Source organism: Quercus robur, chromosome 6 (genome assembly GCF_932294415.1).
Source record: "Quercus robur chromosome 6, dhQueRobu3.1, whole genome shotgun sequence".
In the NCBI taxonomy this organism is placed as follows: Eukaryota; Viridiplantae; Streptophyta; class Magnoliopsida; order Fagales; family Fagaceae; genus Quercus; species Quercus robur.
Genome location: NC_065539.1, coordinates 19,554,469 through 19,625,758, shown reverse-complemented (window position 1 = coordinate 19,625,758; position 71,290 = coordinate 19,554,469). Strand labels below are relative to the sequence as shown.

General features: G+C 35.0%; 7 protein-coding genes across 7 annotated transcripts; 4 read left to right on the top strand and 3 right to left on the bottom strand.

The window, feature by feature from the left end:
• Positions 1–7,978: 7,978 nt before the first annotated feature.
• LOC126733150 (aldehyde dehydrogenase family 3 member F1-like) lies at positions 7,979–13,575 on the top strand. The gene is made up of 10 exons (XM_050436341.1): positions 7,979–8,242; positions 8,422–8,490; positions 10,611–10,707; positions 11,331–11,537; positions 11,797–11,921; positions 12,015–12,119; positions 12,222–12,394; positions 12,655–12,745; positions 12,827–12,976; positions 13,088–13,575. Exons 1-10 carry the CDS (start codon positions 8,054–8,056, stop codon positions 13,322–13,324), a joined length of 1,443 nt encoding a protein of 480 aa, XP_050292298.1. The 5' UTR covers positions 7,979–8,053; the 3' UTR covers positions 13,325–13,575.
• Positions 13,576–23,873: 10,298 nt separating this feature from the next.
• LOC126689956 (uncharacterized) lies at positions 23,874–24,704 on the bottom strand. Its single transcript, XM_050385105.1, has one exon. It carries the CDS (start codon positions 24,702–24,704, stop codon positions 23,874–23,876), a length of 831 nt encoding a protein of 276 aa, XP_050241062.1.
• Positions 24,705–24,710: 6 nt separating this feature from the next.
• Positions 24,711–25,548, bottom strand: LOC126689955 (uncharacterized). Its single transcript, XM_050385104.1, has 2 exons — positions 25,441–25,548; positions 24,711–25,085 (listed from the first exon to the last, which is right to left on the bottom strand). Exons 1-2 carry the CDS (start codon positions 25,546–25,548, stop codon positions 24,711–24,713), a joined length of 483 nt encoding a protein of 160 aa, XP_050241061.1.
• Positions 25,549–33,064: 7,516 nt separating this feature from the next.
• Positions 33,065–33,749, top strand: LOC126733149 (uncharacterized). The gene has a single exon (XM_050436340.1). It carries the CDS (start codon positions 33,150–33,152, stop codon positions 33,594–33,596), a length of 447 nt encoding a protein of 148 aa, XP_050292297.1. The 5' UTR covers positions 33,065–33,149; the 3' UTR covers positions 33,597–33,749.
• Positions 33,750–36,133: 2,384 nt separating this feature from the next.
• LOC126733148 (glutaredoxin-C3) lies at positions 36,134–39,306 on the top strand. The gene is made up of 4 exons (XM_050436339.1): positions 36,134–36,359; positions 38,569–38,642; positions 38,728–38,826; positions 38,954–39,306. Exons 1-4 carry the CDS (start codon positions 36,181–36,183, stop codon positions 39,007–39,009), a joined length of 408 nt encoding a protein of 135 aa, XP_050292296.1. The 5' UTR covers positions 36,134–36,180; the 3' UTR covers positions 39,010–39,306.
• A 715-nt stretch (positions 39,307–40,021) lies between these two features.
• LOC126733147 (probable methyltransferase PMT27) lies at positions 40,022–45,157 on the bottom strand. The gene is made up of 8 exons (XM_050436338.1): positions 43,771–45,157; positions 43,198–43,347; positions 42,052–42,322; positions 41,694–41,804; positions 41,431–41,605; positions 40,873–41,145; positions 40,584–40,778; positions 40,022–40,488 (listed from the first exon to the last, which is right to left on the bottom strand). The coding sequence occupies exons 1-8, from the start codon at positions 45,013–45,015 to the stop codon at positions 40,272–40,274; spliced, it is 2,637 nt and encodes an 878-aa protein (XP_050292295.1). The 5' UTR covers positions 45,016–45,157; the 3' UTR covers positions 40,022–40,271.
• Positions 45,158–67,675: 22,518 nt separating this feature from the next.
• On the top strand, positions 67,676–70,117 carry LOC126733146 (protein SHI RELATED SEQUENCE 1). Its single transcript, XM_050436336.1, has 2 exons — positions 67,676–69,025; positions 69,507–70,117. The coding sequence occupies exons 1-2, from the start codon at positions 68,386–68,388 to the stop codon at positions 69,896–69,898; spliced, it is 1,032 nt and encodes a 343-aa protein (XP_050292293.1). The 5' UTR covers positions 67,676–68,385; the 3' UTR covers positions 69,899–70,117.
• Positions 70,118–71,290: the final 1,173 nt, after the last annotated feature.

Below are 71,290 nucleotides of genomic sequence, written 5' to 3'. Positions count from 1 at the left end.
CCGGTGGGGTTTTGCCATGTAGGATTTCCCCATTCGTAAACAAATCACTGTGTCAATTTAATTTCCGTTGCATTTAGTTAATTGGTGATTTGTTTGTACTACCATGCGTATTGTACGCTAATTGAATTAATTAATTAACTTGGCTAATTAATTTGTTAATTCATTACAAGGGCTCAATACATTCTTGGCCTATCATCCTTGTTCTTCTTTTATTATTTTTTGTATTATTCCCAACATGTACAAGTTTAAGCTTGTTTGACCCAAAAAAAAAAAAAAAAGGAAAAAGAATCAAAATTGAACATATAATCTAATTTGGTAATGAGCTTGAACTCTTTTGTGTTCAAAATAAAATTAATTAATAAACAATCCTAAACTTTTAAAACTCGACTCAGCTCATTTATAGCCCTACGGCACTACTCCATTGTCAGGCAACTCTTCAACGAAGAATATAAAAATTAATTTTGGAATAGAAATCATAGGCAACCATCCATTTCTCCAAAATTGAGATTTGACTTCCATATCCAACCCTCCATTTCTTTTAGTTAATACAATTCTTCATCTTTCTTGGCTCTGAGATGCTAAGTTGCATTTACTCTCAAATTTGGTTTGGTTGACTTGGATCTATCTATTAAACTTGGCCTGGCTCATTTATAGCCCTATGGCACTACTCAATCGTCAAGCAACTCTTCAATGGAGGATAAAAATTAATTTTTGATTAGAAATCATAGGCAACCATCCATCTGATCCTTTGAGATTTGACTTCCATATCAAACCCTCCATTTCTTTTAATCAGTACAATTCTTCATCTTTTTGGCTCTGAGATGCTGAGTTGCATTTACTCTCCAAGGTTTGGTTTGGTTGACTTGGTTCTATTTATTAAACTCGGCTTGACTCATTTATTTCCCTACGACACTACTCCGTCATTAAGCAACTCTCCAACGAAGGATAAAAATTAATTTTGGATTTAAAATCATAGGCAATCATCCATTCCTCCAAAATTGAGATTTGACTTCCATATCGAACCCTCCATTTCTTTTAATCAGTACAATTCTTTGGTTTTCATGGCTTTGAGATGCAGAGTTTCATTTGCTCTCCAAGGTTTGGTTTGGTTGACTTGGTTCTATTCATTTTTTCTTTTCTTTTTTTACTGTGGTTTTCTTGAAGAGTTTGGACTTTAGAGTGATTTTTTGGATTTTTTTTTTCAAAATAACATCCATTTTCAAACAATTTTGTTAGTTAGCATTGTTTTCAAACTATTTAGGAAACTAACATCTCGAGTCTTGTAAACTCGAGTTCACTATAGCAAATCGAGTAGTGAAACTTAAGTATTAGATACTCGAGTTCCTGGTCTGCATAAATAAAAAAGAGAAAAATAGAGGAAAACGACATTCGCCTAAGGAATCACACGTTCATGGGTTTTGTTCGATCTTGGGTTTGTGGGTTTCGTTGTTTGGGTTCATGGGTTCACCGCTTGAGTTCATGGGTTTTGGGTTTTGTCGCTTAGGTTCGCCGCTTGAGTTTGCTGGTTCGTGGGTTTGTCGTTGGATTCGTGGGTTCGTCGCTGGGTTCGTGGGTACACCGTTGGGTTCGCCAACTGGGTTTGTGGTTTTTGTTTTTAGTGTTTTGATCTCTTGTTTTCAGTGTTTCGCCAACTAGGTTTGTTATTTCTTTGGTTGTCATGGATTTTTTTTTCAGATGTCATGGATTTTTTTTTTTTTTTTAGAGGGAGAAGAAGAGACTGAGGTTTCTTGGATTTCTTTTATGGAAATCGAGTGTTTAATAGTTGAGTTCTTTGTGAATTTTAATAGAAATCGAGTTTGTGATACTCAATTTGCTACAGTGAACTCGAGTCCCTTAGCCTCAAGATGTTAGTTTACTAAATAGTTTAGAAACGATGCTAACTAACAAAATTGTTTGAAAATGGGTGTTATTTTGAAAAAAAAAAATCCAATTTTTTTACCATTGCTCAGCGTCCTGAAAGGGAACTGCCAGTTCTTGGCCCAATGATCCATTGGATGATTTTGGGGAGTAAAGGATAGGTGGATAAATAGATTGAAAGAAAGAAAAAAAAATTTAATAAAATAGAGAAAAACAGAAAATCAAAAGAAATTTTGAAAATGTACATAAGTAAAAATAATAATAACAAGTGAGTTTCAATTAACTCAAATGATAAAGTTTTTTATAGTTAAATAAGAGATATAGAGTTCAATTTATGCCTACATTGTAAGTTAAAACTCTATTAAAAAAAAATAACAATAATAATATATTTTGTTAAAAAGTTTTTTATTTAAATTTTTTCTTTTTTTGAGAGATAGTTTTTTATTTAAATTTGGGTGAGAGTAAAGACACCGGTGGAAAGGCTGTACCTCTCATCCCTCTCTATAAACTATAAAGCAATTCATTGTCTGTTGAAATTTGATTGGGCTACAGCCTTAAAATTAAATTCTCAAACCCATGTCTTTTTAAACAGGAAAGCCTGCCCCGTTGTTAAAGCAGCGGGCCTGATTTCAATTGCATCATATTCGTAGGAATGAGTTAGAAATTAGAATTAGGGGCGGTTTGCTAGTTGTGTGCATTTGGGCTCCGACTCTACTGCTTAGCAGCTGTTCGTCTAAAATTTTTAAAGGGTATGTTTTTTTTTGGTAAAATTGTAGTTTAGGCTTAATTTTTTTTAGTTATACTATTGGTAATTTTGATGCGATTCGGTGCATTAGTGTTGGTAATTTTGTTGTTGGATTAATCTTTATGGGCTTGTATATTTTGTTTTAGATTTGATCTTTAAAATGAGGAAAATGTTAGAGTTACAAATTTTTTTACAAATTACTGATATGATGAGTGGTTATTGGTAAGTAAAAAAATCATGTAAGAGGTGGGCCCAAATACAAACCAATAAGAATTTGCTACCTTAAGAGTATCCACATTAGTGGATGTAAAATCTTGCAAAATACAAAAAACCCTTCATTTTACATATTTTAACCAAAAAAATACCCACATCAGTGGGTGTAAAATTGTGCATAAATGTACAATTGCTATTATACGGCCTTGCGATATCCAGACCCAATTGGGCCTCGGGCTTCAACCCGATTATATGGTCCATACCGTCCCTAAGCCTAGGCCTCAAGATGCCTTTAAGCCTATTGAACGAATGATCTTCATCAATTCATACCACGCTATACCTCCTAGGTCACATCCGGTGATCTGCTTCCCAAACAAGAAAGTGATTTCTCGGTTGTATTGTCCCTCGGTCGCTCGGCAGTGCCTAGGGAGTATCACTACCGAGCATATCTACTGAAGTGGAAACTATTTCCAAAGTCACTCTCACCACACCCCACTCCAACCTAAACACCCACTTACGATTAACGATATTGGACCTCCCATTGCACTAACCATGGAAGTAATCATGGTCTCTTCACTAATTTTGGGCTATAAATATGAGAAGTCTAAGGAGGAAAAAGGTTGTTGAAAGGTTTACAAAGAAATTTGGAAAGGAGAGAGAATAGAATGATCCAGAGGAAGAGGTAATTTTGTTGAGTCTCTGTACCGAGAATGACCCAAAGTAGGAAACTCAAGCCCACAATACAAATAGATTGTGAGTCTGAGTGAGGCCCAACCCAATAGCCTCATTTCTGGCACGCACAGCTACAATAACCATGCATATATGCACGGTTACTATAGCAATTGTATTTAATATTTTATTATTATTTTCTCTCTTATTCTAGTCATTCCCTCACTCTAGGGGTGGCAATTTGTGTTCGGGTGTTGGGTTCGTGTTATGTAAACTCATGAGTATTTGACTATATAGGTCAACACTAACCCGACATGTTTATTAAACGGGTCAAGATTCCTTAACCCTAACACGACCCATTTATTAAACGGGTTAGTCGTGTCGACCTATTTATCAAATTTTATCAAAATGGAAAAAAAAATTATTAAAAGACAAACAAATAAATATTTTTAATATGAAATTCTAAACTAACAAGTAACTGCATCACAAATAATCATTCAAAATTAAAACATATTCTAATATCACAAATAATTAATCACAATATGTCAAAAAAAATAAACCACAACAACTAATAAATTTATATACCTAGAGTTTGAAGGGTATATTGGTAAAATGTCATTTAATTAAATGGGTTAGACAGGACAAACGAGTTCTATGTGTTCAACAGTAACCCGACCCGTTTATTAAATAGGTCAGTCATGTCAACCCGAATATAATACAAACCCGTTAAGCCTCAACTCATAACTTGTTAATTTCGTGTCGTGTTGTGTCGGGTTCACGGGTCGTGTCCAATTTTGCCACCCCTACCTCACTCTTTTTGAACACTCTCTTCGTCCCTCACTCTCTTTGAACTCTCTTAAAGTCCTTCACTCTCTCTGAACTCTCTCTTTATTTCTTAGTCTTTAACTCAAGCTTCATCGTCAGCTCCGTCCCTCACTCTGTTTGACCTTTACCACCGATGGTTTTCCTTTGTTTCTAGTGGGTTTTGGGATTTTGATAAATGGGTTTTTGGATTTGGGTAGGTTGATGATGGTGATTATGGTGATTGGATCTTTGGATTTTTGTTATGTGGCTTGATGATGGTGATTGGTAGGTTGATGATGGATCTTTGGATTTGGGTTTTTAGAGGCTGGTTGATGGTGGCTCAGTTGAATGGGTATGTGAATTTCATTGATGGTAGCTTGGTTGAATGGGATGGTGGCTAGGTTGTTGTGTGGCTTGATGATGGTGGTTGGGTGGTTGGATGATGATGGTTGTGTGGGTTGTGTTGGGTCTGTGAGAGAGATGGTAGTGGGAAAAATGAATATTTTATTGAGTAAATGTGTATAATAGAGAAACTGATGTAGGAGTTTTGTAAAAATAGGTGTGCAAAATAGAAAAAGCAAGTATTTTTTGCAAAATTGACATTTTTTGCATCAACTAATGCAAATGCTCTAACAATTTCTAAAAATATTGTAGAAAAATTTGTGATTATAATAATACTTTTAAAAGAATTAATAATATTGTTAAGAAGGCAAAAGTATAATTTTATAAAATAAAATTACTAAAATTAATATTCATATATATAATAATATAAAAAAAAAATGGGTGACATTGCCCCATGTTCAACCATCACTCTGTCCATGCATATATGGATATCCATCAAAAAAATTATGTAGAGAAAATCTATAAATCAATTAAGCCCCACTTGAATTAACGAGGAGAGTGACTCACCATACCGTGTACGTCTTCCGGTCTTCGTCGAGCTACAGTTAGAGTTAGGTATTGGCATTTATGTTGCCAACTAGTAACCACTACACTCTGACAAAATCAATCAGATAGAAGAAAAATAAAGAAAGTGACCATTCAATTAGAAAAAAAAAGTTGTTATATTCACAATAAATATTAAAAAGTATGTAATTATTTGTTGGTATGGGTAGATAAAAAAAAAATTAAATGATAAATTTAAATTAGAATTAAGAACAATTTAACTCCTATAATTTATTGTGAAAATATTATAAAAATATTATGAATGCAACACTTTTATTTCTTTTATTTTATTTTTTTATTATTATTTTTTTGAGAATGATCTATTTCTCTTAATTAAAGGCCACAACAAGCTTGAGGTTGAGGGTCAATACTATCATGCCTTACTTCTTCGCTTAATAAATGCTCGGGAAAATTACACTTTGCACCATAAACTATTCAAATACACACTATGCACCCTAAACTATGGACTATTGTTACACTTTGCACCCCGATATTAGTTTTACTGTTAAGTTAAACATAAATTAACAATACATGACCTGCACATGATTTTTTCTTAGGTAGCAAACCATTCAAAGACTAAAACACCCTTCTCACAGACAAGTAAAAACAAAAGCTAATATTTCTTCAAATCTTAATTACTCTGTGTGTAGCTTATAGCTGATGCAGCCTCATCTAATATTTTTTTCAACTCTTAATTATTCTCTGCGTAGCTCATGGCTGATGCAGCCTCATGGTGTTGTCCACTTGTTTTGGTAGCTCTCTTATATTGCTAACCTCTTTTAGGGAGACTGACCACACTACTTTTGAAGCTGTAAAGAGCAATAATAACTAGCAGCTCTTGGTCTTGGAGCGATTATGTGAAGAAATTTATGTGGTTAGAGAAGGTGAAACGCTGCACAAAATCAATGATAAGAACAGTGACCATTATATAGTTGAGCGCAACTCTCATATTCATGACCCAAATGATTTTTTTTTCCTGGACTTCTTAATAAAATTATTCATGACCCAGATGATTTTTTTTCCCTGGACTTGTTATTAAAATTATTCATGACCCAGATGATTTTTTTTTAAAAACTTGTTATTAAAATTATTCATGACCCAGATGATTTTTCTTTTAAATTTTAAAAAAAAATCATCTGGGTTATGAATAATTTTAATAACAAGTCTAGGAAAAAAAAATCATCTGGGTCATGAATATGAGGGTTGCGCTCAACTATATAATGGTCACTATTCTTATCATTGATTTTGTGCAGCGTTTCACCTTCTCTAACCACATAAATTTCTTCACATAATCGGTCCAAGACCAAGAGCTGCTAGTTATTATTGCTCTTTATAGCTTCAAAAGTAGTGTGGTCAATCTCCCTAAAAGAGCTTAGCAATATAAGAGCTACCAAAACAAGTGCACAACACCATGAGGCTGCATCAGCTATGAGCTACGCACAGAATAATTAAGAGTTGAAAAAAATATTAGATGAGGCTACATCAGCTATAAGCTACGCACAGAATAATTAAGAGCGCAGAATAATTAAGAGTTGAAAAAAATATTAGATGAGGCTGCATCATCTATAAGCTACGCACAGAGTAATTAAGAGTTGAAGAAATATTAGCTTTTGTTTTTACTTGTTTGTGAAAAGGGTGTTTTAGTCTTTGAATGGTTTGCTATCTAAGCAAAAATCATGTGCAAGCCATGTGCTGTTAATTTATGTCTAACTTAACAGTAAAACTAACATTGGGGTGCAAAGTGTAACAAGAGTCATAATTTAGGGTGCAAAGTGTGCATTTGAATAGTTTATAGTGCAAAGTGTAATCCGGTATATAGTTTAAGGTAGTAAAGTGTAATTTCCCCTAAATGCTCCTCAATTATATATGTCTATCGGCGTTCTCCTAACTAAATTAACGTTTGTTGGGATGCAGACAAGAGACAAAGGAGTTAATATTAAGCAGGCAATAAATTTATCAAAATAATAATATTTAGTGTGTTTGAAAATATCATAATATTTTATAATTTATTTGTATGGATTGACATCGCTCATTCAATCTCTCTCACAATATTTCAACTTTATTTTAACTCTCAACTCTTTTTTTTTTTTTTTTTTTTTTAACTTTTTTATCCCATAGTTAATATCAAAAATTAATTTTTTATCTTTTGATCCAAACTATTGAAAATGTATTGTACTAGATCTCAATCCTATTTGTATAGTATTTACCATAAAATTTCAAAAAAAAATATTTATTAAAAGATATAGTTTTTCAGTCTTCCCCGCTAAAAGAGCAATTAAGAGCTTAAGGTATTAGCTTTTTTGACCAAACAAACACTTATTATGTTAGGTGAAGCATTCAACATAAGATTATTATTGATGAAAATTTAAGATGCACTAACCTTTTTAATTTTTTTTAATAATTATTTTGTATTAATTAGAATTGGTAAAAAAATTTATTATCGAATAAGAGATTTCGCCTACACAAAATTAATTGGTTTTTTGGTGTAATAATAAATAACAATTAGTAAGAGGAGATGCATTGAAACTATCTATAAAAAATAAATAAATAAATAAAAACTTTCTTTTTTTTAGCGTAAACAAAGAAAAAAAAAACAGTGACATACTGACATGAATTTTATTTATTATTATTAAAAAAAAAAAAAAAAAAAACAAACAAACAATGACACGACAACAACTCGAGAGGTCGTTGTGATGGATTTATTGTTTACCCATCACAACTTATTAACTCCACAGTTTGCTAAGAGAAAGTGGCATACATTTTTAAAGACTGAAAATAAAATTTACACCAAAGAACGCAATGGAGGAAGTAGAGAACAGCTTGGGCAATCTAAGGCAATGCTTTAGGAGTGGTAGAACACGAAGTGTTGCATGGAGGAAAAACCAGATAAGGGCTGTGCTTAAGCTCATCCATGACAAAGAAGATGCTATATTCGAAGCTCTTCAACAAGATCTTGGAAAGCATCCGGTTGAAACTTTCCGTGATGAGGTAATTAATTAACTGTGTTACTACTAAAGATCTTAATCATATTATATGTGAGAATGGTTTTAGAATTACCAAAGATGGAAGGCCAAAACATATATATTAGTTCTGTTAATTAACTAATTTGCTATAGTACTTTATAGCACAGTTCATTACATAACTTGTGGTGCATTACTATGCTGTAGATCGGGGTTGTGAAAAAATCTGCAAATTATGCTTTGAGCAATATAAAGAAATGGATGGCCCCTAAGAAGGTAATTATATATTTGTTTATTTTTAATGTTTGCTGCTTAGTTGAGTTTTAAGCTTGGACACTACTGCGCACCTCCGCTATTAGAAGGGGATAGATTTCTAAAAAAGAAGCAAATTGTTGGGATAGCGGAAACTTTGATATTAATTGTCCAAAATTACTCACATATTTGAATGAAGAATTTACGTTGAATAAAATCCATAGCGAGAATGAAATAATTTAAGGTGTTCAATAAACTGCTTACCTCTACGGGAGAGATCAAATCCATTATAATCATTTAGGATTACAATTCTTAACCTCTCTTGTATATATAGCACTCACTCAAGTTACTTTTTCAACTCTAAAACGATTATCAAATTGCTCTTATTCTAAGAGTCTTTTTCTTTGTCAAGAGAACTCTTCTTCTAATAGTATTGTCTTCTTTCCTCTCTATACAAAATAATTTCAACTTATAGCTTCTATTTCATGATGATAGCTTTTTATCATTTGGCTAAAACAATAATTAGTTTTGGTGCAGGGGGGATTCAAATCCTAGATCTTTTATTTGATGACAAGAGATTTTATTTGTTTAGTTAGTTGAAACCTATAATATTGTCCTCTCTGAATTATTCTGCTAAAAGTTAGAATTCATCTTTTTAAAAGTTTTTTCTTCTTTGCATAAGGAGGACATTTAGGCCAAAGACACTAAACTCTTTATTATACTATCTATATATAAACATTCAAATCCATTTTCTTGGTGGAAAAAAAATTATTATTTCTTTGATAAGAAATAATTAAATTTTCCTTCCATATAAAGAAAACCTCAAAAGAGTTTAAAAAAAAAAAAAAAAAAATTGTTTCCACACCAAGAATAGCCAAATAGATAAGTAAGTTCAAATAGCAGTTTCAAGCAAATTTCAATAAATCTTCACCTTGATTAAAAATCTATAGAGTAATGAGTAATCTTTCTCTTTTACATGACAACTCCACCTTAATCCAAGCAAGCTTTTCTTAAGAAAAATTATTTTTGTTTGCATAGCATAGGCAAAACTTGTGTGTGTCTATATTGACTAATTATAAACTTGTACAAGATCTTCTCTCAAAGTACACTAGTATTGACCATTGGTTAAGACAATAATTGATTTTTGGTGTAGGCAAAGTTTGAATGTCAAATATTTTATATGAGAATAAATTTTTTTTATTAATTGAGCTAACTAGAACCAATGATTTGAACAATTAATATTAAAGACAAATAGATCAAAAAGAACACACGGAAAACACAATAATATTGGTGGTTCAACAAATTACCTATCTCCATAGATAGAGATCACACTATTTTCAATAAGGATTACAACCTTTTATCTCTCTTACATAGCTCTCACTCATGTGTATCCAAAGAACTCTTACTCTAAGACTAAGAGTGTTGCCCTCTCTTAAGAGAATTTTCTTCTAAAGAAAAATCAATTGCGTACTTCACCCCTACCCATTGTACAAGCTACTGCTTTGCTTATTTTCTTCATATTTCTGTCATCCGGGAAAGAGAAGGCTTTGTATGAGGGTTCATTGCCTCCCATGCCTGGAAAATTCTTGTTTTAGCTTTATACGGTATGAGCATTAAAGGGAATTCCATCAAACAAAAGATCAAGCACATTCATTGAAGAAGCAAAGTGATTCTGGGAAGGAGGGAGGATTTCGAGGGGGACTTTTTATAATATTCACCGTGGTTGAATTTTACATCATTGTAATTGATCACAATGCTGGTTATTTAAATTCTTAGAATAGAATAACTAGATTATTGAAAATTTGCATCAGTAAAGTAGATTATTTTCACGCAACTTTAAGCTTTTAACATTATAGATTCTTGAATCTTGTCAGTGATGTTCTGTGTTAAACTTCTATAGATGCAACTAAATAAGTTACATAATATGCACTTCCTATATTTTATCCATATCATCCTTGCTATTATCCTGCAATTTTTATTTATTTGATCCAAAATATAATTTTCATGATGGGACATTTATTTGGGACAAAGACTTGGTTATTGTTGTTGTTATATGATGGGACACAGATGGACACAAGGATAAAACTTTTGAGGTTTTGAGTTTTGTTCTGTTATTAATGCTGACTTATACATTTTGACCCCAGCAACCTCTGCCTTTGGTGTTCTTCCCATCAAAAGGAGAAGTGCTGCCCGAACCGTATGGTGTGGTTCTCATATTTGGATCTTGGAACTTCCCTATCTGTGAGTCCAACCGATTCTTGATTTGCAGTGAAATTGAGTTGTTATGGAGCCAACCAATTTATATATCACATTCAAGAATCACTTTGCTACAACAGCATGTTTAGTACTGGCACAATTTATATGTCATTAATGTTCATATCAAAATTATGCAATTATCCTTCTCTCGTACACTTATCTGTTGCTATCTGTTCTTTTGTTTTCCCAAATTATAAGCATCACTGATATGCTAGGTATCCAGGGCACCCTTCTTTTGCTTCCCTGGTATTTTAAGCTAAAATGCCTGTGTATAATTTATCTACAAATTAAATATCAACATACAAAATGGTGCTTAAGCAGTGACATGTTTATGGAAGTATTCAAGCTTGACCAAACGGTTATCTAATTGGTTCTATATCACATTAGTGTCAAGTTGGATGTTGGCTGACATAACACCAATCAGACTATTTAAATTTTTTTCATATATGTCCGTTTGGATTGAGGGGGAGTAGAGTAGAGTAGAGTAAGCTGGAAATTAGCCTATTTCCGGCCAACTCCCCCCCTCAATCCAAACGGCAACTACACAAACAGATTGTTGGTATGCACTAAAATTATCTAAATACAAATGATCGTCTTCTTGAATGCAGCCGTGGCACTGGACCCATTAATAGGAGCTCTATCTGCGGGGAATGCAGTGGTGATAAAACCATCAGAGCAAGCTCCAGCATGCGCTTCTTTTCTAGCTAATATGCTCCCTCTTTACTTGGATGACAGTGCGATTAAAGTGATTTTGGGTGGAGCAAATGAAAGTGAGCAACTGCTGCAGCACAAATGGGATAAAATATTCTTTACTGGTATCATTTCTTTTCCATTACAAGTCACGGACTAACAAAAGTTGAAGTGCAAGAGTTTCTTTAGAACCCCACCCCCCACCACCACCAAACACCCAAAAAAAGTCACCACAACACAATCATCTGTTGTATCTTGGGCTTTTTTTGGTCAATTTGATATCTTTAACAAGAAATTTTAAATATGTAATTTTGGTTCTTTCTCAACAGTGTAAATGATCAAAATAGTAGTTCTTGCTTATATAGTTGACCAACATGTCTTTAGGAAGCACGCGAGTGGCGTCTCGAGTCATGACTGCGGCTGCAAAGCATTTGACACCTGTTACTCTTGAGTTGGGAGGAAAATGCCCTGCAATCCTGGATTCTCTCTCCAGTCCTTCAGATATGAAGGTGGTTTGGCTTGCTGCCTGTAATACAGAAGGAATTGAACTATAACTTATTACTTATATCTTTTTTTTCTTCTTTTAATGTGTTCGCCTCAAGGTGGCAGTCAAACGAATTGTAGGAGGGAAGTGGGGGGCGTGCAATGGGCAGGCATGTATAGGAATAGATTATGTACTCGTTGAAGACAAGTTCAAGTCTACTCTGGTAATAATGATAACATGTACCTACCAATTTTCTATTTTCATTATGTGGAATTCTATTGTTTTTTAAGTGCATTTTGATATATATGTTTTTTTTGTTTTTCAGATAGAAATATTACAGAAGTATATCAAGAGATTCTATGGAGAGAACCCAAGAAAATCTGGAAGTATTTCCAGAATAATAAACAAGAACCACTTTGAGAGATTGCAGAATCTTCTTAAGGACCCCTTTGTTGCAGATTCCATTGTTCATGGTGGTTCATTAGATGAAGAAGCACTGTAAGTTGTCTACATCTTCAACAGCCTCAGCAGTTTTTTTTGTACCTTTTCTTACCAGTTTGTTTAAAAAATAACTGTTCTGAAATACGGTAAAATAGTACGAATGACTGCTAGTTAGAGAGTCAGAAAGGTTGTTTTCGGAAATTCCACTGCCAGGATATTGAGTTGCATAGTATATTTGATGTTTTGCTTTTCATGTGCAACCAGCCACATTGTTGGCAAGTATAGAAGTTCATTTATCTTATCCTTTGTTTTTACAGGTATATTGAGCCCACAATATTGTTAAACCCTCCTCTTAATGCTGATATCATGAATGAAGAAATCTTTGGCCCTCTGCTTCCAATAATCACTGTGAGAATCAATAGACTCTTTGTTCTTATTGCACAGTTCTTGAAGCAATTACTCTCTATATAATTGCCACTCTTTACACAGGTGGATAACATTCGTGAAAGCGTTGACTTCATAAATTCAAGGCCAAAACCTCTTGCTATTTATGCCTTTACAAAAGATGAAACATTCAAGAGACAGATTTTAGCTGAAACATCCTCAGGAAGTGTTACATTCAACGATGCCCTAGTTCAAGTACTGCACAATTTATCTTTTAGCTCTATACTTTCATATCAACCTAGCAAAAGAATAGAGAAACAAACAAACAAAAAACTAAGTCTGTGTAATGTGTAATTATTCTTGCAGTTCCTATGTGATACTTTACCATTTGGAGGTGTTGGTCAGAGTGGCATTGGAAGGTACCATGGTAAGTACTCTTTTGATACTTTCAGCCATGAGAAAACAGTTATGCAAAGAGCCTTCTTCCCTGAACTTGAGCCTAGGTATCCACCATGGAACGACTTCAAGCTGAAATTTATAAGATTGGCATACGATTTTGACTATCTTGGATTACTCCTCCTCATGCTGAATTTGAAAAGATAGCCATAGTATATCAAGTCAATTATGTGGAGATCAGAATGTCGTTGAATTTCGACAATGTGGAGTATTGTGCTATACATGCCTATCTATGTGGAAAGACTGAAAAACATGCATCATATTGTGCTTATTGAGTACTTTTTTTATTAAGCTGGGTGTGCTTATTGAATATTGAGTACTGGAAAACATAAATTTCATTTTGTTTGTTCGGATGATACTAAACAACTAAAGTGCAGTCATACAACATCACCATGCTATTCCAGTTTTTTATTTTATTATTTTTTTTTAGAATGTTACTTTAGCTTAATCTTTTTTTTTAAGAGAGTTTCAACTTATAGTGTTCACTCCGATGATAACCTTTTATCATCAGACTAAGACATCAATCGATTTTTGGTATAGGAGGAGATTGAATCACAGACCTCTTATTCAATTATCAAAGACTTTACTAGTTGAGCTAATTGAAACACACCACTATAGCCTAACTTTGTCCTTAGGCCACTAGACTTTTTTTTTCTTCGTTCTTTCCTCTTTACACCATATGGTGCATTATGAGTGTGGTGATGTGGCTTGTTTTTGGGTAGCAATTCTAACCGAATTTAGGTCACATAAAGACTTAACTCAACCAACCTTTTTTTTTAGAGAGAGAGTTTCAACTGATGGTGCCCGTTCTTTATAATAGCTCTTTATCATCAGATTAAGACACCAATCGGTTTTTGGTGTAGACGGGGATTAAACCCCAAATCTCTTATTCAACAATCAGAAACTTTAACAATTAAGTTAACTGGAACCCACAACTCAACCAACTTTTGCTTTGCTTCAAATAAAAATAAGCTGTCTGTTTTGGGCCATTGAGAAATTTTTTTATGCAAAAGAGTTAATTCTTTTCTAATTCTGGGTATGAAAGTTGCAATTAGAAAAGGTTGTGAGGGGTCGAGTGACTGGGACTGGCAGATTTGGTTGTGGGACTCAGATTTGACCAGATTGAGTTCGAAATTTTTAGTTGGATCTGTGCAGTGGATTTTTCTGAGTATAGAAATTTAAAATTTAGATTAAAAAAATTTGTATATAGAGTATGATGATTTTAAAAGATTTGGTTTTTTTTTTTTCCCTTATATAAAATCCCAAATGTTTGACAAAATTTTTATATTTTTTTTAAGGCGGAGATTTTTTTTAAAAAATTTGGGAAAGATTCTGATTTTTTTCGATCTTCTACTTTTTATGTGTTCTTTTCGGTTCAGTTCCTTTTTTTTTTTTTTTTTTTAAATGTAGATAATAATAATATTTTAAAATTGTTTCTTTGAAAAATATTTTTTTATAAAGTGAAAACATCAATGCAGAGAACGACCACATAAATTGGATCCACTTATATTAAGTGTATATTTTGGAAATAACTTATTTAATTTTTTGTTGAATTTTTTTTGCTAAAAATGTGTTAAAATATACTTATACTTTGAAAATATAAGGTTTTAAAAAGTTAAACATAAAAACTAAAAAGCAAAAAACTAACTTATAAGTTGTACCCAAACACACGCTTATTACCAAAAAAATGAAAAGGCTCTACGCTCTTCAAGTGGTTGATCTTACCATGCTAGCTGGCTGTTACGTCATTCTCTCTCTTAGCTCCGCACCCCACCTTGTATAGTAAGTGAAACTCTTATTGCCTTGGGGCAAGGGAAGGAGCTCTATTGGTCCCTACACAGAATCGTCATGGGCTTTTTTTTATAATTAATTTAAGAAGTTTAAAAATATGAAAAATGATGTCTTTTTGGGACACTTAACAGCAACTCCTTTAATGGAAGTGGACAGAAGGACTACATTGAATAAAAGTATAATTATAAGACTAAAATGAATAATTAAGAAGTTATAGCCTTATAGGATTTGATGGGGTCCAAATCAAGTTTAGTTTGTCCATGATGGCCGTCCATAACCGAATTGCGTCCAGAGAGATTTACAAGAAAGGAAGCCGAATAGGGACACTACAAACATGAATAAAATCCCACCATGAAATATGGCAATCGTCTAAATCAGGTTGGTCATCCATGGCTTAAAAGGTATGAACAACTAAATGACACTTAGCAAATTTCAGAGAAATTCTCTGCAAGCTCTATGTAATCAAGCCACGATCTATCATTCTAGAATGTGGGAAGGGTTCCCCGAAATCTGCTCCATTTTCTCCATTAACTCCACACATCTCCCATGATGATAGTGGATCCGAACAAGTAGATCCTCTCCTAACTCTCAATAAAAGGATCAAGTCTCATTCAACCAAGGTAAGTTCTGCTATTCATAATTCACCATCCTTGTGTTCTAGAGAGAAAAAACTAACTTAACTATCGGAAAGTCCTTAACCGATTCACACCGGTCACCCTTGACATTCTTTTTTTTCTCTTCAAGTCCTCAAGCCATCATTGTAGTTCGGAGCATTCAGCCTACTAATTTTCTTGCATCATCAGGATTGAATTAAATTTTAAATACAATAGATGGTGCAATACTATAATTTGTAATTTAGAAAAAAAAAATGTTGTTACTAATGGAAGAAGTTTATCTTGAAAGCAGAAAAATTCTTCCAACTCACTACATGACGATTTTTTTTTTTTTTTTTTTTTGAGGAAAAACACAATGTAATATTATTAAGGAAGATTGGCTAAATCAGCCTAAAGTACAGAAGCGAATTGTGGTGGAATACCCTTCATTCACACATTAAAATCTGAGACAGCTATAGCATGCCTAGCTAAGTTATGAGTGACTTTATTACCTTATCTTTTAACATGAGAGTAATGTTGATGATGGCGTGAATATCACCAGTGAGCTACACAATCCTTGCACGCTTGTAACGATACCTACAAAAGAAAAGAGAAAAGACCTAACAGAGAGCACCGGTGTGGTGCCGGCCAAATACCCTCTGAAGGTCAAGTTAGAACTATTCTCACAACTCTAGAGTGCTAGAAAATGATAAATTATGTGTACCTTGATTTGTGAGAGTATTGGGGCTTTTGTAGTAGTAGAAGGTTGGCCTCTCTTTCTTGGCATAGAAGTCTTTTCCTTATAGAAATCCTTATAGGATTCCTTATAAGAATCCTCGTGATGGACAAGACACTTTCCTTGTAGAGAAAATCTTTATTTACGTGCGTATCTTCCTGAATTCTCTTTGTGTTAAGATTCCTATTTTCCTTGGGATTCTATGATGATTCAAGCATGTGTTGCAAGTATTTCCCATCTAGGGTTTTCACTGTGCCTTAGGCTTGCCCTCTGTTGGCCTATGGACTAGATCTGTCAGGCCCAATTTAATGAAGGTCCATCATACCATATTTTTACCCCTTCACTTGCCCCCTTCACCTTATGGGTCCGTCATGCTTGAGTGGAAGGACCAATGGGGTGACGGTTCAATATTCTGGGGTTGACAGTTCAAAGGCCTATGGGTTGACGGTTTTCAAAAAGGACGACATGAACTGTGCCCATTCTTGACAGGTTGTCTGAAGCAATTATAATGCATGACACGTGTCGCTCTTTGATTAGGTTTTTCCCTAGATCGGAGCGTCGCTTCGTCTTCCATGAACTTCCTATATAAATATCATACCTTTCCCTTCTTATATCTCCATTTTCTGTTGAAACACCTTGTCAGAGTGCAACCGTCAACCTTGTCAGAGACCACTCCGTCCTGTAACTGTATCCGTCACCAACAAACTTCCTCCGTTTACTTATTAAATTGGTAAGAATTCTCTCTTTTTTCACAAGTTTCCTTTTTCCTCTCGCTACTCTACATTTTCCTAGATTACATAAACCCGTCATCCCTTCTAGACCCGTCAAAGTCTTAGGTTTTTGTCGTCACATGTAGGCAATGTCTAGTGCGTCGAGTAATCAGTTAGTTGTCCATGATGGGGCAGATTACGAGGAAGTATTCCCGTCCGGTCACAAAGAACAAGAGAGTACAAGCAAAGATAGGAGTCTGTCTACATCTTCTTTGTCCTCAACAAATGAGGATAGGGAGATGGCCGTCCCAGAGGAAGTTTCTGATGACGGTGAGGGTCAACAAGTAAGGTCCGTTGTAGGCGCTAATGGACTTAGGGAGTTCATCATGCTACCAGAATGGACGGTGCAAAATTTTAGGTCCACCATCAAGGAAAATCACTTTAATACACTTAGGGAAAATTTCCAAATTCTAGATAACATTCCTATCCGTCTACCCTATGCATCAGAGAAGTGCTATTATGAAGGGGTAGAAGGTGTTCGTGTGTATAAATAGATGTTGAAGGCAGGACTTAGGTTCCCACTAAGTTCCCTTCACCGTGAGCTTCTTAAGCATCTGGGTCTATCCGTCAACCAAATATCCCCAAATGCCTTGAGGGTCTTCATAGCAATGGAGGTTTTGTATGGTGCTATGACAGACGGAGCCAGGAGGCTGACGGTGTGGGAATTCCTTCATTGCTATCGTCTAGACGAAATAGACAAATCAAGGGGGATTTATAGTTTTGTTGTTAGGAGTCCATTATTGAAGGTCATATTTGAAACCCCTGACTCCAATAAGGACTGGAAGAGTGGTTACTTCTTCCTAGAAGGTGACGAGTGAATGTGTCGTCTAGGGGACATGGAACACATGCCCGTCAACACGATTTGGGGCATATTGCATTTGTCCCATATGCACCCGTCCTATTTTGTGAACTTTTAACATTAGTTCAGTTTTTTTTTCTTAATTACTTTTAATACGTCCCCTTTATTTGCAGTTAGACGGCGTCCACAAGTTAGTCTTGAGGAGTTTAGCTTTTTAGAAAGAAAAAAAATTCCAAGACCAAGCTGGAGGAAAGGAGTTGGGCTAAATTAGTGACGCTTGATACCATCCACTGGTATTGTAACGGTCTTGCGCCAACATCAGCAGCCGTTAAGTATGACACCAAAATTCGCAGACGTAAGTTCGTTGCCTTATCCTTCTGAAACGTTTTTTTTTATAACTAACTTTGTCCGTCCATCTTTACAGAAATGGACGACGCTAAGAGGAGAGCACTAATTAGGTCGCAGGCTGCAAAGAAAAAGGAGACTAGCGACGTGGCTGTCAAGGGGACGGGCTCAAGTAATCTGTCCACAAAGAGAAAGTAGCTACCTAAGGGGGACCGTCCTGCTAAAAAGCCCAAAGTCCCCTTGGAGCCCGTCGTAGGGCTAATGGCAGAGGGTGCGAAGACAGTCACCCAAGTGAAGCAAGGGGTTGGCAAAGGCCTTATGAAGGCCCCGTCCACTACATAGGACAAGCCACCCATCCTCATCCATGAAGACTCCAAACATGCCTTGGAGCAACTCTCATCCATAATTTCGTCGGAGGATTATGAGGACTTGAGCAATCACTCTACAGAGGCCATGGGGGAGACGGGTCTTTTTGTAATCGCTCAGGTAATAATACCCGTCAATTTTATGTTCGTCCTTCCAGTTAGCTCCCGTCTAAATTCCTTTTTCTCATGTTTCAGGCCATGGTTATGATGAAGGGGCTAATGGGACGGTGTCTTACAAACGAGACGGCCTTGGAGCGTGTACGAGTAAAGGCAGGGGAGATGGAGGAGGAGCTAAACCAGCTGCAAGTTTGGAAGTCCAAAATGGAGAAGAAGTTTGATCTCTCAGAGAGTGCAAGAAAAGACCTTGAGCAGAGCATGGAGGAGGCAAAGAAAGCCTTTAAGGGTAAGGACAAGGAGGTAAAGGACTTGGAGGATAGGCTCCGTCGGGCTAAGGAGGTGGCGATAAGTGAGTATCGTGACTCCGACTCCTTGCTATCAGAGCTGGGAGACTCCTTCCTGCAGGGTTTTGACGATGCCCTCCGTCAGTTTAAGACTACCTACCCTGACCTGGATGTTTCAAACATTAAAGTTGAAGTCCAAGGTCAGACCTCCGTCATGCCCATTGCTTTAGAGGATGCCGATGACGTTTTTGCTGAGGATGCAATTCAGGGCGACGGAGAGTCCGCTTGAGCATAGGATGCTCAGGGTCAAGGCCATATTGTAGTCGATGACGTCCCTCAAGAAAAAGATGCAAACCCTCAAGATTAAAGTTCTCTTTTTTTTTTTTTTTTTTTTTTTGCTAAGTTTAAGAACAATCTGTCATTAAATTTATGTATTGAACAACTGCCCTTCGAGGGTTTGATCCGTCAATGGTATTTATTTTGTTTTATTCTGTAGTTTTATGCTCGTCTTATTTATCTTTTGTTTGACTGGTTACTATCTTTATTATTTGAACGAGATGTATAAATCTCCGTCCTCTTCAGTTGGCCACTTTCTGGGCTAAGATTTTCATCCTTAACGGATGACCTGTCCTCTCTTTTTTATCAAGGACAGGTTTAACATTCAAGGATGGTCCTTCTACTTTAATGACTAAAATAAATTTTTTTTGATAATCCATTCAATTTATGGACTAGATTTTTACCATTTTGGACGATCCGTCCACTTTACGGAGAACCGTCCACCTTTATGGACTTGTACACAATTTTAGATCTTGTATGGATGAACCGTCCACCTCAAATACTAGGCAGTTTATCCCGTCCTTTCTTGTGGACTTAGAATTTTTACCTTATGGGGTGATCCGTGCTTTCTGTGGTTTTTGGCTTATGTCCGTCCACGTTTTTGGACATTGGAATTTTTCATCCTTATGGAACGATCCGTTTGATTGGTGGACTTGTATCCGTCCACTTATATGAACTTAAGAAATTCCATCCATCTGGGATGATCCGTCCAACTTGTGGACTTTGTTCATTATCCATCCACTTTTAAGGACTCAAGAAATTTCACCCGTCTAGGATGATCCGTCCAGCTTGTGGACTTTGTTTGTGTCCATCCATATTTATGGACTTAAGAGATTTCACCCGTCTTGGATGATCCGTCCAGCTTGCGGACTTTATTTATTATCTGTCCACTTTTATGGATTTTGAATTTCACCCGTCTAGGATGATCCGTCCAGCTTGTGGACTTTGTTTGTGTCTGTCCATATTTATGGACTTAAGAAATATCATCCTTCTTGGGATGATCCATCCAGATTTATGGACTTTATAAGAATTCAGGCTGAAAAGATAGTTATGTTTGAATATTCAATCATGTATTTGTAGAAAAGTACTTGCCCCCTTAGGCTTAAAAAGATACTTGAAGTATTGTAGCAAGTAAAAAAGTACCTACCCTCTTGGGCTTAAAAAGATACTTGAAGTATTGTAGCAAAAAGTTAAAGTAAAACTAATAATTGTAGTAAAAACTAGGAAGAAAAACTGGAGAGAGTGTCGTTGCTCTTCATGCTATCCCTACTAATAGTATTTCCGTAGGTGCTGGGTATTCCATGGGTGCTGAAGCTTTTGTCTGTCCGGTGTCTCGAGATGGTAGGTACCCTTCCTCTACCATGATGCGATCCTGTAGGATCCTTCCCAGTTAGGGCCGAGTTTTCCTTGTGAAGGATCTCTAGTAGCACCCATTACCTTTCGCAATACAAGATCTCCGACCTGAAAGTCTCTACGCCTAATGTTGGAGTTGTAGTGTTTCGCTATGAGATTCTGATACTGTGCCATCCTTTGCTCCGCTGTCATTCGTACCTCGTCCACAAGGTCGAGTTGAAGTTGCATGGCCTCTTCATTCTTATTCTCGTCGTAGCTCTCCACCCGAAAGCTTGTGAGCCCTACTTTTGCTAGGATGACAGCTTCACTTCCGTATGCTAGTTGAAATGGCATTTCTCCAGTGGGCGTTCTTGCTGTAGTTCTGTATGCCCACAGAACGCTTGGCAGCTCGTTCGGCCAGATACCCTTTCCCCCCTCGAGCCGGGTCTTGATGATCTTGAGCAAGGACCAGTTCGTGACTTCAACTTGGCCGTTGGCCTGTGGGTGTGCTGGCTACGAGTAGTGATTCTTGATATCTAGCTCCGAGCAGAAGTCCCTAAATGCGTTGTTGTTGAATTGCTTTCCGTTGTCGGAGACAAGCACTCTAGGTATCCCGTACCTGCATATGATATTCCTCCAAATAAAGCTCCTAATATTCCTCTCCGTGATAGTGGATAGGGCTTCTGCTTCCACCCACTTAGTGAAGTAGTCGATACCAACTACTAGAAATTTTAACTGCCTAACTGCTGCTAGGAAGGGGCCCATGATATCTAGTCCCTATTAAGCGAAAGGCCAATGGGCCGTCATAGGGGTTAGTTCCTCGGATGGTTGCCTGATGAGATTACTGAACCTTTGACACTTGTTGCAGGCCTTGACATAGGCCTATGCGTCCTTCATCATTGTAGGCCAATAGTATTCTGCTCGGATCAACTTGTGCACTAATGATCGCGCCTCCGAGTGGTTTTCGCAGATACCCTCGTGAACTTCTCTCATTACGTAATCTGCTTATTCGTGGCATAAACACCTTAGGTACGGCCGAGAGAACCCTCTTTTGTATAAAACATCTTTTATCAGCACGAATCGTGATGCTTGGACCTTCACCTTTCTAGCAGCGTCACTACCGTCTGGTAACACGCTAGTCTTGAGGTATGATATCAAAGGTGTAGTCCAATTGCTTTCAGAATTTAATTCCTGCACATTTGTTCCATTATTAATAAGTGAGGAGACTTGGACAAATGAAAATACCTGTTCGAGGACAAGCATAAATTCTGCCAAGGCTGCCTTTGCTAATTGGTGGGCACATTCGTTTTCCCCCCTGGGGATTTGAACGAATCTGACTTCGAGGCTATTGATTTGACTCTTTACCTCTTCTAGATACCTCTTCATCCTTTCATTCTTACACTCGTAGCTGCCATTAATCTGACTTGTTACTACCTGTGAGTCGCAATGTACGACCACGTTTTCAGCACCTGCAGCCTTTGCAAGGTCTAGCCCTATCACCAAGGCTTCATATTATGCCTCGTTATTGGTTGTGGGGAAATCTAGTCGGATCATGCACTCGATCTTATCCCCCTCCGGGGTTTGGATCACTACCCCAGCCTCTCCTGCTCATCTATTTGAAGATCCGTTTGTAAAAATATTCCACTGTTGCGTATCCTCTGCCCCCTGGCCGTCTCCAAGAGTGAATTCGGCGATGAAATCAGCCACCACCTATCCTTTTACAGCCGTTCGCGAACGGTACTGTATGTGAAACTCGCTAAGCTCTACAGCCTATAAAGCCATTCTTCCTGCTGCCTCGGGGCTATTCATAGCTCTTCTCAAGGGCTTGTCCATCAAGACAATGATTGTGTGTGCTTGGAAGTACAATTTGAGTTTTCGCACAGTAGTTATCAACGCGAATGCCAACTTCTCCATCTGAGGGTACCGCTCTTCCACTCCCCGGAGCACTCGACTTGTGAAGTAGACTAGTTTTTGAGATCCGTCTTCCTCTCTCACCAAAGTCGTGCTAACAGCGGCGTGTTAAACAGCTAAATATAAGTAAAGCTCTTCGCCTAGCTCGGATGGACTGAGCAATGGTGGAGATAAAAGATATGCCTTTAAGTTATCAAATGCCATCTGGCATTCGTCCGTCCATTCAAATGATTTTTTCAAAGTACGAAAGAAAGGTAGACATTTGTCCGTCGCTTTCAAGACGAACCTGTTAAGGGCCGCGATTTTGCCATTCAAACTTTGCACTTCCTTGACCGTCCTCGGTGGTTCTAACTCTATTATGGCCCATACTTTCTCCAGGTTGACCTCTATACCTCTTTAGGATACCATGAAGCCCAAGAATTTCCCCACCATCACTCCAAATGCACACTTGCTTGGGTTCAACTTCATGTTATATAACCGGAGGGTGTCGAAGGTCTCCCGAAGGTTGCCTAGATGATCATCCTCGTGTAGGCTCTTCACCAGCATATCATCAATATAAACTTGTACATTCCTCCCGATCTGGTGTGCAAACATCTTGTTTATTAATCTTTGGTAAGTTGCTCTAGCATTTTTAAGTCCGAATGGCATCACCTTGTAGTAGAATAGTCCCTGGCTAGTGACAAAAGAGGTCTTCTCTTGATCAACTTCTTCCATCTTAATCTGGTTGTAGCCTGAGAAAGCATCCATGAAGCTCAAAAGCTGGTGTCTTGCGATTGAGTCTACCAAAGTATCTATCCGAGAGAGTGGATAGCTGTCTTTGGGGCAGGCCTTATTGAGGTCCGTGAAGTCTACGCACATCCTCCATTTTCCATTGGCCTTCTTAACCATGATGACATTTGCCAACCAGTCGAGGTAGTATACTTTTTGGATAAAATTTGCCTTAAGCAACTTTCGTACTTCCTCAGCAATGGCTTTGTCCCGCTCCTAGGCGAATACTCGTTTCTTCTGCCGGATTGGGGAGAATATGGGTGATACATTTAGTTTGTGAACCATGATTTTGGGGTCAATCCCTGGCATATCCTCGTGACTCCCGGCGAACACGTCTTAATTGTCTTTTAAGAATGCCATGAGTTCCTGGCACACCGGCCACCTTGCCAATGTACCCACTTTAGTCGTCCGTTTTGGCCTTGAGTCATCAATGATTATTTCTTCTAACTCTTCAACTGGCTCTGCTAATATTCGTCGTTCCTCTATGCACATTGTTTGCTGTTGATCATCCATTTCTAGCAAAACAATGTAGCATTCTCATGCTGCCACCTAATATCCACGCAGTTCTCCGACTCCATAATCCGTTGAGAATTTGATCATTAAATGGTATGTTGAAATTACAGCCTTCCACGAGTTGAGGGTGGGTCGTCTGAGAATGACATTGTAAGTGGACGTACAGTCGACCACCAAGAATGTTATTTCCTTAGTGATCTGCTGGGGGTAATCTCCCACCGTTACTGTCAATGTGACAGCACCGATGGGGAACACTCTCATCCCTCCTAAGTCAACTAGAGGGGCATCAACCGAGACCAATTGTTCTCTGTTAACTCTCATATGCTGAAAAGCCGGGTAATACAAGATGTCCGTCGAACTGCCGTTGTCGACCAGAACCTGGTGCATGTTGTAGTCTCCTACCCTTAGGCTGACAACAAGTGCTTCGTCATGCGAGTGGTGCAGCTTTCGAGCATCTTCTTCCGAAAATCCGATGACGGGGTTGTTGATCCGTGCCATCTTGGGTATAGTGCCTGTGAGCTGGACGTTCTGGACCATTCTTAGGTAGGTTTTCCTAGCTTTTTTGGAAGACCCAGAGGTTGCCGTGCCCCCTATGATCATTCTTATGTCTGCAATAGGCGGTCTTGGGCGCTCATTCTCCCGTCGTAGGGTTTGCTCTTGGGGCGGATTCGCTTTTTCCTTGCTTACGAACCTCTGTAGTTTCCCTTGTCTTATAAGGGCCTCTATCTGCTGTTTTAGATCGTAGCAGTCAGCCGTGTCGTGCCCGTGGTCTCGATGGAAGCGGCAATACTTATCCCTTAGTCTCTTGCTGGGATCTCCCTTCAACTTGCCGGGGAACGTCAGAGTTCCTTCGTTTTTTATCTGCATCAAGACTTAATCTATTGGGGCAGTTAACGGGGTGAAGCTTGTGAACCTCCCAGTAGAGGGTTTGGAGCGTCTATCATCCCGTCGATCTCCGGTCCTAGACATTTTGTGCTCCCTATCATGTCGTGTATCCTCCTGTCTTTCTTTTTTTCTAGGCTTATCTTTGCGGGCCAGCAGTGCGTCCTCTGCATTCATATACTTGGTAGCCCTGTAAAGCACTTCCGATATGGTCTTTGGATCGTTCTTGTATAGAGAAAATAGGAACTTACCCTTTCGTAGCCCATTAGTGAATGCTGTCATGAGTATCTTGTCGTCTGCCTCGTCAATTGAGAAGGCCTTCTTGTTGAAACGAGTTATGTAGGACCTCAGCATCTCGTCCTCTCGCTGCTTAATGTTCATCAGGCATGCAGTTGACTTCTTGTATATGTGTCCTCCGATGAAATGCGAAGTGAACTAAATGCTTAGCTCCTTAAATGTACTGATAGAGCCAGGCGTTAACCGACTGAACTAAATTCTCGCAACACCCTTTAGCATTGTAGGGAAGGCCCTACACATGATCTCGTCTGTAACTCCTTGAAGGTGCATCAAGGTCTTGAAGGTGCATCAAGGTCTTGAAGGTCTCCAGGTGATCTAGAGGATCCTTGACTCCGTCGAAATTGTCTATATGTGGCATGCGGAATTTATGCGATAAGGGGAAGCAATTGACGGAGGCAGTGAACAGTGAGTCGGTTCGGTTTACTAGGTCATCAAGATCGCTGGATACTTGTCCCTTGAGGGCGTTCATCATAACTTCCATTTGCTCCTTCATTGCCTGCATCTTCGCGACAATAGGCGGAGCCGCATCCATGAGGGTTGGGAGGCTTAGGTTTTGTCGCTCCAATCTGCTTGGGGCGTTACTGCCCTCCGGTCTCTCCTGGTTCCTGCGATCAGCATTGGCACCTTCTTGATTTTCTTCTTGGTTTCCCGCCGTTGCGTTCTTCTGTCATAGCTATTCTTCTAGAGTCTGGTTTTGTCTGGTGAGGCGTTCCACTGCCACTGCGAGGGTTAGGACCTGTCTCTCCAGGGCAGTAGGTTGTGGCTCGTCTTCCTGAACGTTGTTGGTGGTTGCCATCGAGCGTGTAAGTACCATGCAACCCTTTGTTCGGGTAGCGTTTGTATGGCCTACAAGCTATAGTTGCGATGCTACTCCTTCCCATAGACGACGCCAACTGATAATGCCATGAATATCACCAGTGAGCTACACGATCCTTGCACGCTTGTAACGATACCTACAAAAGAAAAGAGAAAAGACCTAACAAAGAGCACCGGTGTGGTGCCGGTCAAATACCTTCCGAAGGTCAAGTTAGAACTATTCTCACAACTCTAGAGTGCTAGAGAAGGGTAAATTATGCGTACCTTGATTCGTGAGAGTATTGGGGCTTTTATAGTAGTAGAAGGTTGACCTCTCTTTCTTGGCGTAGAAGTCTTTTCCTTATAGGAATCCTCTTGAATAGTCCCAAACATGATGGACAAGACACTTTCCTTGTAGAGAAGATATTTATTTACGTGCGTATCTTCTGGACTTCTCTTTGTGTTAGGATTCCTATTTTCCTTGGGATTCTAGGATTATTCAAGCGTGTGTCGCAAGTATTTCCCATCTAGGGTTTTTGTTGTGCCATGGGCTTGCCCTCTGTCGACCCATGGACTAGATCCATTAGGCCCAATTTAACAAAGGTCCGTCATACCATATTTTTGCCCCTTCAAATGTAATTGAAAAAAAAACTACGAGAGAGAACTTTTACATCTGCAATTAGGAGGCCATAGGATAACAAAGAAATGCCTTCCTCCACTAACACTTTCATAAGAAATTCAGAATCACCTTTCAAAACTACGCTGTCCACACTTAACTCTAAGGCAAATTCCATAACACTTGTAGAGGCCAATGCTTCAACTTTCACTGCGTGATAGGCCTGAGAGAGAGAGAGAGAGAGAGAGAGAGAGAGAAAGAAAGAAAGAGAGGTGATGACTAGGCCTTGGTGATTTTTGATAACAACCCCAATGCCAGACTTGTTCTTTGCTGCAAAGGAAGCTCTATCAAAGTTGATCTTAAGTAGACTAGATGGAGGAGGATGTCAAACCATATGAGACCGCCTGCTGTTGGGGAAATGCTTGAGAAGTTTGCAAAGCCAAAAATTTCTCAAACCTGTCTTTCGAAACCTGGACAAGCTAATGGAGATTGCAAGTCGATTGGGCTAGATGTACCTTGTTACGTTGATTCCAGATAGACCATGCAATTGTTGCAAATAGAGTAGGATTTTTTTTTCCTATTGTATGATCCAAGAAAGCAGCTCCTTAAAGTCTAGAAATTGGTGGGATCTTCAAAAATTCCACATTACCTTATCAGACTAGACTACATCAAGTTCTAGGCAAGACCAGAAGGCATGCAAGGGAGTCTCCAAATCAGCTTGACAATGATCACAAACAAGATTATTCAGTACTTGCTAGACCAGGTTCCGTTTTGTGGGTACTGAATTACGACATGCCCTCCACATCAAGGGTACGTTTGGTACACTGAATGAGAATTATGACAGGAATTGTAATCTTTATTACTAGTAATAAAATGTGTTGTAATGTAATAATTAAACTTAGTCATTAGTTTGGTTGTGAATTATAACATTAGAATGAAATTTAACATTTATTTTAGGAAATATCTTACTCATACAATTATATCTCCTTAAAAAAATTTATTTTTAAATTTAAAGGAGATATGTGCTATTTTTTATGATTTTTTATTTTTATAATTGTTAGATGTATATGGAAAGTTTGCTAATTTGGAAATATATTAAGTTTTGAAATTATTGCACTTACTAAGGAATAGCTAATACAACCTTTTAAAGAGGAATAGTTATTCCGCATTTTGAAGAATAGCTATTCATAAGGAATGACTACTCCTTGTAATAAAAAAATAGCCAAACTAAAGAATAACTAAACTATAGGAATAACTATTACATTACAACGTCTATTACAGTCTACCAAACATGCCCCAAGTTTTTCATTTTGTTTGTTGTTCCAAGAAAGCACACACCCTTCCAAAGCAGCTTAACCCTAGGCTCAGCTAACTCAAGGGGATGTAAAGTTTCTTCTTCCTTCAAAAACTCTTAACTTGTTTTGTAGGTGTAATGTCCATTCGAAGATAGAGACCAATATAGAGCATCTTCATGAGCAGCACGGGCTAGGGGGATTTTTTTTTTTAATCTCGACTTCGTGGGGGGCAAAGAGACCATCAATCAACCCATTATTCCATTGACTAGTATCTTCATCAATGAGCACATCCACTGTAGCCTCCTCCATAGATTCAACTATGGCAATTGAACCATTGGAGGATGCTTGATGAGGAGCCAATCGTGCTACCAAATTTTCACAGATTTACCATTCTCAATCCTCCACCTAGAATCCCTTTTTATAACATCAATTCCTTGTAAAATACTCCTCCTACTACATGACGATTGATAAAACTATCCACTCATACTTTTAGTCATAAACTCACATGTCATATTTAATGAATTATATATGTAACTTGTTTAAATAACACATGTTGATGATACCCAAAAAAAAAAAAACCAATGGGTCATATGTTAAAAAATAGAGTCTTGGAAAACCTACTAGGAGAAATCAGTCAATCACTTAATCTAAGAATACTAGTGTGGTGTCAACCTAAACTTCTTAGGTACTTAAGTTAGGAACTCACAATAATATAAGAAAAGAAAAAAAAAAAGGTTTTCAAGGTTTTGTACTCATGCCTAAAAGTTGGAGGTGATATGGCGCTTATATAGGAGATTTATTTGGCTATTTTTCCTTTAATTTACTCCATTTCCCTCATTTGTAGTGTGAGGGAAAATAATGGAAGGTAAAGATCCCACAATTTACTCCCTTAATAAAGCAAAAATCACGTATTGAGAATCAAAGAGATATACCTTTCCTTAATAAGATTCTCGTCCTTAGTTGCTTGTTTAAGTAATTAGATGGTAAGACCTAGACAGTAGATAATTGTTGTCATTTGGAGATGTGGGTTTAGAAAAATGATGCTTATCACAAGTGATTCATTTTATAAATCGTCACGTGATATAGATTATAAATGATTCTTTCAAATTGGTTTAAAAATTATTAAAACACTATTATTATTTTCATGTGTGTTCTAATAAATATTATCGTGAGTGTAGAAAAATAATACTTATCACAAGTGAGTCATTTTATAAATGGACACATAATATAGATTATAAATAATTCTTTTAAGTTGATTTAAAAATTATTAGAACACTGTGGGGCCCAACAATATTTTGGGCCAGCTTCATTTATTCGTTGGGGCCCAAAGGCCCAAGCCGAGGAAGGTCATGGCCCAGACGCTGTAATGCAAGTACAACATAGCATTGGGATACAGCCAAGGACGATTCAATCCTCGGCTAGTCCAAAGTCTCCTCGGAAGAAAGGGTAAAAATGGTATAGAAACAACGTGGAAAAAAATCTAAAATATCTGTGCCAATAGAAAAGGGGATGCTGGAAAGTGTAAATGACCGGAGAAAGCTGCCCTTACTGCCATTCAATACTCTGTACCTGACAGAGCCATACTCTCCAACTTTTTCAACCACTCCCAACCACTCCGGGTATGGGCTGATGGGACAAGTATCAGTCTTGGAATGTCGATCCTACACGTGGACGAAGGATAAAAAACACCAGCTAGTATAAAAGGAAACGAAAGTAATTCCTAAAGGCTGGCTGAGAAAAATGGCCAAAAACTAAAGCCTCCCAGCCCGCCTCCTGGAGAAAGATTCCTAGGGCGAAAATAACTTAGCTATGTATGAACGTCACGAAAAGACTCACCGCCTGGTGATTAAGGCCTAGCCTTTCAAACCCACGCTCTACAAATAATATTGTTTGGACCTTTTTACGTGCGAACCCAACATTGTTGTGGTTCGATACGAATCGTGGCCTTACAATTGGCGCCGTCTGTGGGAAAGGCTTGTGTGTTGGCATAGGCGGTAGGTCGAGAGAGTTCCTTTGTCATCTCTAACAACTGGTTATAGAGTTTTAGTGTAAAGTTCTGCTAGGGGCTATGCTTTTTGACTAGGGGCTATGCTTGGTAGCGTTAATCGCATGGATAATTCTAGGGGCTTGGCCGAAGAGCTAACTCCCCTAAAGCCAAGGTCCCATGCAAAAAGAAAACTGAGTTTTGGACAGAATCAAGGTATTGTATGGTTCTCGGACTCAAACCTATGGGGAAACCAACTACTTGGATGAGAAAACTGGGTTTTGGACAGAACCTAGGTATTGTATGGTCCTCGGACTCAAACCTATGGGGAAACCAACTACTTGGATGAGAAAACTGGGTTTTGGATAGAACCTAGGTATTGTATGGTCCTCGGACTCAAACCTATGGGGAAACCAACTACTTGGATGAGAAAACTGGGTTTTGGACAGAACCTAAGTATTGTATGGTCCTCGGACTCAAACCTATGGGGAAATCAACTACTTGGATGAGAAAACTGGGTTTTGGACAAAATCTAGGTATTGTATGGTCTTCGGATTCAAACCTATGGGGAAACCAACTACTTAGATAAGAAAACTGAGTTGGGGAAACCAACAACTTGGATGAGAAAGCTGAGTTTCGTAAGGTCGGCTACTCAATGAAAATTCTAAGTTACTCAGTCCTCGGCTCAAATACTATAAAAGGTTAAAACTATTAAAAGTGTTAAGAAAATGGTGAAACGCCCCACTATTCAGCAACCCAGAGGGATTGTTCATTTTGTGGGTGATATGTCTTCGGATGGTTACTTCCTACACAGTATCGAGCATTCAGGTGTCGTCTCGGCTATTTTTGGGGTAAGTGTTGTTTTCGCAGGTCGGCGTTGTTGTGCCAAACAACTCTATTAAAGTTATGATAATATCTTTTCCTTAGCAAATATTTTGACCCTAGGTGTCATTAATTCAATGCTATATTATTGTGCCGAACAGCACTTGCAAGTTCATAACAGCGCCTTTCTTTTTTATAAGGGATTACGGCCCCAAGTATTGTACTCTAAGGTCGGCGGTATTGTGCCAGGCCGACTCAGTAGGCTCATCATAATGTCTTTTCTTTTTCTGCCTAATAGGAGTTTCAGCTCTAAGTATCACCTGTTCGATTCAGTATTATTAAGTTGGATTGTTTCTATAAACACAGAGCAAGATCTTTTTATTAACTAGGACTTTGGTCCTAGACGTCGGTCAAAGTTTAAAAATAAAAAGAATTCACAAGATTGTACGTCTATTCAACGCGTTATCATTTCGAAAATATAGAGATAGAACATGCGAAGTAAAGTAGTAGCAATTTTTATTAATATAAAGATGTATTACAACATACAAAGAGGGGCTTAGACAAGCCTATACAAAAGGTGGATTACCAAAACAATGAAAAAAAAAAAAAAACAAAAAACAAAACAACAACAACAATGCAGACAAATAAACAGTCAGATGCCTTTTTAAATTCGTCTCCGAAGTCCTTCCAAACTCTGCCCCAGTAGCGCCCATATTGAGAGAAGGACCTTCTCCAGAAGAAGATGGAGGAGATGAATGAAAAGAAGGAGGAGAAGAAGAGGGAAGAAATGAAAAGAAAGAAAAAGGAGTAAAAGAGGGAGAAGGAAAAGCACCAGGATGGATCTGGTGGTGGAAAGAAGAAGAAAGAGAGGCAAAAGAAGGCACCAGTGAACGAAGAGAGGAAGAAGTAGGGGCACTTAGTCCCTGCCTCAGTCCTGACTCCTAACACGCTGGTGCCGTGTTAGCTATGCTCATCAGAGAGCGGCTGGTACTGATAATGGGTGTCCTCGGCTCAGTCACGTCGAAGGTTTGACGTGACGAGCCCCTGCTTCGGATTTTGGCTGAAAGGAAGGTGAGACAGATTTTGAGTCTTCACCATCCCTGCCCTAACTGAGCCATTACGAGTTTTATTAGAACATGGTGTTTACAGGAGGGGTATGGTTCCTTCATTACTCGTTGTTATGGTGAGCGTATCACGATTTAGTGTATAACTAGTGGGTAAAGTAAACTCTAGGGGAGGCTAAGGATTTCAGATCTCAGAAGGATAAAAAGGGTCTCTGTGCAAGAGCGATAGCCTCCTACTTGTCTTCTTATATGAAGGGCAAAACGGAAGGTATTAAATTTGTCCAGATTTCCAAGAGAATCTGTAAACAAAGATGTACCTGTTCCACTTCCCCACCTCATCAAACAAACCGTCGAATTTAAGTAGTCTCGTAAATAGAAGTCATTAAAAGCGTGTTTTGGATAACCAAACGGCGAGAACGCGTCAGGAGTAAATTCAAAAGAATGTCTCGTAGACCGGTACATTTCCTGGGCAGATGGAGAACCGCCAGCATTAATGAAAGGCTGAATTAAATGAGCCATAATCAAGGCTCGGTCTTACCAAAACCCTCCTCTCCAACCAAGAGGTCGGACAGCAGGGTTTTGAGGGGCTGTTGTAGGGCCCAACAATATTTTGGGCCAGCTTCATTTATTCGTTGGGGCCCAAAGGCCCAAGCCGAGGAAGGTCATGGCCCAGACGCTGTAATGCAAGTACAACATAGCATTGGGATACAGCCGAGGACGATTCAATCCTTGGCTAGTCCAAAGTCTCCTCGGAAGAAAGGGTAAAAATGGTATAGAAACAACGTGGAAAAAAATCTAAAATATCTGTGCCAATAGAAAAGGTGATGCTAGAAAGTGTAAATGACCGGAAAAAGCTGCCCTTACTGCCATTCAATACTCTGTACCTGACAGAGCCATACTCTCCAGCTTTTTCAACCACTCCCAACCACTCCGGGTATGGGCTGATGGGACAAGTATCAGTCTTGGAATGTCGATCCTACACGTGGACGAAGGATAAAAAACACCAGCTAGTATAAAAGGAAACGAAAGTAATTCCTAAAGGCTAGTTGGGAAAAATGGCCAAAAACCAGAGCCTCCCAGCCCGCCTCCTGGAGAAAGACTCCTAGGGCGAAAATAACTTAGCTATGTATGGACGTCACAAAAAGACTCACCGCCTGGTGACTAAGGCCTAACCTTTCAAACCCACGCTCTACAAATGATATTGTTTGAGCCTTTTCACGAGCGAACCCAACACTGTTGTGGTTCGATACGAATCGTGGCCTTACAAACACTATTATTATTTTAATGTATATTCTAATAAATATTATTGATTATTATTATTTTTTTTAATTGGTTTAAAGAAAACTATAGTCTTATTAACGTTATTATTTGGATCACACCTGTGGTGTACTTTCCCACGTGCAAATGGGTCCCAGAATGAGACCCCCAACCCCTGCAAGGGCAAGTGAGAGAGAGAGAGAGAGATTCACAAGTCAACATACACTTTCTAGCCTTCTAGGTTCCACACGTATTCCCTGACCCTGTTAAAGCCGTCAGATCACAAATGTGTAAATTTCCATGGAAACGGCTGTAAACCATGGAATAAACGTTCCGTACACGTCAACAACAGCCAATCATCGTCCACCAAAGACCCAGAATGTCCTTCGACTCCAAGCCCATGTTCCCTTTGCCATGAGACGAGCCTCTGCCAATATAATCATCGCCAACCTCAACAATCGCCTCCAAAAGCCACAACCCCTTTGCGCTCACACCCACTACTCCATGGCCGAAAAGGACCCAACAAGCAAAGCTCAACCATTTGAATCAAAAACTGAAGGCATCAAGAACAAGGAGCTAGAAGAAGAAGAAGAAGAAGAATCGAAGAAATTGCCTCCGCCGCCAGAGAAGCCATTGCCAGGGGATTGTTGTGGCAGTGGATGCGTGCGGTGCGTCTGGGACGTGTATTATGAGGAGCTCGAGGAATATGACAAGCTTTACAAAACTGATTCCAAGCCCAAATCTTGAAGTTTATTGTTTTGTTTTGTTCGATTAGGTAGCTTGATTTGTTCAAGGATATGTGTTTCTTGGAATTGGATACAGATTTTTCAATTGTTGTACTTTATTTGATGATAAGTTGTTAATGAAAAAGGATTTGTCTTCCCAATTGTTGGGAAATCATTCTTTGTGGATCAAATTAAATTGGGTTCTTTTAGCTCTAAAGCGTGCAATTGTTGATGAATTGTCTTTTGAAGGCCGTTTTCTTTACCCTTATTAGAAGATTTGAACGATGAGTTAGATCAAGTATTTTTGCAGAAAACTAAAAATACTGTGTGATTACAGGAAATTGTTACTTTTTGAAATTTTAGGGACCGAAGTGCAAAACAGGCAAAACATAAATTACAAAAATGGTTGTTTTCCCCTTTGTTAATGTTAGGAGCAATTAGCAAAGTGTTCCAAGTTCCAACTGAAAAATCAGACACTTTGAAAATGGTGGACAGCCATTGTGTTATGTTAGTGGTACGAGATAAAAAGATATAAACTATATGTTGAGAGAATTCAAACAAGATTTTTTTTTAAAAAGATTCAAACTCAAAAAGGGGTGTGTAAAAAAAGTACTTTTCTGCTTCTAAACAAAAGGAGTTTTCTGTTCTCTATGTAAAATAAATGGGAAAAATCTGTTGAATACTTGAATCCCAATGTTGTGGCTGAAACTTTGAATGAGATTTTTGAAATAATTTTTTATTTAATATTGTAATTAGATATTTCATATGTTGAGATTTTTGTCGCTATATTACTTTTTAGTTTTTACATTTTCATTATTGTGCATTACTTTTCACATGATTAATAATATGGTTATTGTCATCCTTATCACCACTTACTTTTCACACTATCATCGATATCCTTGTCATCATTGTTATCACTGCGTTACTTTTCACATTATTACTAGTATCATTGTTGTCATCCTTGTCACTGTGTTACTTTCATATTATCACTGGTATCATTGTCATCATCTTTGTTATTGCAAACGCTTCCAATAATTTTATTTACATGTTGTCTATCTTGCCACTGTCATTGCTACCACTACAACTTGGCGTTATTATCACCATCACCAACACCACCACATGATTGCCACTATCACCACTGTTTTTCACCACCATCACTACTATTTATTATCACACCAAATTATTTTTCATTCTTGTAAAATAATTACCTTTGAACTTTAATGCGAGTATCAATTTAATTCTTAAACTTTTGATTTGAGGAACTTACTAATTGCTTTGTAACAAATTAAACCTTTTAGTAGTATTTTCCAAATTTTAATGTGGAATCTAACATTGATCCTCTACTGTTAACAGTGCACAATTTATTGCTTAATCCCCCCGCCCCCCTTTTTCTTTGCCGCTATCTCCATATAAGTTTCTTGCTTTGCCAAACAAATTTATTGTTTCTTTGTTAGAAAATTGAATAACCCTCGGTCTTTTGATCTATAGAAAGCAATCTTAATCACACTAACTTGTTTAAACGTGCAATAGAATAAATGGTTAGGTTTCTTTAAGCTCATAAGGTAAGTCCATTATAGAATTCTTAAAATCTTATTTATCTATTTTCATACCAGTGGATTAGATTTTACCACATTGTCAATAATTTAAATAAATTCCAAAATGGTAATAGACAACTTAAAATAAAAAAAAATAAAAAAAATGATGACATGATATAATCTAATTCACTCATTTCAAAATAAATAGATTAGGAGTATCTGTATGACATTTATATTAGAACCAACTCATCCAAGTTTATCACATTTGCTAATCTCACTTCACTTTTTTTTTCTTTTTCTTTTTTAGGGTAAATTGCAAATTAGTGTTACACCCCTAAAGTTTGTGGTTGTTTGAATTTTACATCTTAAAGTTTTAGAAATTGAATTTTATCCTCTGAAGTTTGGGGGTGTAGATTTTACACCTTAATGTTTCAAAATTTGGATTTTAGCCCATAAATTTTAGGATGTTTAGATTTTACTCATTAAAGTTTGGGAGTGTTTGAATTTTACACCTTAAAGTTTTAGAATTTAGGTTGTAAAATCCAAACACTCTCCAACTTTAGGATAGTAAAATCCAAATTCTGAAACATTATAGTGTAAAATCCAAACACCCTCAAACTTCAGGTGTTAATTTCAAATTCTAAAACTTGTGTAAAATCCAAACACCCCTAAACTTTAGGGGTGTAATTTGCAATTTATCCTATTTTATTTATATATATATATATATATATATTGAGAAACCCCTATTTTATATATAGTTACATTATAAGCTATATATGTTGAATAATGTGCACTGATTTTTGTATCTAGTTTATATTATGAGAGAAACTAAAATTGAGAGAGAGAGAGAGAGAGAGAGAGAGAGAGTTTTAATGAAGAGGAGATATAGCCCAGTTCAAATGACAAGCCTGCTAGGCTTCAAGAAACTGGGCCATGGGCCCGTGGGTTTTGTTATCACAGGGATTTTGTTGTTAAATATGTATTGGGAGCTCTAGACTAAACGCGTATATATGTCGGAGTTGAAAACTAGGAAAAACGACAGCGGTGTTGGAGACACGTAACGTAACGAAGATGCGCAGTTTTCAGTTAAGGGGGGTGGTCGTTGTTGTTGTTGTTGTTGCAGTGGTCGGGTTGTTGTTGTTGTTGGGTCACATACCAAAGGAAGTCAAAGCCTCCACCTCGGCTTCGGCCTTCGTACAAAACGCCATCTACTCCAACAAGATTGCCTTTTTCTCCAAATCCTACTGCCCGTACGTTTCTCTCTCTCTCTCTAATGAATTTCGTGTTATTGTGGATTCTAGTGGGACATTAGTGTTGGGGTTTGATACCCCATTTGGAATTTCGAACCATGGCACGGTTTAATTATTGGTTCAAATTTGATTTGGATGTGATTTCATTTCTATGAATTTCACCACGAAAAGGTATATATGGATTATTTTAGGAAATTTTTCATGGAAATATAAAATGCCCGGTAGCTTTTTTCTTTTTTCATAAAAGGTTTTAAAAAATTTTTCCTAAACCAATGCCCATGAGACATCCATTATCTTTTCCCCTATTTTAATTCCAAACCAAAGCAATGATTTGAAAAAACTTGGTGATTTTCTTCAACTATGTCCATGCTGTATGCTTTCAACGTGTATGCTTGCCAATCAGAATGTTTTTCCAATTGCTATGTGGCTATTTATTGATGTGATTTACTTCCAAATTTTCTGATCTTAAATTTGTGGGAAATCTTTGGGTTTTATATGAAGAATGAAAATTTTGGAAAAGCAGATAATGCATTACATAGTTGCATCATTTGGAGACCATTGAGAGTTTTGAAATCAATTGTGTACGTGCGTGTGATAATCAAGAGTAAATTTTGTTGAGAAAAAAACTTGAAAACCAGCCACAACAGCCAAAAGGCAGCTCAGTTACAGTGAACAAAACATAAAACAGACAACGCCAAAACTATCTTCAATGAAAAATACACCCTCACCAGGGAGAGAACAAAATACAATCAAAACAAAAATCTTATAAGAAGGAAAGCTAGGTACACTAAAATAAGCAACATCTGAACAGCAGCTAGACAACTACACATTTTCAGTCCTTCTGCTTAAGAATCCTATCTGAAATACCGTTTCTGTAGCACTGGAATAAGGAAAAGGAGCCAGCTTTTTCAATGAGATATTTGACCTGCTTCCTTATGATTCCCACTATTTGCTCCTTTATTCTAATAGTCCCTAGGTGTAGAATGGCATTTATATGGGACCAAATGTGATAAACAGAAGCACTGAACCCCAGCCTACAGCTGTGTGTACTCAAGCTTTTAACTTTCCAATGCTTCACAGCTCAAGTAATGAGGGATTCCTGACAGCACAAGCTTATAATGTTCCTCCATATCCTTTGAGCAAAGAAGCACTTTAAAAAAGAGATGATCTCTATTTTCAATAGCAGCTCTACAGAACACATGTAACAAGTCATTGCCAATTCCCAATTTAGCCAGCCTTTCGTTAGTGAAGACTGAAGAGTCTATCCCTCATTGCCAACTAAGTCATGAAAGCAAACCTTGGAATAGCTTTAGCAAACCGTACAAATCTTCCACCTACTTACAACAGGCCTTCTGGGCCTGATCTGGTCCCAAACATTTGCAACAGAAAATGAACTTGGCTTGGAGGAAATTCGTATAGCTTTATCAAATTCACAAAATTCTATTAGAGGCAACTTGCTTAGGATGAAAACAAGGTCATCTGCATAACCCCAAAACCAAGCTTTTTCATGGATCACACTAGCTGACTTTTCATTGACAGAACTAGCAACAATATAGACCCCTCTCTGTCCCTATTTTTGACAACGAGGGCCCTCTGGATGCCAATTATCATAGCACAAGAGGATATTGGAACCATCTCCCTCCTGAAACTTGATATTCCTCATCATTTTATATCTGGAATTCAGAGACCGAGTCTTATTGTCTAAAGTTTTCAGTCTAAAAGATCCTAAACCACACTTTTTCAAAGTACAACTTTTTTAAACTTTAATTTTTTCTATGTACAACTTTTTCAAACAATTCCATTTTCAAAAGGCTGAAAAATAAGTTGTACCAAAGGAGCATGAATCAGAAGAAACTGCATATAACAAATAAAATCAACCACTCCTTTTCCAGTCTCAAGAAATGCAGGAACATGACATGTTGACTGTTGTGGATGTGTGTGTGTGTGTTTTAGGTTAGGGGAGCATTATCCCCAGTTCTTTCCAACCTCCAATGTGTAAATGACGCGTTGCTAGCTTCAACTCTTGAATAATATTCATTGATTCCCTATATTGTCCATTTCTTTTACATTTAGGGTGCTTGGCTGGTGCTCTTGAGTGTGCGCATGTGTGTGTGTGTGTGTGTGTGTGTGTGTGTGTGTGTGTGTGTGTATGTGTGTGAAACAAGTGATGTGGAATAAGGAATTGTGTGCTACTTTGCCTTGTTGCTAGGTATTGCTTGCGTGCCAAGGGGATACTCAGTGAACTACATGAGCAGCCTTTTGTTGTTGAGCTTGACCTCCGAGGTATCAATTAGCAACACTCGTCTTATCTACTTGTATGACTACACAAAAAGTGTTTTGGAATGTCTGTCATCATGAATTTGTGCAGATGATGGGGCTGAAATTCAGGATGTTCTTCTGGATCTGGTAGGCAGACACACTGTCCCACAAATATTTGTGAATGGGAAGCATATTGGTGGCTCTGATGGTAAGCTCTTAGCTCTGTAATTAAAAAAAAAAAAAACCATTCTCCAATAGCCTTCAAATGCAAGTCATTTGTCTGGTTCTGTTTTGTTTATCTTATGTTGTTGTTCACTGTAAATATTGTAATTCAGATCTCAAAGCTGCAGTCCAGAGTGGACAATTGCAGAAACTTCTTAGCACAAGTTGATGAGGCACTGGAATTAGAAAGATTCTTAGCTTGAACTTAAGTTTATGGTGAGATTATATTTTCAGCTCTGTGAATAGAGCAAATCACGTTGATGTATTGACTCTGCTCAGGCTTATGGATAATGGAGATTAAGGCAAAGACTAATGCCCCTTACTAGTATTTGTGGTTTTGGCATGTAATCACTTGTTAATTTGAGTTAACAGATTATTTTAATGTATGTTGAACTTTAGACTTGTGAATATCTTACTCAAATAAGAGCAGTGAAAAAATTATAAAGCCATGTATCTTGATGTTTGACATTGGGAATTGCATCCTCTTTTTAATCTGCTGAGATTTTCTAGAGCTGCGCATAATTGAGCATGCTTAGTGACCTGTGTCATATACCACATGCAGGACCAGATGGCCTGTAGACCAATGTCACCAAATGTCTTGCATCATTCAACATATTTTTAGTTGGAGCCTAGGGCATTAAGCGTTGGTCTTAAATGCTAAAAATTAGATGTGCAACAAGAATACCGAATATAATAATTTGAAGAAAGCAATTAACATACATTACCTGAGGCTGGAACCTAGTACATTCTTTATCATAGTACATTAAGAGTGGGATTCTTCTAGCCATTATTGGTAACTAATCAGAATTTGTAACAGCCAAAGCTGCAGAGCAGCCAAACTGCTGGGATTTACTGTTTTCTTAGTCCTTTTATTAACCAAACTGGTTTCAGAATAATCCCCAAAGAAGTCTGCTAGGTATGTCTTATCTATCTAAGCAGCTTTCGGCTGATAATGTTCTACATCCCAGGACTAGTTTTATATAGTGAATTTATGCGGATTGCCTTTAAACCTGTATAAAGGAGATAATGTTTTCATTTTCTTAGTGAATGTGGCCTTCATAATGTGACCAAGGGAGAAAAAAAATTGCTTTCCATGCCTTGATTATATCCAAGATTCTGGGTTGAAGATGAATAATATCTGCCAATTGGTCGATTACATCACTTTGCTTTCCAAGCCATGATTATATCCAAGTATTCTGGATTTAAGATTAATAATTTTTGCCAATTGGCAACTTAAATCACTTTCCATTGAATATATATCTCACAGTTTTACAAAATACTAACAATTTTGATGTAACAAATTCATCTACCTGCTGAATACAGCAAATGATGTTACACTTCAATGATAACTACTGCGCTAAAGATGCTAGCCTTCAAAATGTCAGAGAGTACCATATAAACTAGAACCAAAAACCTATGTTCTCTCCATGATCAGGAAGAATCTACATATGTGTCTGGCCGCCAATCGCCTTTCTGTGCACTGAGCAACCCTTCTTGGTTCTTGGAGATGGTTACGTGAACCTCCCAGTGCAGAGACTTCAGCAAGTTCTCAACCTCCCGAAAAATACTGGACTCGTCACGGACAATCAATTTACCTCCAGGTCTGACTATTCTATCAACCTCTGCCATTACAGGAGCAAGTTTGCACCTGTGGAAGCCAAAAAATTAATACCAACAATGTGCTATAAAGATAAGAGAGTGAAAGATCACAAAATTATATTGCAATGACCCAGCCATTTCTACCTCTTTTTCAGCCTTGAGAATAGATGATCAGCATGCAGTAGATCGTAAGTGCGTGGGTATGTGCTGAAGGATTCACACCAATCATGGTATATGCCAAAAAGACCTCGCTCAAAGATAATGGGAAGTGTATCTGGAGAGTCTATGTTCACCACATTCATGACCCATACTGGAAGGTCCTTTAGAGCTGCTGCAAATCTGCACAAACAAGTGGTAAAAGCCTAAATGATGGTCTTATATGGCTGGCATATTGAGCCTTGGTTCGGCATAATAATAAATTGACAAAGATTACCCCCCATAGACTGCTCTCATGTCCATGACATTTCTCACATTGGACCAGCTGATGCCTAAACTGGTCAAATATGACTTGCTCACCACTCGCTTCCAATGTTCATGGTCTGTGGCAAAGTCTTGAGGAGATGGTTTCCCATAAATTCCCATCTGGGAACTGTTTAACCAGTAAGGAGGTGTCTGTACTCGACGAGGCCAAGGCTCAGGCCATTTGGTGCCTCTCTCAGCATTGTCAACGGGCACTGGATGCATGCATGCCTGCAGTGGCACATACCTGGAAATGGTCCAACAAAAAAATAATCAAACAAGCTCAACAATAGTGTTGCTAGATATACTAAAATTTTCGCAACATAAATTTTAGAAACAGACTTGTCACCAATAACAAAAAAACTAATTTAAACATTCATTTATTACATTGTTTAAGTGGCTCCAATTATATTCTCGACACTTCAGTTTGTAAGCTTTTTGTAGTATCTCTAGGATTTTTCTAATAACAAATAATATGATTGATAACTCAAAGTTCTATTCTTTTTAGACGTTAGGAATAGCAGAAACATACCAGGCTGCATTTGGATCATCATCTTCTTTGCACATTGGTGGACGTTTATGTTTTCTCTGGTTATAGCAATTGTTTGTGGTAGGTTTGCGGTAGATGGCAGCTCCAACAGAATTTAGTTTATCCTTCTTTATGGTGACCAGCTCCCAACACATGGAGGCCGTCAGTGAAGACATTGCTAAAAACATGACTACATATGTCAGCCTAACACTAAAGTCTAAAACTGCCTATAAATAAAGAAATGTTGGTTTCTATAATGCTATTACCCTTCCAGATTTCCACATCTTCTGGGAGCTTTTGGTACACTGGAGTAGCAGACCAGACAAAATAACCCCCTGGTCTTAGAACGCGGTTCAATTCCAAAAGATGCAAACCATCTGCACCCAAATTTGATATTGTCATTGCAACGCAAAAATAGCGGTAAATTGTTCTCTTACATGCATTGACATACACAAATGTTCAAATTTTTTTATTATTATTGATATTCACATTTAAAATGTGAAATGAACGATGTGTATGGACAATCAATAATAACTAGTGTGAGAATCAATGCCCCAAAAACAAAACATGAAAACCAGTTAGAAGTAAAGTAATGAAGATAAAGGAAGAGTAGCTAGTTAGAACCGTCTGCATGCCAAGGCACTCTACAACGTGCACAGTGCACAACATCAAAGACCCTGCTTGGGAATTGAAGGCGCTGAGAACCCATGACAGCGGATATTGCAGGTATTCCTCTTTCAAGGGCAAACTGAACTTGAGCCTCATGTTCATCTTTGGGTGCAAAAGACATTGCAATAACATTTCTGTCGAAAAGATAACCCCCAAAGCTGGCAACACCGCAGCCAACGTCCAAAATGACTCGAGTTTGCTTCCCCCAAGAGATGGCAGGTACTGACTGCAGTCACCAATTCAAGATCATGGACCATGGACCATGTCAGGGAAGGAAGGACATGCAAATATGCACAAGTCAATTGCCAATTAAAACAATTCCAGAGACCATTATTGGGAAGAAAAACAATCATTTTTATCATTCTCTCTCTCTTTTTTTTTTTTTTTTTTTTTTTCAATTTTCAAACTAAAATACTGAGTTACACATTGTTCATTTTTTCAAACATTTTTTCTTATTCTTTTCTGTTAAAATATTTGCATATGAGTGGTTTGGTTAGTTAATTAATGATATCCTACATTGAATATCAATGATAAAAATGAGGAAATTTTTTTTTCGGAAACAAACCAATAGACTGAATGTAGTATATATGTATATATGTGTATATATATATAAAATCCTTTCAAAAAGTGTTATGTTAGGTATTAATTGTTTCTTGTTTAGAAGTATTCACACTATTTGACATCATATGTAAAACGTGAATATTTAAAATAAAAAGTATAAACACCACACAAAACATTACAATTAAAAAAAAAAATTGTGAACAAATAATTACACAACACGTTGTTAGGGGCATTTTTTTTGAACTTTTTGAAAGTTGATTGTTATAAAAGGTGGTAGTTAGAAAAAAATAAAGTACTTTAGAAAAATTGTATTGTGGAACTGGAAAGTGTTCACTTATTAGAGTGTCCTCTAAAACGGGCACCTAATGAAGTGTTCACTAAACTAAAACCCTATATGATCCCATGACCATCATTAAAAAGACAAAAAGGCAAAGATCATAGAGAATATCCTAGCAAGAAAAAGCATCGACAACCAAACAAGACACTAATAATATGCATGGTCCATTTAATGAATCAATTAGGTTAGGTTAGGTTAGTTACCTGTTGAACAAAATCAATGTAGTGGAGCGCACCATGTATGAACTGAGTCCCACCACCAGGAAAAGTTAAGAACTCACCGGTCACCTTAACCCAATTTTGGTGCCCCTTCACCTCCGCAAGCTTCGTGTGTGGTACATTGTGGTACCATATCTGCCAAATCACAATTGAAAAGACTCGAAAGAGTAAACCAACCAAGATCATATATATATATATATATATATAATAACGATGATTATTATACATTGCTTATTTCCGATAATTTATTTACATAGCATGAGACATAAAAAATTAATGCTAATTTATTTTCAAAATTTTAAAACTTAAATTATTAAAATAAAGTTAAGATAAAAAAGTAGTCTTGCAGGACTCATAAAAGCACAAATAGTGCATAAAACAAGTGTAGGACCCATAAAAGCACAAATATTACATAAAACAAGTAAAACACACATAAATCATGATTTCAGTTAAAAAGACAATAAGAGTTATTTCTCATCAATGTCAAAAAAAAGAGTTATTTCTCATCATGTAATCCAATCGAACGGTTGAGATTCAATGAAACTCAAAACGTGTTACCTTATCTCTGCTTTTGGGCCACTCGATGGGTTTTTTATAACCCTCCGGAACTGGGACAAGGCAAGTGGGTCCCTCTTCAGGACAATGCCTCTCTCTGTGCTCGAAGTGTTTGGTACTACGCAATTTTTTCACAGCTTTCTCGTTGTCCAAACATGGTATAAAATCAGGACCAGCTGTCACGTTACATAGCTGCCACGTGGTCTCATACATACCCTCGTTCCCGCTCGACTTGTCTTTGCGTCTCTCTTTCTCGTTCGCTGATTGAGTTGCCTGAGTCGCCCACGATTTCTTTGACTCTTTAGACTCTTTTGGAATCACCGTGTTCTCTACAGCAGGGAATGTCTCGACCGTGTTTGACTCAGTTCCCTTGTTGCTTTCAGTGTTTCCCTCCTCTTTGTTGTCTTCTTTTTGCTGCGTTTCTTGATTCCCAGCTTGGGATTGTTGAGATTCGTCTTGGTACGCTTTCTGTGGTTGAGTCTCAGGCTTTTCTTCAATATTGCTCATTTCCACGTCTTTTGGTTGTTGTTGTTGATCTTCATTATACTGAGATTCTTGGGTGTTTTCACGGCTTTCATCTTCTTTCAGTTGCTGTTGTAAGCTTTTTTCTTGATCTAATTCATCAGGCATCTGAATATTTTCATTTGGTTTTTGATTTTCAACATTGTTCTCTTCCGAAACTCTGTTTTGCTCGCTTTCTTCATTATTATTACTTGTTTGCTTGCTTTCCTCGGAGGTTATTTCTTCAATTCGTTGGTTTTGAGTGAAAGAGCTTTCCTCAGTATTCTGATTCTCGCTTTCTTTCTGCTTTTCCTGCTCCTCAGTAGATTCTTTTCCATGTAAATCTTCTGCAGATGATTCTTGTTTGTCAGTAATTATGGCATCACCACCATTATCCACAATGGAGTCCTTGGAAATCTCTGGCAATATCGCCACCTTCTGATCTTGCTGAGACTTACCACCATTAATATCGTTAACTTCATCATCAGATTTAATGGCATCGTCAGGGAGATCACCTGGATTGTCTTCAAAGGCAGGAAGATTGGACTTGGTGTTGGTGGTGGTTTGGGGTTCCTTTCTGGTTATAGTGTTGCGAGTGGTTGTTTCTGGGGGAGTTACAGAATTAGAGCTTAGCATCCATACACCCAAAACACATAGTGCTAAAAACACCAATGTTGTTGCTGTTGATGCGTACGAATTTGAAGAGGAAGAAGACCTCTTGCTAATACGGGACTTTCCCATTGGCATACTCTCTGGTGTTAAGAGAGAATGAAAGTGGGGTGTTTTTGTTTCAATTCTTGTGGACAAAGATGAAATTGAAAATGTAGAGAGAGAGAGAGAGAGAGAGAGAGAGGTTTCAGTTATGTTTGTGGAGGAAGATGGAAGTGAAATTAGTTGACAGACACAGAATTGTTCCAACTTGGAATGTCTCAAGATCCACAGGAGTCGGATAAGGGAATTTGTTACACCACCTGTATAATTGATTAATTTTTTTTTTTTAAAAAAAAAAACCGATAAATTCAGTTATAAATGCATTTGGCTTTGGATGAAAAATGCTTTTATTTTTATTTTTTAATTTTATTATTATTTAGTTTATTTTTACTACTATCTAACTTATTTTTGTTACAATTTATGGATCCCATTACACTTTTTTTATACTATTCAAGGATTTCATCGTAATAATTCAACTAATTTTTAACTTTATCTATAATACTATCAACAAAAAATTCAGAATTTCAGTTAGATAAGTTTGGCTCTAAATCTAAGTTGCACGAGAGCTGACACAAGTAAGGATACAGAGGTACAATAGTTTTGGAATAACTAAGGTATGAAATGTTTGGAGTATGACAATTAATTAATTTTTTTAGGTATATTTTAAATATTTTTTGACATAATATGTTTATTTTTTATATTAAAACTAAGTAACAACAATAAAAAGCCTAAAAAAGCATCTAAAGTTAATTTAAAAGTAATAGTAAATAGAAACAAAGAAAAATAACACTTGTAAAATGTAGTCTAAAGCACAAACCAAGAGTTCAAATAAATTAGACACCTAAGTTGATCAAGTTCTCACATGGGTATAGGTATTTGTCCATTTTAGCTAGGTTCGTCCAACCTATTATGTGATAATTGAAGAGAGTATTCATACATAATTTTAGCTATATATATATGATTTTTTTTAAACTAATTATGTAACTTATTTAAATAAATTTTTTTTAGGGAGTTTCAACCTATAGCATTCGCTCTTGATGATAACTTTTTATTATCAAACCAAGATACCAATCAGTTTTTGGTGTAGGTGGGGATTGAAACTTCAGATCTCTTATACAATCATCAGATGCTTTACGAGTTGAACTAATTGAAACCCACATAATTTATTAATTTAATTTAAAAAGTTGATTAAAACAACTAAATATACTTACAAGTACTAGTATAAGAATCAGACTAGCAATTAAAACTTGTCTTAAAGACAAAAGACTCGATGAGCCATGTCTAAAACATAAGAGTAATGATAGTTACACACTCTTTATACTCATCATATACCTACTAACACAATTTCACAAATTCAAAAGAATGTGTGTGCAAGATATACAATAGGAAGTGTGTAATAAGACTTTCCCTAAATGGTTTGTGCCCACGTGGGACCGATGATTTTGTTTGCAAAAGAATAGGGCAATGGTCCAAAAGCAAGTGCAAGAAAGAAAAAAAGAAAAAGAAAAAGAAAAAAAAATCCAAATTGGGTTCGCCAAGCCCCTATCTATTCATTTCCTAATATATGTTGGACCCATTCTAATCTTTAATTGGTCCAAGTAAATTTAGGCTGACGAAAACCCAAGTTCATGGGCCTACCAACTTGTTTTCAAGAAACTTATAAGAGTCCATTAAACTCCCCATGATTATCAAGGAAGAGAATACTGGGCCTAAAAATCTTTTTAAAAAACCCAAAAGCCCAAGCTCGTAGCAACCTGTGGTGCCGCATCGATGGTCAAAAATTATTAACCATTGAGGAGAAGAAGAAGACACATTCACAAATCACAACGGCATGCAAGCTTTAATCTCTATCATGCCAAAAAAAAAAAAAAAAAAAAAAAAAAAGAGATACTAATGTCCACAGTTATGCAATTTGAGTGCCACAGAATCCAAATAATACCCGAAAACCCAATTGAATCCACCTTATGGAACCTACCAAAACCCAGTTTCGGAGGTGCATATATGGTTCAAGAATAATTAAAATCTCCAATTCATATGTTCACAGTAATTGTGGTGCAGAAGACTATAAGAGCCAAAGTGTTTGTTTCTCCGCTCCCTAGCTATCCATTTAAAAATAATAATTTAAAAAAAAAAATCTTTTTTTTCTTTGCACTTTTTTCAATTTCCACAACCATCCAAAAACTAATTAAATAAAAACTCTAAAATTTTGAGTATTTTAACTTTGATACTACATCATTTATTTAACTAATGAAGACACAATCTCTCTTCTCATACCATATTCTCAGGAAATTTTTCAATCCCATACCCACAAAATTCCACCTTTATAAAATTATTTTTTTGTTAATAATAAGGAGATAGGTTAAGTTACTAATTCGGTCCTCCAATTATTGGGTAAATTTAAATTGGTTCCCTTCACCATTAATTATATTAATTTTGTTTCTCAATTTTCAAAATCAAGTCAATGTTATCCATGAATCTCACTCTCCACATAAATTTTAATGAAATTAATAGTTAAAATTGATATGCTTTTAAAAACTTTACACTTTTTAGAATAACTTTTAAATTTATGCCCCACATTTAAAAGAAAATAAGATCCAAGAATGAAATTGACTGAATTGATACAATTAATATATAGCGGAAGTACCACATTTTATTTTACACAATATTTGGAGGAAAAAACCAGTATTTAACTACAAAAAATATTTTACATATGCGATAAGTATTCAACCTCCATATATGATTTAATTATATGGTGATCTTTTGAAATATAATAATTGGGAAAAATTTTATGTAATTCTCCCTATAATTTGGTGGTTTCAAATTAATCAAACCCTAAATTATTTATTAAAAAATTAAAAATAAAATAAAAACTTTGGTTTTTAAAATATTTTCAACTTGCCCCTCTGAAACCCACCAAAAAAAACAAAACAAAACAATACTCAGTTTCATCAAACTATGATGTCTTAAAGTTATTTTGTAATCTATTTTCGTGTCAAAATGCTATATGTGATTCATAAGGAAAAAGAGTCTAGATATGCCATGATTACAACTAATATGAATTTCTATTACTTTTTGCTAATAAGAATTGATCACTAAGAAGGTAAATTGAAACGGTTTAGAAAGTTTAATTAGAACCTTTTGAAATCTATAGTTAAATTTAAAATCAGTCCCAAACTATGAGTGAAATTGTGTAATTTAATGAGAAATTAATATTACAAAATTGTGTAATTTTTGGTGTCTAGATATGCCATAATTATTCGTGTTAAGGTACCTTAGTTTTCTTGTTAACTATCAATGAAAAGAAGAATTATGAAAACTTGATGTTTCTGAATTCTGATACAGGAGCATTGGCATTGGGGTTGTAAAACTCCCCAAATTGTAAACTCATGGCATCAAAATTATAAAAGTGTGCATTATCTGGAACTCTAATTGTAAAAAAATTTACAATTGTGCTACAATACCATCTTATGTTGCAAGATGGTATTTTTAAAAAATAATATTTGATTAGATTTTGAGTTTTATTTGGATATTGAGTTATATTAATTTATTGTGTAAATATATTATTATTGTATGGTAAAATAAAAGTTGAAATGTTAGGTATATTGAAAAATAGAATGGTTCCCATCAAAAAAAAAAAGAAAAAGAAAAATAGAATGGTATAATAAATAAAGTAAATTTTGAAATGGTAAAATGATATATGTTTTAGATACCGGATGCTAATGCTAGAATTTTCTAAGTTCATGTCTATTCTTTTATTGTTCCAGACTAGAACCATTTGTTGAACGATAGTTAGGGTAGACAGGTTTTGACGTGCTCCTGTGCAAGTCTGTAGAGCCCATTATTTACTATCTTTTTTAATGCCAAATGTAGCACGGATAATCGCACTATGTTATTTGACCCATGCAAATCCATCCCTGTTTGCATTTTAGGCCAATAAATTGTTTTCACGAATAATTCGGGATGGCAATACATTTACCCCAAACAGTCATTTGCTATAATATACATGAATCTGGGGCTTACTTGAAATTTTGGAAATGTTATATCATAGTCTCAGCTAGGGTACGTAACGTTTTTGAGCAAATTACTAGAAGTGAACCCTAATAAGTGTTCATTAAAGCATTAGTAAATTTTAGTGTACAAAGTTGAGAGGGTCAGGGCCACAAGCCCCGTTGACCAGTCATCATCTGGTCCTTACAAAAACAATTAGCCATTAGAAAGTCGTAGTTTTCCTTCGATCTTTGTATACCCTTATCCACATCACTATAATTATTCCATTATACACTGCAAGCTAAGTGAATTAGGCGCAAAGACAAGCAAGTCAATGACCCTATAAATTAACTTTTTATTATTAGCCTTCAATGGTAGTGTGGGGATTGATTGGTAAAAATAAATAAATCAAAGCCGAAACCACCACATGAATACGATGACCACACCTCAAGTCACTGCATTGTGCAAAGCAAGGACAGCCATAAAAGTTTCTTTCCATTATCAATTTTTTTTTTTTTTTTTGAATTGTGATTGACTATGTGCTTGATTATGTAGTGCCGGTAGAATAGGATCACATTTAGTTGTGAGCGGTAGAAGTGTAATGACAGGTCTACTCACCACGAAAGCGAATTATAACACAAATTATACCATTTTACATGTCACTTACTCCTAATTTTATAGACACAAAAGCTGTAGCTATTATCCATCTAATCTGTTGACTGTTTATGTTTTGGTCCTCATACCTAACACATGGTACTTTGCTTGCCCACTTCACTAAAAATTGTCCACTATAGATTTGTGATCCAGGACATGTACATCCACAGTTATTCGCCGTTTGGGAGCCACCAAGGCTTTGATTCGAAGTGTACCCCTCAATATTAATTCTTTCATTTGGGAGCGTACGAATTTTATCATTCAGTCAGTGGGGCTTGGTTCCCTTCAATTATAGGACAGAAAAGAAAAAGAAAAGATATGAGGAAATAAAGAAAGAGATTTGCCGTTTGGTAGTAAGGTGAGTGGTCATTTTTTTTCTGATACCGTGCGATTCTCTACTTATCAAAAAGAATAACAACAATGTGTAAACGAAGACAAACTAACATATATTTCTTAATGTAGTTGTGGCGTTGTCAATTCCATAACTTTTTTCTATTTTTTTGTAAGTATTTTGAAAGTCACGGTATAAAGATTTTGTTGACTAATGATTTAGTTTTTTTCCACCATAGAGCAAATGCAATAACCTTTCTATCAAAAGTTTGCCTCAACTTTTTATTTGATTTTTCTTTTTGGGGGATTTCCTTGGAGTGAAATGAAAGATTTTTTTCTTCGTATAGAAGAAAAGGTGATTTATTGGTATGGAATGAAAAAAAAAAAAAAAATCTTTAGTTAAAAAGTAATTGAGCATTTTTTATGTATCAAAAGATAGAATTAATGTAACCTTATAAATAAATAATATTGTAACAGTTTGGTGACTTTGACCCAATAAGAGTCTTCCTATATATGAAAATGTGAAAACCTTTAAAAGAATACGAGTGAGTTTTTCAAAAAGTAATTTCGTAAATATTTTGTGTTAAGAGATGTCTGTGTTGGTGAGTTAAGAGTTTATTATTTGTGTGAAAGAAAGATATTGAGTATATTGACTTTTGAGATTGTGAATTTGTGTGTTTGAGTTTTGTGAGTATTTGTGAGAATTTTTGTTAATTTATGTGTTTGTCAGTGTTGTCTTCAAAGCGTGAGTTTGATTTGTAAGATTTGATTGATAGCAGTAGTTATAATGGCCAAAGAGGATTTTGATTGGTATTGTCCATAACCGCATGTAGGTTTGAAAGTGATAGAACTATATTTTTGTATCGTGTGGATTTTTTATTTTATTGTTTGTGTGAAGTACTATGAATGCACTTCTATGCTAACCACAAATTTCAACACTTGTTCTTAAAAAATGAGTATTACTTACAAGGAAAAATAACATACTTTTTTTAACCTTCATGTCGGTGAGTAGACTCATCAATAACCAACGAAGTTAATTATTGCATTATAAGCAATCCCTTTTTGGTATGGTTATGATGATACAAAGAGATTTTTGAGTGATACCAATTAGGCAATTACTTGATTGTTATTGTGATGGTAAGTAATGGTATCACATAGAGGCTATCATTTGCGTTTTGCACCCTCTTAGGTTAGGTATATATATCCTTGTGCTAGAAGAAAATATTAACACGCCTAACAAATTGAAAGAATTTTGCTACACTCATGATTGACGAAAGAAGGAAGATGGTAAAAAGTTAACGAGCTAGGGTTAGAAAGGGTATGCTCTTTCTATCAAAGACACCAACTAACTAGTTTGGATGTGATTGTACAAGTAAATTACGACCTTAGTTTAACACGATTTACAATTAATTAAATCTTTGCCAAGTTCCAACTTACACTTAAATTCAGTGGTTATATATAATAGATAGAATTGAAATAAATGAATTCAAGGTTTGCCCTTACATTTCATGCGCATGAAATTCTGAACTTTTTTTTTTTTGATAAATCTAAACAGTTGATCCGTGTTGTAGCTATCAGACTTTAGCTTAAATAGTAAAAGTATATGTTTAGAGTGGGAATAATTAAGTTTCAAGTCACATAAAAAAAAAAAAAAAACAAAGTTTAGTTACAAAATTTTAAGCTACAACCTTACTCAATATCTTTTTTATTGGAGGTGGATTTTGACAAATACACCATTGGATTACATTTTTTTTTTATATCCTTCATGCTTACAAAATTTTTAGAAAATTAAAAGATCATTAGCTATATCATCAATAAATTATTTAAATTGCAAGTTTTTATAATTTAAAATTATACATAAAATATAAGCTTATAGATCATATAGTAAATAATATCTGATTGACACAAAATTTGACATGTGTATTAAAAGCATAAAGAATATGTAATTCAACAGTTAGATTTTCAAAATATTTAGTAATATTTATTTTATTGAATAAGGTTGTAACCTTATGCAACAACTAATTTTGTAGCTAGACTTTATTAAAAAAATTTCAAGTTAATATATGCAATGGATACTCAAAAAGGGAGAGGGGGCCGGGGGGAGTTTAATATCCACGTAGGAATGAAATTACAACTTCGCCATATTCATTGCTAATTAACATCACATTGAGTAGCAATTATACAGTTTTTTAGATTTTTTTTTTTTTTTTTGTCATTTTAGACGGATATTAATAACAAGTTCACACATAATAATAATTTTCTCACATTTGTTATTGTCTCGTATCACATTGGATATCATAGCTAGTATACCCTAAAACCATTAAAGGTACAATAAAAGGACTCAAGTAATAATATAAAAGAAAAAGGAAATAAAATAGGAATAATATGCTATACATCATATAAATACTTAAATCAAAGCACGTACATATATACATGATGAGACAAACTTCCATAATTTAAGTTCAAGTTGCTTAAAAAAATTTCAAATTCACTTTACAATTTATTTACTCAATTAGTCCCATATTTATAGTCATGTCACATATACTTTTGGTTGGTCTGTTTGGTTCAGGTGAAAGGTGATGATATAAAACGAATGAGAGAAAATGGTGGTGATTACTATTTTTCTTTGTTTGGTAGGAAAGAAAACTTAGCAAAAATAAATAGTTGCGTCTACTTGAAAAAAATTCAAGATAGTTATGTGATATATATATATATATATATATATATTCTAAAATTTTATTTTTTGAAAAAAAAAGGGTAAAAGTTCAATGATAAGACATTAAATGCATACTAGCTTAAGCACTTTTAGAAGTTAGGATGCTTGTTAGTAAAATCCTACTTGAAAGTTTAAATACTCTAATTAAAATGTAATTGATTTTTTACTTAATAATTCAATAGTTGCAAAGTTTTTGACACTTAATTAAATAGAGGTATGGAACTATATATTTATAAAGTTAAGAGAATGGATATGGACTTGACCATTTTCTTATTTATTTATTTAGAGAAAGGAAACTGACTTGACCTGACATTTTTTTTTTTTTACTATACGATTCACAAGTTGTATTTAGATTTTGTTTTATTTTTTTTCAAGTTAAGTAACAAAGGAGTCAGTAGTTGTCAGAGAAGTGCCTAAGTTATCTTGGGAGTTGGTAGTTGGTACCTTCCTCTTTTTTTTTTTTTTAGGGGAAAATGAGCAAACCTCTCTATTCTTGTTTTTACAGTGGACTTCATTATGAATTTAATAAGTAGATCTTATTATGAATGTGAGTCGAGATAGCACTATTTTTTGTACTCCAAAAATACCTAAAAATTACTATTTTTCCACATACTTAATTTCAAGCTCAAACTCAACTCAATTCTTTAAGAGAAAAGTTTATATTAAAAAAAATTATATTTAAACTATTTTAGAGGAAAATTCCTCAAATCCACTATATAACGATTGATAAAACCAAGTAACTTGTTTAAAAAATACATAAGAATGATTTTATGAATGGATAAATTTTGGTTCTATATATATTATTTAAACAAATTATATGATTCATTCAAAAAGTCATATAACTAAAATTTATATATGAATGATTTCTTCAATTGTCCGCATAATAAATTATAACAAAATGGCTTCAAAAATGTGAGGATCAAACTTTTCCATTATGAATCACCACGTATTAAGTTAGAGAAAATTCCTTTGAAATAATGATTTTCTATTATTAAACAAACGTAAACCATTCAAAATTTATTTGCAAGCTATGGTTAGTGCCTTGGTGGTGACACACAAAAGTGAGAAACATGTTTAGCACCAAACTTTTTCTTTTATGAAATCGCCATGAATTATGGATGAGGTACTCGTGGAATGACATTTTTCTATTAAAGAACAAACATAAACCATTCAAAATTCATTTGCAAGCCATGGCCCATGGTTGGTGGTGATGCGCAATAGTGAGAATAGCACTGACTGAAAATGAAATTGGGACCAAAGGCTAATCTTACATGGTCCTACCCCCAAACTATAAGACGAGAAATGGTGGGCCCTAAAACCACAAGTGTTGCGATATCTCTAAGTACCCAGTTCACAGAATCCAGAATCTAGACACCAGAACAACTCCTCTGCTCTGCTCTGCTCTGCTCTGGAACGAATCAAAAGAATGTAATTTTGAGTTTGGCTTGGTTAAGAGGAGGCAACCAAATCTTTTGCGCATATTTTATTTTTAGTTTCACTTTCCTGTTGCCAACGACAACCCAACGTTTAATGTCATTTTCTTATTCTTCTTTTTCTTTTATTTTGTTTTTAAGTGTATTTTTTATTTTTGGCTGAATCTCACATTTATTGCCTTGACAATGACTTCCTCTCTCTTTTACAACAATGCCACACTCATCCCTCTCTCTTTCAAGTGGATAAGAAACCCTTCAATTACTTCTAGTGGTTCGATTCCAATTGTTCTAGCCAAAAGTGGAAGAAATTATAAGGTTTTTATGGTTAATAAGTGACATAATTCATCATTTTATTAAAAAATTCTCATTTATTTAAAATTGTTGAGTTAAAAAATTTATTTAAATAGAAACTGATTACTCATTCAATAATTTTAAACAAGTGAAAGTTTTTTAATGAAATGATGAATAAATAACGTAATAAAAAAAACTGTATAATTTCTTCAAAAGTGGGAAGTTGAAAGCAACATGAAAATGGTGAAGTTTATTGGCAAATTTGTTAGTGAATTTTCAATCTTTGCTTGTGACCCAAGAAGGGAGTTAGTTATTTTTGGGATTTGTGGCTTCTTGGGGTCTCCCTAATTCCATTCTATATTATACCCCTTGAGATTTGCAGAAAAAATTGAGTCCCAAGGCTCTATAAGCATCTTAAGAGGGTCTAGATAGTATTAAAAAATGAAAGAAAATGGGAAATCATGATCAAATAGGCACAGATCAAATGCGCGTTTTATTGCTTTCTCTCTCTCCCTAATGAAAAGTTTAATATCTCTCTGTGAACCATAAAAGGGGATATAAGGTGGTAGTCAACCATGGGAACAAACACAGGGCTCGAGAATGACAGGCACCGGTACAACAATTATTGGGACTCGCACACATCATTCACTTCTCCTTCCTTGCCAAAAAACTATTGCCCTTTTTTCACTCTTGGAGCCTTTGGTTCTTTGTCTTTCCTTATAGCGCGTGGCAGAGAACTTTCAAGTTTCAATTAATGCATAGCTACATATACACTTTTCTTTTGCACAAACCCAATTTCATATCCCTGTCAACAGTTTTTGCTTGTTTTCATTCACTGATAATGACATTACAATAAAATAATAGTGAAGTATTTGATGAGGGAAATTTCAATCTGCTACACTGTAGACTGTAGTGCAGAGTACGTTTGGTTACTTGATGTTTTAATAATATTGTTTGTATTTTTAAAAATATGTAGATAAAAAAATAAATGAAAATATGTGTAATATTTAAAAACTGAAAATATGTATTTAAACACATATATTGAACAGGCTAGTAATTATAGTTACATGTACTATTACTCCATACTTTATTTTAACTGGATAAATATTAGGTACTTTTTTTTTTTGCTAAATAATAAATATTAGGTACTTAAAACAACTTAAAATTTTTAATTAATTAAATTCATTTCATTATTGTATTAACTAATAAAATAAAATAAAAACAAATCTATCTTTTTCAATGACAATTATATATAATGATATAATTTACTTTTCAATGTAACCACGTAATTTAATTTGGCCACATTTGTTTTGGTGTAAAAAATATAATACCCTTGCAACTTTCAAAATGACTAAAATAACCTAAAACCTTTAAAATGATTAAAAATATCCAGAGTGACCAAAATTCTGTTTGAATATTTTGGCCTTTCAATGGTGGGGGAATTTTTGTCATTTTAGTTGTTTCAAGGTAATTTGGTTATTTTGATAATTTAAAGGATATGGGGAAATTTGGCCATTTTAAGTTTTCGATGGCTCGTAAACCTTGACTCCCCCCCCCCCCCCCCTCAAAAAAAATTATATACATATTATTTTTTAAATTAACTATTATTTGATAATCACAAGAATTTTGGTTCGATAAAGATAATCTTGACTCTCTAAACATAATCCTTAACCCCTTAAAAAAAAACAATATCTAAAAAAAGGAAAAATAAAAATAAAAGTCCAATTAACAAACAATAAAAATTAGAGGAATTCTATGGCCACAACAAAATCTCACAACACACTTACTTTTAATTGTGGTGGGTCATAATCTAATATTTTTTTTATTTCATTTTGACATATGAGAGAGTGGCACCTCAACCGTTGTGAAAATGTTGTAATAATTTGTTGTATTCCTATCACAACTCTAAAACCTATTAAAAAAAAAATTCCTAATCATTCAAATTCGTAACTTGTTCAACTCATTCCGTAAAAATAATTTATAATTTCATTTCTCCTAAAAAAAGTACCAAGAAAGATATTGTGGTAGTGAATTCTCCTCAATGGTGACAGTGGCTTTGCTCTTCTTGACAACTCAATTAACAGTCATAGCGAGCATTGCCTGTTGTGCTCTCTCTCTCTCTCTCTCTCTCTCTCTCTCTCTCTCTCTCTCTCTCTCTCTCTCTCTCTCTCTCTCTCTCTCTCTCTCTCTCTCTCTCTCTCTCATATCATTTTAGACTCTCTTTCATTTTATTACTCTCATCTCAGTATTCCTAGCTCTCACTTTATCTCTCACCAGTCCATTTTTTCCTTTGATTTTATTATTAGAGGGAAATTGTCAGTGGCATCTCTAGAAGTTTTTTCTTTGGGGTTTAGTAAGAAACATGACTTATACAAAATCTAAAACAAAAGAAAATTTAAATATATTGACATCACAAAAAAAAAAAATGCAAATACATGAAGTTTTACAACTGTTTTTACAAATTTTTATATTTTGAAATTGTTGTATGATAACTTTATTATCAATCCTACGAGTTACATTTCATTCAAATTGTTAAGATCTAAATGGGTTTTTTATTTATTTTTTTTTTTTTGTGGTTTAAGATCAACAAATTTCTACTTTTGTTGTTGGGCTTACATTTTTTCTTTCTTTCCATATTTTAGTTAAAATTAGTATGTTGTTGGGTTTTTGTGTGTGTAGTGTGTTTAAAAAGGCCAAAATTTTGTTAAAATGATCATCATATTCAATCCTATATTTGCTAGGCTTAAAAAAAAATTAGGGTTAAGGTGTTCAAATTTTTATTTTAAGGGGTCAAAACAAAAAATTAAAAAAAAATTTTATATGTAATTTTTTTTTTGGTCAACTTAGGGGTTCATTTGAACACTCTATAATGAACATGGTGATACTCCTGAAAAATTGTAAAACTTTATGTATTTGCAATTTTTTTTTTGTGATATTAATATATTCAAATTCTTTTTTTATTAGATTTTATATAATTTAAGTTTCTTAATGAATCTCTTAAAACAAATTCTTAGAGCTGCCATGGGCATTTGCACTCCAAACCTTAACTCCACACACATCCATATCCATATTACATGAGAATACTTTTTTTATAGGAATTTTTTTTTTTTTTTTGCTTTTATAGTTTAGCATAAATCAACTTAGGCATAATATATATTTGAGAGAGACATGCATAATTTTAAATTAAGGGATTGTAGTCAACTGTGTTAGTAACTAAGACATTTGTTTTTGAAATTTGGGATTTAGCATGCTTCTGCGAATTAGAAATTGGGTGCTCGAATAGATTCTAATAATTACCCGTCCGTAACTTACTTTCAAATATATAATGATTATAACAAAAATGATATGGGAAAGCAACGAATGGTCAAGAAGGACATGGATTAATCTTTTCTTGTATGATAAAAATCAAATTCTTTATAATAATGTATGAAAAATCAATGAACCAATCGACTAGTGAAAGCTTTGGAAGACATGCAGGAAGGAAACACACTACACTATTGAAGGGTATTGGTGTGATCCCGGTCTAAGTTTCTCTAATACTTAAGTTCGGAACTAATAGAAACTTGAAAATGTAGAAAATGCAATAGTTTTTAAGGTGTTTCACTCATACCTCAAAATGGGGGAGACTTATAGCTGGAGCTTGATAAAAGGTGAGATTCATGGTGGTGAGATTCGGCAATTGGAGAGTGAATTTATATATATATATTCGGACTGATTTTTAAACGCTGCCTCAAACAATAGAAGCTTTACAAAAGTTAAAAATAAAAAATGAAACATGTTTAATTTGAAAAACAAATTACAGATACCGGAGTGATTTGACTCATTTGAGCCTGGATGCAATCATTGTAATGTCGATCCTAACAGTGATTAAATTAAACTGAAATATAAGGACATACAAGAAATTATATTAAAATTCCAGATTTGGCCCTTTAACATTAGGGGCCACGTCAGCTAATTCAGCAAGCCAGCTGTAACTGTATTAAAAGGTTGACAATGACTCCTTAACCTTAGAGTCTAACCATAAATAAAAAAGCTACCAAGAAAAAGTTTACTTCAATCTCACTCAAATTCTACATATAGTTAATAAGCTCGGTTTTGGCAGCTTTATAGGTTCTAAATCCTAGTGATTGCAATCTAACTAAAAATCAAGAATTAGCATAATAAAACAAAACCTCATGCTCAAATAAAGAAAAAACTCACGTATAATATTTTTTTTTAATTTTTTTTTTTTTTTTTGGTTGTGGTGGGGGAACTAAAATCTGAACAAAAAAATATTTTGGCAATATGGGGAATTTAAAAACTAACTTATCACTAATTTTTAAAAATTAGATATTTATTTATTATATTGTAATAAAATTGGTAATAATTTTAGTTTTGTAAAATTTATAATATTCTTAAGTTACTTATATTATTTTTACAAATATATATATATATATATATATACAAAGAAAGTAACATTTTAATAATCACTAGCTTCGAACAGGCACTTTGCATGTGCTTAAAGATCCTTTTTTTTAAAAAATCCATTGTGGAATATTGTTCCTGGTCAAAATAAATAGTTGTCTTGATGTGAAAGAGTTTTGAAATTTTCCTTATTTGCCTTTTTTTGATATTCCAATTATTCTTTTAGTTATTTGTAAAATGCTTTTTAATGTGACTATTTCCCTTTATTGTTTATATATGTTATTCCAATTTATATTTTCACCATTTGCAAAAAGTATTTATTTATTTTGTAATTTATGTTTTTTTAGAATATTAATTTAAACTAAGCAAATAAGGGTTTGGAAATAGTATAAGGTGGACACCAAAAGTCCTATTCCAATTATATACAGAAGATAGCTAAATAATATAAATGAAATGCACTAGTGTGCTTCCAATATTTTTTTAAGGAAATTTATTCTGAATGAAATCTATAAGTTTCACCTACTGAAAGAAAAGAAGTCAAACTATGAATTTCCATTTTTATCTTCTGGCATTCACCAACACAACTTTGAGATTCAAAATTTTGTTGTAAAATAATAGTTGTAAAAGAAAATAATTAGACAACGCAAATAAATATGAAATGAAAAAATATATAAACTTCTCTATTCAAGTGGTCATCTACATGATACTGAACGTTTGTAAATTGTAATTGTCTCATTTTACTACTAATGATATATATATATATATATATATATATATACATCTCAAAGTTGATTTTGGGAAGGAAAACTGATTGCCATATAAGACAAAGGTCGCGACCATAGTATTATAACACTCTCTCTTGAAATACCACTTACTAAAAATATGTCTCATTAAAATCTTACCCAAAAAAAACTTAGTGGAAAAAAAATGGCAAAAGAAAATGAGTATGGTAGTCTTGTAAACTTTTGAGTGCTTTAAAATTATTTTATTAAAACTTTGCAAAGGAAAATACAGTTTGAAGAAACCTTAGCAAAGGGTATGTATGTTTTTTATTTTTTTTATTTTGGAGAACAAAGTGTAAGTTTGTTGATTTGCTACTTCTTATCGAGTGACTACTTCTTTCATATTTTTGTTATTGTATAACAATTTTATATTTGAAAGTATGGTCTATATATTTATTGTAACTTTTTTTATAAGACATTTATGGTAACCTTAATAATAAGTATTGTCAAGAACCTAGTGTCTTAGTGGCGCCCAATCTCCCTATAGAGAGATTTTGGGTTCTAATTCCTCTATCACACATACATCCCTTGTGTTTGGATTGACAAGAAGTTAGTAACTAATGTAGTGCAAATGTGTAGAAAAAGAATCCGTAACACACAATTCCTACAACTTTTTCACAAAACTGAAGTTCTACTAGAAGTCAAGAACACTAGGCTAGTAATTAAGCAAAAGAATAGAGTAAATCTGTCAATTTTTTTAAATTTTTTTTTATTAATAACAACTTAATATCACCATCTCTTTCTAAAGAGTGTCCATAGGAAGAGTTTTTCTCCTAATCCTTTAAGGAAAACAAAATAAAAAAGTTATACTTTTACAAGAGAGAGAGAAACAACTTAACTAGGAAAAGAAATAGTTTGGTTTACTTCCAGTATTTTTTTAACTGGAATCTTCTTTTGTTTTAATAAGAAACTGTCATGTCACTCGCTAACTAAATAAAATGCGGAGATTAAAACACACTACCACTTGACATTGTATATTTAAAACAAAATGACATATTTAGTTTTAAAAAGTACTGAAAGTAAGCCAAATTCGAAAAGAAAAACAACATAAAATCCTAATTTGATTAAGGAAAAAGAAAAGAACAGAATCTAAAATCCTAATTTGACTAGGAAAATAAAATCCAAATTCAATTAAAAAATGAAAAATAACATAAAATATTAAAAAATATTAATTTTTGTTCAATTTGCATCAGTAATCCCCTTCCATTTCCTGTTCCTTCCATTCCTCTTTAGCGCAAGGCACTTTTTTACTATAATTCTCACTCTGATTTCTTCACGTACGTCACCGATGATTACATTTAACTAGGGTTTTGCAGCATTGTCACTAAGACCTTGATTATCAATTAACTTTAGATCAATCAAGAAAATCGACACGTTTTTGTGCGACCCCACTTTGAATTCCATCCTCGTAAATTATAGTTGACTTACTTGTAGGGTTAGAGTCTAGCTAGACAACTTGGGATTCGCCATCGACACATATCTCTCAGGCTGGTCTTTTGTAATATGATCTCAAATTCCAAATCTGAAATCCAATTAGCTAGCTTAACGAATTTGTACAGTGATTTTACTTTATAAAAAGATAAAATTTATAATTATTGAGATTTTAAAAGATAGCTAGGATTGTGAATTCCGTCATATCTTTGTTCAAACTTCAAACATAAAGTGAAATTTGATTTGATTAAAAATATATTGGTCTACTCAGTGACACGTACGGCTTCATTTGTTTTGTTCAGCTATTCCATCCTTTCAATAGTGCAGCATAATTCTGTGGATGACTGACTAGAAGGGTACTAAGCCAAATTGGATTAAGACAATTGGCTAGAAGATATCCCAAAAACAAATAAACAAAGTATTAAGCCAAATAATTGGATTTAATGTATAATAGACGCAACAATAATGTGACACATTGTTGAAGTTCTATGATTTGTCCCCCATTAGGTGAAAGTGATTTGCTTAGCCAAATTTTGCATGAACCAACGCAATATGACGCCTGGTCCTTGATATGGCTTATAATGAATGAGAGTGATAGATTCGGTTAATTAGTCCAACTCCTTGGAGTTCTGTAGGACCATCCTAGATTATATAAAATCTTCTTTCAAAACTAATTAATCGTGTTAGTATCTAAAACATAATTTATTTTTGACTTTGTAAGTAGTAGTTACTTTGCGCTAGGCTAGGCTATGCTTTTTTATTGGAGGACTCAGGTTGAGGTGGTCCAAATTTGAATCACCTTCTCTTTCATTTTTTTCTTCTTCTTTTGCTGAATAATAACAGTTGATATAAATGATTTCTATCAAGGGCTTTGTAACTGAATTGATATTTCCTCATGCACAAAGTGTTTGTGGGTCTAAGGAGGGGAAAGAATTCGAGTTGTGAAATTAGCAGCATATATATTATAATTATTTTTCTGTATACTCATTTGAGTTGTAAATTTTGGTTTTAGGTAAACTTATGAAAATGCCATCCATAGCATGTTATCATGGAATGATGTGATTGGGTGCAATTATTAACCAGGAAACAATTACTTTGGCATCACACGAAAGTTTTTCATGCGGAGTACGTTTTTCACGCCCATCTTAAATTAAATTGAAAAATTAATGTTTCATAAATTTTCAACACAATCACATATAACATATTGCTTCAAATAATAATAATAATAACAATAATAATAATCACATATGGCTCATTAGCCTGATTTTACCAAGTGGGATTGATCTAAGGGGGGTTGAATCTTGCCTAAAGAATTGGTAGATATGACAAACATTGACACTATATATTGTGTGAGGGAGTTTTGTTTGTTTGTTTATTTGGGTACATGACATTGTTGTGTGTTAAGCCCGGACAAATAAAATAATGTAATTAAGAAGTTTTTTTTTTTTGGAGACATATGATACACAAGGGGACCCCCTTAGCCTTAGTGTATAAAGTTTCTATACATAAATAGATCAATTTTATACGATTTATAAAATGTTACAAATTTAAATATGTCATTCTCAAAAAAAAAAAAAAAAAAAAAAGTATTTAATGCTACATGACATTATATACATACAATATTGTGCTTTATTTTATTTGTTAAGAAATTCCAATCATTATTAATTACTTTCAATTTTGTAAATTTGTTTCTTGAGAATGTTAGTTCACAATCGGATCAAATATGTTTCATAAAAATTAGCTTTTATATATATATATATATATATATATATATGCTTTCCAAAAATGAGTTTTTATATTTTGTTGTGTGTATATATATTCCTTATTAAAAGGCACCAATTTTAAATTTAGTATTTTCATTTGTAGATCTATGCTACACTTTCATATGTATACTCCTATCAAAATTTCTAATCTAAGGCTAAACAAAATAAAACAAATTCAAAATAAACTAGTTATATTTGGTATTTAATTAATTTATATTGAAACTAACTCACTATGTCAATTATTATCACTACAAGAAAAAAAAAGTTTATTATCACTGTAAGGACTCAATTTGTAACGATCCCAAACTCGTATTGGGTTTGAACGCTAAAGGCCCAAACAATAAATTTGTAGAGCATGGATATAAAAGAACTAGATTAACTTCAAAAGAAAAACGATTAAACTTAACGTTTTTAGATGGATTAACACAAATATTACGATCAATTTCTCCTTGAAACAAGCTAAGTTCTTTATTTCATAAGGTTTTCCTCTAGGCGTCACTTGTTTAGAAGTTCCGATCTTTTCTCTCAATGCATTCTTCCATATTATATACTGCTCTCTTGGTGTCATCTTCACCACACACATGTAGGTTGGATTCGGAGGATCCCTTCCTGTCCCATCCAACACTTCCTGGAACCTTCATCTAGTAGCTGTAAGGCTGCTTCATCACTGTTCAGGCATCACCTCCACATTAATGCGGTCAGAGAGTTGGTTGAGAGACAATTAATGCAGAGGCAGCAGTTGTTAAAGATATTTGTTTATCTTTTCTTTCTTACCCTTGGTCTCATGTCCCACCTTTAGTGGTAATGTAGCTCTGAAGTGTGTTTGTAACAATATGGCGTTCAGGTCGTCCTCGGACACATATTGCCGAGAAGGATTTTGTCCTCAGACGAATATTGGACCCATCTCATGTGATATCTACTCCTCTTTTCATTTGGTTCCCCTTATAACCTTATATGGGCCTCCTCGGATGGCTTAACGTCCTCGGATGGGTCACAGGCCCAATTAATACGATTTTAATAATTATTGATTAACCGGCCCCCACAATCACTATAATGGTTGGGTTTTTCTCATTAAGCAGGGGAGGAAGAAGAGAAAGAGGAAGTTCAAGCTAAGAAGATCAAGAAATGAACAACAACAACAACCCACCAAACGAAATTCCCCCAAAGATTTTGTTCTGGCACAAGAATAATGAAGAAGTTTCATACAAGGGTTTCGAGCTATGGCAACAACAAGAACAACAAGTACTTCTCCAACAACATCAACAACAAGATCTCTACACTGGGTTAGGTGTGGGACCTAGTAGGAGCTCAATCAACATGTCTGATGATTTGTCGTCAAGATCTGCTTTCATGATGATGAGGTCTTCTTCATCGGGAGGAGGATGGGGAGGAATAGGAGGGATAAAGTGCCAAGACTGTGGGATGTTGCAATAAAATTTGACGTAATGGGTTTGTGCAACAAAAACTTTTTGTTGCAATAAACTTCAAATATTTTAATGACAACTTTGATGCAAAGAGATATATATATATATATATATATATTGTTGCAATAAACAATTTACTGTTTTGAATATCTTGTAAGTATACACTATTATTTCACGAAATCTTATTGCAATAGATTGCAAATAATTGACCAAAATAAGTTAGATTAAATTATTGCAATGATAACTTCGTTTCAATAAGCTATTAGTTCAAAATTTTTGTTTTAATAGATTACAAAAATAATTAGTATCAATTTATTGCAATGCTTTCTTCATTTTAAGTTATTGTAACAAACCTTCCTAAAAAGGAAAAAGAAAAACAAAAGTTATTGTAACAAAATTTTCTAATATATTAAAACTTCTAATGCAACCAAAAATTATAAGTTATAGTAACTTATTATTGTTGATGCAATAATTTAATACTTTTAAGTTACTATTGCAACAATTTTAACCCGTAGATGCGATATTTTGTCTAATACTACTATACATATTTTGTTGTAATGACCTTGATGCAGTATACTTTTTTTTGGTGTAGTGTATTGTTATACTAGGCTTGGGATGATTTCAAAGAATCCCAAACCCAAGATCTTCCCTCTCCATACTGCCATTTCCCTTCCCCTCTTTTTGGACAAGAAGATCCCAACCACAAGATGTGGAGTGTACCACTTGTGTATTCAATAAATGGTATTATATATCATACACCAACTTTCAAAAGGAAGTTCTCAGTCCTTGGGAGATAAATAAAACATAAAAGAAAATAAAAATAAAGTAGTGAAGAGGATTTGCTTTGTACCCGAAATGTATCCATTCACTTTTGGCATATACCAACGAGCACTAAGGTTTGAGGTTGCATTTTGGGAAGTTTATGCTGGCAAAGCTAGACATATCATGTAATTGGATCAGGTTTCCTTTAGCATGCCATACCATTCGTCGCTCAAATGTTGAAAGGAAGACTAAACGCTAATGGTCATAGTTTCAAGAATTAAAGCTTGATATGGCTATCAAGTTAGTGAGTGGAATCCATTCAATTTGATAAACATAGAGTGAATGCTCGAAACTCCTACATATTAGTTTATAAACTCATTTTTTTATGTCAAAAACACATTTTAATATTTAATTATTCTTACCATTGGTGCCTGCCTTAGATAAACAATCCCATCCCTCCACACCCAAAAAAAGAAAAAAAAAGAAAAAAGAAAAAAAGAATAATAATTGAAGAAAATGATCTTTCTACCCCTCATATTTCTGATTCTCTTTATGTAACTCTCTTTCAATCATCATTTGGACTTGTACATGTCCACAAGACATAAACTTAAGGTAGAACAATATTTTCTTCATTTTTTTTTTCTCTGATGGTGTTGTTGATATTTTCCACATCATTAAGTTAATTTAAAGTTGGTGAAAATATTTCACAAAACAAACCACAAGAAATGTAAACGTTACAAAATAAAAATATAAGAACGTTTCATGTTTTTAGGGTATAATGAGATGGTGATATGCCAAAGATTTTGTAATTGAATTGGTTCTTTCTTATGCACAAAATGAGTGATGATCAAGAAAAGAAATTGTTCAAACTAGACTTAACAATATATTGTAATTATTTCTAAAAAAATAAAAATAATAATAATAATGAGATAGTGATATATGTAATTTATAAAAAAAAATAAAAAACAAAAAACAAAAAAAAGGGCAAGTGTGTCCTGATTGACCCTAGGATGAATAATGAGAGAACATGAGAGATATAGTGTTATGTACAATTCACACATGCTACGAAAGCTGTCTCATAAATTTCATTTGGTTTGGAGTTAGGACAAGTGTGTCAGATCTTGATCCACAATTACACCTTCACACACTATTGCTAACCAGTTCTCTCTTTCGTGAATAATTTACAGGTGACCATCACGCACCGCAATTGTAAGTGGACCAAAATATTCATTATTACTTACTTATATAAAACTGTACGGCTTCCCAATCCCTGACATAGGCCTCATACGCCGGTCTTGCAGGCCGGCGGAGTCTGTGACAATATTTATCATTCTTGTCAATGATACAATATTACAACCAAAAATTTACACTATCCTATGGACCAAATAACCCTTCTTCTTCCAAATAGTCAACTCCACATTTCATTTATATTTAAAAAAAAATACTAACTAATTGGTCCACAAAGCCACTTGGAAATGGCAATATAAACTAAGTTTGAACATGCTGAAATTGAATTTAGTAACAAAACATATTTAACACTATAATTAAATTTATAAAGTACGAGGAGGTGGCGCTGTGTTCCCCTCTATTGCACAACATACACACATATATGATTATGTTTTAGAATTTCGATAAATACTCCTCTTTTTCACTGCCCAAATCTCTCTACCTCAATAAACTATTCACAAAAAATAATAATAATAATAATAAATGATTGAGCTTGAATTTATAGCTGCTTTAATTATTTTGGTAGGATTAAAAAATTTATTTACGAACATACCCTCATTCAGACAAATGTCAGTAGAACAATGCCCTATAATTTGCTTTACAGCTGCAAATTCTTATGGAATAGAATTTTTTTGTTTTTCCCTATCAAATTTTTTTTTTTGTTTTTTATTTTTTGTGTGTAGAACTTATGGTATTTATCTCTGTATCCGTTTATATTTTTCACACCACAACGTCCATACTCCATAATAATATTAATATGATTTTATAATATTTTACTCTATGAAAAAAATTACACAATACATGCAAAATATGTTCTAAATTTTTAGAAAAAATTAATAATATTATCATCAAAATTTGTAAAGTTTGAAATTGAATTCAATAAGTTGCAAACCTTCTTAAGTAACCCAAAAAAAAAAAAAAATATATATATATATATATATAAAGTTTTGGATTGAAAGAATTTCATGCAATCCACAATGTAGTAATTCATAAAAATATTTATATATAAATTGTTTAATAAAGTGATGATTAAAAAAGTTAAATAATTAAAAGTATATATAAATGATATTTTTCTCTTCAAAAAAAAAATATAAATGGTATTTTTAATCACCATATATAATGGATCGGACAAAATTTCTTCTTTCAAAAAAGGTCATAAAATAAAAGGATTTTCGAAAAAAAAAAGAAGTTTTAACTTGATGAGGGATAATTTTTTTTTTTTTTCCTGTTGAGAAACAAGGTGAGGGATAATTAATTATAATAAATGAAGAAAAAAAAAAAGAAGGAGAATAGTAATAAAATAATAATAAAATTAAAATTGGTTTATTAAAGGGAGAGTCACGAAAAAAGTAGCGGGTTTTCCGGTGCAAAGGCATGGATAAGCAAAAGCTGGTGCGCCCAAACGTGGCGAATCATTTGACCGTTAGATGAGCATGCGAATGTATTAGCAGTTGATTGATTCCATTTTAAGATTAGATCATAAAATCTACACAGCCCACAAACAGAAAAGAGAAACAGATTTTGGGAGAGAGTGAGCGAGTGAGTGAGAGAGAGAGAGAGAATTATTTTTTGTTTTTACAGACACAAGAGCCACTGCTCAGAGCTAAAAAGCTCATCACATCACCTGCAAAAAATATCAGAGAGAGAGAGAGAGAGAAAAGGGCAAAGAGATGGGTTGGGAGACTTAAATTGAGGTAGCAGCACGGTGCAGAAGAGCATGGCGGCGGTTGCAGAGTGAGTATGTGAGAGAGAGACATAGAAAGCAGCTTCGTTCCTTAAATGCTTTTTCTATGAATACAACTGTGAAGGCCTGTGTGTGTATTTGTAGAGAAAAAAAAAAATTAAGGGAATTTGAGGCGCGATTAACGCTGTCAAGCAGTGAGGGACGTCTGTCCCTGACCAACTAGAGCTGCAATTAACCTCTCACTCTACACAGTACACGCTCTCTCTCTATCTTAATCTTTTCTCTCTCTCACACTCTCTCACAAACACAAACACAAAACACACTCTTTGAGAAACCAAAACATACACTCATATACAAAACACACAGAACTAGAATTTCCATCAAAGAACCACACCCCCCTAAAGAAAGGAGCAAAATTGAGGACTACCCATTTCGTATTTGGGTTCCAATTTTTTCAGTGGGAGTGGAATTTCTATTATGGATTTTTTGTCACATTTAAGGTCCGGGGCAGGCTTACAATGGCTGGGTTTTTCTCATTAGGCGGAGGAAGAGGAAGAGGAAGAGCAAGTTCAAGCCAAGAAGATCAAGAAACTAACAACAACAATAACCCACCAAACGAAATTCCCCCAGAGAGTTTGTTCTGGTACAAGAATAATGAAGAAGTGTCAGCATACAAGGGTTTCGAGCTATGGCAACAGCAAGAACAACAAGTACTTCTCCAACAACATCAACAGCAGCAAGATCTCTACACTGGGTTAGGTGTGGGACCCAGTAGGAGCTCAATCAACGTGTCTGATGATTCGTCGTCGAGATCGGCTTTCATGATGATGAGGTCTTCTTCATCAGGAGGAGGAGGAGGAGGAGGAGGAGGAATAGGAGGGATAAGCTGTCAAGACTGTGGGAACCAAGCTAAAAAGGACTGCATTCACATGCGGTGTAGGACTTGTTGTAAAAGCCGAGGGTTTGATTGTCAAACCCATGTTAAAAGCACTTGGGTCCCGGCTTCTAAGCGCCGCGAGAGACAACAACAACTCGCTGTTTTGCAACAGCAACAACAACACCAACACCAACTTGAGCTTCGTGGTGGAGAACATCCCAAAAGACACAGAGAAAATCCAAGTACTTCCTCACTTGCTCGTTTGCACACAAGTGCGTCAGGTACCCAAAGTTTCTTTCTTTCTTTCTTTCATTCTTTATATATATATTATACCTCACAGACACTCACTCACAGTTGAACTGATTGACTCTTTGAAAGAATTTCTTAGACGCATTATGAGAAATTCTGAAAAGAAAGAGAGAGAGAGAGACAGAGAGGGTTTTGGAAGTATGCCCAAAACAAGACCATGATATCGATTGCGTGTGATGGAATAAATCGACCCCATCCATAGTAAAAACTCCCATCAGCTTTTCCTTTCTTTTTTCCAAAATACTGTTATTCAGTAATCCTGACGAGTATATTGACAGGGAAGAAACTATTTCTCTTCTTTGTGTGCGTGAGTGTTTTGTGGATATCTGTGTATGAGCGTGTGAGTGTGAGTGTGAGTGTGAGTGTGAATGTGCTTGCTTTTTAAATATTTATCATTATCCATTGTGTTCTTTTTCCAAATTAACATGTTGGCTAAACTAATATGGATTTTAGGGTTAGAAGTGGGAAATTTTCCATCAGAAGTGAGCTCTCCTGCTCTATTTCGTTGCGTAAGAGTGAGCTCCATTGATGACACAGATGATCAGTATGCATATCAGACGGCTGTGAACATAGGAGGCCATGTTTTCAAGGGCATTCTCTATGACCAAGGCCCAGAAACTAACTACTACTCCATGGGCGGTGAGAGTTCTTCCGGTGGTGGTGGTGGTGGTGGAGTTCAACCATTGAATCTTATTGCTGGTGCCACTACTAGTCCCACCACAACTCACGGTGGTGCGGCGGCCATGGTTTCGTCAGCCATGGCTCTTCTTGATCCTAGTTTGTACCCAGCTCCGCTTAACTCATTCATGGCTGGTACGCAATTCTTCCAACCCCCAAGATCTTGAAAAACAAACAAACAAAAACCCCCCCACATTCTTCTCTCTCTGACCAACTATTCACTCTTTCAGCAATATTTGATAATGTTGTAATAGTAGAGTAAATTTGACAACCATTGAAGTTAAAAAAAGAAAAAGAAAAAAAGAAGTGAAACAAGAGGAAATGCCGATGCCGAAGTCGTTTGTTTTGTGCAATTTCAATGCAAGTTTTTTTTTAAAATTTTTTTTAATTATTGCCATTATTGTTCTTTCATTTACTTACTTAAAATTCTGTCCAAGTCCGAGATCTTAGTGTGTCTGTCGGTTGTTTTGTTTCTATTTTTTTTAAATTTTCTCTAACTGGGTTTGAATTTTTTCATTACGCGTTTCTGGCTAGTTTTGAACTTTGAAGCTGCTTTTTTCCTGTTTACCCGTATGTTTGCCGGTTTGAAATGGGAACGAATTTAGTTTCATATTTGGTTGGACAAACTACAAGGAAAAACATCTTTTCATTTCGCTATGGCGGTCCAGCCATGCATGAGCATTTAAGTTCAAAAGGCGAAGGAAATTTCCTTCTCTCTCTCTCATACGCACATTCATGTTATATGCTCATACATACATACATTAATGTGATAGTCATACATACATACATACATACTTGTATCTGTGCATGCACGTACGCACGTGAGTGCGTTGTTTTATGTTGCTTAAATAAGCATGCATGATGTGACTTTGATGTTAAATGAGTTTATCGTTTTATCATTTTGCTCCTGTTTAATGCACCTACTAGTGGGAACGTATACACATGGTGCAGATTTGTTACTATTTAGGTAGAGATATTTTGTGTATATATGTTGATATATACTAGTATACAGTATATAAAATGAGACTGTTTCTCCATCAGTGAAATTGACGAGACTTTAAAATGGGGACTGGTTACATACTTAAATTTTCTCTGAAATGGCCTTTTACAAGCTATCTGCAGACGCGTAATGTGATCTCATTTTTTATCATTAATGGCCTCAACGAAAATGAAAATGTCTCACTTCCCTATAGTACTTTATTAAGTAAAAAAAATAAATAAAAAGTTATAGTAGTTTTATTTATTTAATATATAAAAAATATTTATATGAAAATTTAGACTTTCTTTTGTAAATGTATGCTGTCAGATCATGAAACTGATTGCATATTTTCTTTTGCTTTCTATTTTTATATTTGTTTGCTTGTTTGATTTTTTGATTTTTGATTTTTTTAATTTTTTGTTTGAAATCCTTACACGCTCTTCTATTTAGTTTACATTATATTTGCAATGTAAGATTCACATTGTAGATTAAATAAATGTGTACAATGTTGTACATATTTATTTAGTCTACAATGTAAGATTTACATTACTAGTCAATGTGAATCTATAATAACCCTTCC

What these genes read in the sequence shown, in the direction of transcription:
- LOC126733150 (XM_050436341.1), top strand. Translation starts at nt 8,054, where the DNA reads ATGGAGGAAGTAGAGAACAGCTTGGGCAATCTAAGGCAATGCTTTAGG. An exon ending in TTGAAACTTTCCGTGATGAG is followed by an intron (nt 8,243 to 8,421) that starts GTAATTAATTAA and finishes ACTATGCTGTAG; the next exon opens with ATCGGGGTTGTGAAAAAATC. An exon ending in ATCTTGGAACTTCCCTATCT is followed by an intron (nt 10,708 to 11,330) that starts GTGAGTCCAACC and finishes TCTTGAATGCAG; the next exon opens with CCGTGGCACTGGACCCATTA.
- LOC126689956 (XM_050385105.1), bottom strand. Translation starts at nt 24,704, where the DNA reads ATGCAGATAAAAAACGAAGGAACTCTGACGTTCCCCGGCAAGTTGAAG.
- LOC126689955 (XM_050385104.1), bottom strand. Translation starts at nt 25,548, where the DNA reads ATGGATGCGGCTCCGCCTATTGTCGCGAAGATGCAGGCAATGAAGGAG. An exon ending in CCAGCGATCTTGATGACCTA is followed by an intron (nt 25,086 to 25,440) that starts GTAAACCGAACC and finishes AACATTAAGCAG; the next exon opens with CGAGAGGACGAGATGCTGAG.
- LOC126733149 (XM_050436340.1), top strand. Translation starts at nt 33,150, where the DNA reads ATGGAAACGGCTGTAAACCATGGAATAAACGTTCCGTACACGTCAACA.
- LOC126733148 (XM_050436339.1), top strand. Translation starts at nt 36,181, where the DNA reads ATGCGCAGTTTTCAGTTAAGGGGGGTGGTCGTTGTTGTTGTTGTTGTT. An exon ending in TTCTCCAAATCCTACTGCCC is followed by an intron (nt 36,360 to 38,568) that starts GTACGTTTCTCT and finishes CCTTGTTGCTAG; the next exon opens with GTATTGCTTGCGTGCCAAGG. An exon ending in TGTTGAGCTTGACCTCCGAG is followed by an intron (nt 38,643 to 38,727) that starts GTATCAATTAGC and finishes GAATTTGTGCAG; the next exon opens with ATGATGGGGCTGAAATTCAG.
- LOC126733147 (XM_050436338.1), bottom strand. Translation starts at nt 45,015, where the DNA reads ATGCCAATGGGAAAGTCCCGTATTAGCAAGAGGTCTTCTTCCTCTTCA. An exon ending in ACATTGATTTTGTTCAACAG is followed by an intron (nt 42,323 to 43,197) that starts GTAACTAACCTA and finishes TGGTGACTGCAG; the next exon opens with TCAGTACCTGCCATCTCTTG. An exon ending in GATGATCCAAATGCAGCCTG is followed by an intron (nt 41,146 to 41,430) that starts GTATGTTTCTGC and finishes GACCATTTCCAG; the next exon opens with GTATGTGCCACTGCAGGCAT.
- LOC126733146 (XM_050436336.1), top strand. Translation starts at nt 68,386, where the DNA reads ATGGCTGGGTTTTTCTCATTAGGCGGAGGAAGAGGAAGAGGAAGAGCA. An exon ending in TTTGCACACAAGTGCGTCAG is followed by an intron (nt 69,026 to 69,506) that starts GTACCCAAAGTT and finishes TATGGATTTTAG; the next exon opens with GGTTAGAAGTGGGAAATTTT.